Raw genomic sequence first — 51,797 nt, 5'->3', positions numbered from 1 at the left:
TATAAAGCGATTGTTTGTGGAGAAAATAATCAACAGCCCCAAACCAGTGAATGACTCGGCAAATTACTAATATTATTAATATTTTATTGCTCTTTGCAGTTTATTTCTTTTTCCCCATTACTTGACAAAAACTTCATGGACCACAAACAGGTTGTGGTCACCTGACATCACAACATTCAAACTGCCTGTACTTTAACATCCAATTCTAAATACCATAAGTAAGCTGTAGTAAGGAAAAACAGTCAACACTTAGATTCAGATTTCACAGATTTGTGACATCATAAATAGAGATCCAGAGGTCTTCTGTGCAGTTTGCCAAGTCCATAATTCATCGCCAGACTTTTTCTGTTTTTTTGTCATTACAATTGCATGCTTATATCACATGTGTTTATTTGAACAGATAAATATTAGGGTTACAACTAACAATCATTTGAGTAATCAACAAGTCAAAGATGATTTCTATTCTATTTTTACACATTTTTAACCCCATGAAAGCGTGAATTCGTTTGGAGGTTTCTTGATTTATGCATCTTGGTTCATAAATGGTCTTGTTGTCTGGAACATTGTTTTCTCATTGATCATAACGGGACAATGACTTGATAATTGGGTCATTCTATTATAACTTCCAGATACTTGCTATACTTTCTAGGTGAACTGTTGGCCTTTTTGTCACTTACTGAGAGTGCAACGGTCTCTGGAGTACAGTGGACTGTCTCGAGGGGGAAAATTGTTCTTCCTTGGTGCAGGTCCAAGGTCCAAGTGAACGTGAAGGTGCTGTTTGAGGAGTTTCTCTATCAGTGTCCTCACCAATAGTGCCGTCCAAAATGGCTTCAATCCTGGCTACCTTCATTTTGTCCTTAGTACTGGTGCAGTATATATATATATATATATATATATATATATATATATATATATATATATATATATATATATATATATATATATATATATATATATATATATATATATATATATATATATCTTTAGAACTTCTTGTTACTCTGTAAAGACTGTGGGGTGAGGTACAGGGGCCTAAATGGCAGTGCAGAACAACCTAAAGAGGAACAGGTGCTTTTACAGTTCTTTACTCCAGGTCTGGCTACACTGGAGCTTCAGGAGCTTCAGGAGCAGAGGCGTTTGTGAACCGGAAGGACGCGCACGTCATTTCCGCAGGCAGAGACCGGGGGAAAGTTGTTTCCTGAAGTTGACACTCCGCGGATCCTTCCAATGCCAAACCCTGGGCTTTTCTTCAACATGACTTTGTCAGTTTATGTAGAGTCGGTATAAAGTCTTTTTTACCTCCTGAGACTGGATGTAGGTGACCTCGTGGGCGCAGCGATGAGCTCAGACACACAAGACTCAGGTAAAGTCCTCCACGCTGTATGTGCTGTTCACTGTAATCTCCTGATCTAACGGGATTTGTTCTGCGCTTTTCACCCACACCTGTCGTTTCTGGACTGAACATTTGTCGCTTTCCTCTGTGGACACCGTTTATCTGAAACCGAAAGGGATCCGAGTTCTCTCATAGTCATGGGCTTATCTTGAAGTATATAAACATTACCTGGGTTCGGCTGTAATTGCTCTCTTTATGCTTGTTCACTTGTTTCTTATAGATGAACAAACTACAGCTTTACTTTTCCAGCAGGCCTGCCCTTTTATCATTATAATGTCATAGTTTTGCCTATTCTTGTCCATAGACTGTATCTTAACTTTGCATTTCTTCTTGATTCTCCTGTTGGCTACTCAACCAAAGCAGCTTTGTAAAACACGACAAACTGGGTTGGGTTCTGACCTTAAAGTGCATAAATGACAGGTCCTTGTGTTTTTCTAATTATTTGGTGAGATAGAACCTGTGGTAAATATTTATCAGTTTTACTTCAGTCAAGTTGCAGTTTGTGAAGATATTTTGAAAAATAAAATGGAATCCCTTTGTGATGTCATCAATACGCGACGTTCCACTTTAAGAAACTGACACATTTTTCACAGTTTAAACAATAACTTAACAAAATAAAGGCTCTATCAGGTCTTTTTATTTGTATAGATAATATATGATGTAATGTCATTTTGGTCTTTGTTTACAATATGGTTACAATAAGGTAAAGAGTTATGGAATTACCTGTACGTATGTCACATCTTCTGCTCATGCCCCACCTGGAAGTAACATTATCTTATCACAAAAGTATTTGTAGTAAAATCTTCTCAAGGCAGTAATATGTCTACAGACCCTTTAAAATGCTATGTCCTCAGAATGTTGAAAATACTGAATGGAGGAAACTGGAGGCAAAATGATATAAATAATAATAAAGAGGAAAGGGACATGCACATCCATCCTAAAGTAAGTGTGCAGGATCAACAAGACACAAGTTGATGCTTGATAGCTTGTATTGTATCCACACCACTGTATTTGATTCAGTAAAATATATATTTTTGGAGCTATCAACTTTTTTTGTCATTTATACATTGACCAAATCGACCATAATCTTTTCTGATTGACTTGGTATCAGATCAAAATGCTAATGTTTTTAAGTCTTATTAACAAAAAAATAAGCAACAATTTTGAATTTCTAGGCTATTTTCCAACCTGAAATTCTATTTGAGCTTTGCAAAAAGTATACTTTGTGGTAAAATCTGTAATATATCTGTATGTAACGTGAAAACGTGTGGGGGGAGTCTTTTCTGTATTTGTCCTGTAAAACCTGAAAAAGTGAGTCTGTATTATCTATTATATACACAAAAAATATAAAATACATCCCTCACATGTCCCTTGATTTAAAAAAAAAATATTTTTTGATTTTCTGTGGTTAATCCCTGTTCTTCAATGCAATTATTTGTTACATTACTGTATATTCTGCTTCACTTTTGCTGGAAATTAGAATGTATTTGTTTTCTACATTTTTAAAGAGTTTTGCTTAAATTTCGCGTGTCTCAGTGGTTTTCTTGTTGGCTGCACAATCAAAGCAGCAGAGTAACTTATAAAACAGAAACAGACTGTGCTCTACCCTTAAGTGTGACTCCTATAGTTCTACTCAGACGTCCTGACTATAATGGCAGTGACACGCACACTTCCCTCCCTCCCTCGCTGCTCCTTTCAGGGTCAGACCTGCAGGCCCAGCTGGAGGAGTGCCGGGCGCAGGTGGAGCACTGGCAGGGCGTGGCCACCATCTGTGAGCTCAGCAAACAGGAGGAACTCACAGAGCTGCAAAAACAATGTGACCAAGAAATACAGTCGCTGCAGGAGGCCCTCAGAGGTCAGTACATATTTCTATGTCACCTTACGTTTTGTGTATGTTTGCAAGTACCACTATAGAGGACATTTACTGGGTTTACAATCTTCATCAGGACTAAACTAGGAATAAAACGTAAGATTAATATAAAAATGTAGCCAGGTTTACAAAAATGTATCATAGGTTTGAACTGGGGACTAAACCTGGACTAAACAGGACTCGATCAGGTTTGTACTGGTTTTCTCGGACTAAACCAGGTCTAACCTCTTCCACCAGATGATACTATATTTCTTTTTTATATCTACTTAATAAGCATATTAAGTATAAACATTAATGGAACCCTGCCTTTACATGTATTAAAGGTGCACTATGTAACTGTATTGTGTAGTTTGTTTGTATTATATGTGTTTTTAATTGTATAATTTTAATGTTTTATATGGACCGATTTATTATTATTATTATTATTTAGTCTGAAATAAACGTCCACTTTGTTGAGAAATGCAATGCAATAACATCTCCCAGAAAAGTGACATAATGCACCTTTAAGTGTACAGTTTGAGGTGAACCGGTGTAACTCCTCATTTATCTGGCAGTGGTTCATAGTAGAAAAGGTTCAAAGTTTGTCTTATCTGCTCATACAGTTTGAAAGTCTGAGTCTTAATAAAAGTAACGGAAGTTGTCATTGTTCAAATGGATTTTTGGACTCTTTCAAACCTAAAAGTAGAAGGTCTGATGCCTTCTCCGCTGCCACATGTCTAAACCACTGTGTTTCATTGTGGTTTTCAGAAACTGCTGCTCAGTATGAAGCCAGAATTGCCTTTTTGCAGTCGCAGCACTCCGAGTCTCGAAGAGCCAGTGGACATAACCTGGTCAGTGAGAAACTCTGTGAGGTGAAGAGACGTGTGCAAGCAAGTTTGTGATTTGGGTGGTCGGGTGTGGCTGCTGGGGCCTGGCACGTGTGCCCCTAGTGCTTCTGCCTCATCTCTCCTCTGGGCCCTGTGTCTGTGTCCTGTGGCTCTCTGCTCCTGGTGCAGGCTGGTGCTCCTTTAATGGTGCTTTCTCAACGTGTGTGCTTGCGTGTGTGTGTGTGTGTGCTTGCGTGTGTGTGTGTGCTTGCGTGTGTGTGTGTGTGTGCGCTTGCGTGTGTGTGTGCTTGCGTGTGTGTGTGCGCTTGCGTGCGTGTGCGTGTGTGTGCTTGCGTGCGTGTGTGTGTGTGCTTGCGTGTGTGTGCTTGCGTGTGTGTGCTTGCGTGTGTGTGTGTGCGTGTGTGTGTGTGCTTGCGTGTGTGTGTGTGCTTGCGTGCGTGTGTGTGCTTGCGTGCGTGTGTGTGCTTGCGTGCGTGTGTGTGCTTGCGTGCGTGTGTGTGCTTGCGTGTGTGTGTGTGCTTGCGTGTGTGTGCTTGCGTGCGTGTGTGTGCTTGCGTGCGTGTGTGTGCTTGCGTGCGTGTGTGTGTTTGCGTGCGTTCGTGTGTGCGCGTGCGTTCGTGTGTGCGTGTGTGTGCTTGCGTGCGTGTGTGTGTGTGCTTGCGTGTGTGTGCTTGCGTGTGTGTGCTTGCGTGTGTGTGTGTGCGTGTGTGTGTGTGCTTGCGTGTGTGTGTGTGCTTGCGTGCGTGTGTGTGCTTGCGTGCGTGTGTGTGCTTGCGTGCGTGTGTGTGCTTGCGTGCGTGTGTGTGCTTGCGTGTGTGTGTGTGCTTGCGTGTGTGTGCTTGCGTGCGTGTGTGTGCTTGCGTGCGTGTGTGTGCTTGCGTGCGTGTGTGTGCTTGCGTGCGTGTGTGTGCTTGCGTGCGTGTGTGTGCTTGCGTGCGTGTGTGTGCTTGCGTGCGTGTGTGTGCTTGCGTGCGTGTGTGTGCTTGCGTGTGTGTGTGTGCGTGTGTGTGTGTGCTTGCGTGTGTGTGTGTGCTTGCGTGCGTGTGTGCTTGCGTGCGTGTGTGTGCTTGCGTGCGTGTGTGTGCTTGCGTGCGTGTGTGTGCTTGCGTGTGTGTGTGTGCTTGCGTGTGTGTGCTTGCGTGCGTGTGTGTGCTTGCGTGCGTGTGTGTGCTTGCGTGCGTGTGTGTGTTTGCGTGCGTTCGTGTGTGCGCTTGCGTGTGTTTGTGTGTGCTTCCGTTTGTGTGTGTGCTTGCGTGTGTGTGCTTGCGTGTGTGTGCTTCCGTGTGTGTGTGTGCTTGCGTGCGTGTGCGTGCGTGTGTGTGCTTGCGTGCGTGTGTGTGCTTGCGTGTGTGCGTGCGTGTGCGTGCATGTGCGTGTGCGTGCATGTGCGTGCTTGCGTGCGTGTGCTTGCGTGCGTGTGTGTGCTTGCGTGCGTGTGTGTGTTTGCGTGCGTTCGTGTGTGCGCTTGCGTGTGTGTGTGTGTGCTTGCGTGTGTGTGCTTCCGTGTGTGTGTGTGCTTGCGTGTGTGTGCTTGCGTGTGTGTGCTTCCGTGTGTGTGTGTGCTTGTGTGTGTGCTTGCGTGCGTGTGTGTGCTTGCGTGCGTGTGTGTGCTTGCTTGCGTGCGTGTGCTTGCGTGCGTGCGTGTGCTTGCGTGCGTGCGCTTGCGTGCGTGCGTGTGCTTGCGTGCGTGTGTGTGTGTGCTTGCGTGCGTGTGTGTGCTTGCGTGTGTGTGCTTGCGTGCGTGTGTGTGCTTGCGTGCGTGGGTGTGCGTGTGCTTGCGTGTGCGTGTGCTTGCGTGCGTGTGTGTGCTGGCGTGCGTGTGTGTGCTTGCGTGCGTGTGTGTGCTTGCGTGGGTGTGCTTGCGTGCGTGTGTGTGCTTGCGGCGGTGTGCGTGTGTGTGCTTGTGTGTGTGCTTGCGTGGGTGTGCGTGTGTGTGCTTGTGTGTGTGCTTGCGTGCGTGTGTGTGCTTGCGTGCGTGTGTGTGCTTGCGTGCGTGTGTGTGCTTGCGTGCGCGTGTGTGCTTGCTTGCATGTGCATCTGTGTATGTTTGCGTTTAGTTTTGTGTGGTTATGTGGGAGGGCATTTGGGATTGTTTTAAATGGGCCATAAAGCACTTTGTTGTGTTTTTAATGACAAGCACTTTACAAATTAAGTTGGATTGATTCATTAAGAATAAGTACATAGAAGGGCAGCGATGTGAAGATATTTGGGGTAGCAATATCCGAGTGTCCAGTTAGAGTCGCAGTATCCTGTTAAAATGGGCCATTGTTTCAGATTTTGTGATATTTTCCTGTTCAATATGTGGTTTACGCTAATTTTATTCTTTGTCTAAACTTGTTCAGTCCTTTAATTGTTACGATGGCTATCATCTGCTCTGGTTGTTGGTTTGACTGGGTTTGTCTTCACTTAGTCCTGCTTTTGTCCTCTTTTTTGACAGAGCAGTATTGTTACAGCTTTTATTTATTTCAGTGGAACAATCGATTACTGTTGAATAGAACCATTGTGAGTTGTTTGTGGGTATTGGATACAAAACATAAAGTTGTGGTGCAGTTTTCTGGACAATCCGAGCTGGCCCCCTTGAAAACATAAGTGAAGAACCCCGGAGCAGTAAATATGTGAGATGCCAGGAAACGGGAGGCTCTGAGGAAGAACAAAGAGGTGGACGATGGCGTGAAAGAGGAAGTTGGTGTGGGAGAAGAGGTTTTATTATTAAGCCACACATGTGCAACGCTTCCTACCACCACGCCACCACCAATTTTCAAAACTCGATCTCTATAATCATATTTCAGACATTACAATGAAACAACTGCCCACTGTGTTTACATACTAGTTTTGGGATTAATGTCTAACCCCAAATGATTTGTTTCAGAGTTCTGGCAGAAAAGGCAGAAAAGAGACTGAATCCCCCGCACCCACCGCCAAGCCTCAGACAGACTGTGACGCACAAGGGCCCCCGGAGAGACCAGGCCAGGCCCCGGAGCTGGAGGACGGGGCCCTGGTCTCCACCGACAATTTCTTCTCACTACACAATTGTGACTCCGCATCTCTGTCGTCGTTTTCGCTGGACACTCCGTCACTGCCCAGGAAACCGCACGCACAAGAAGACACAGACTCCCTGGTTTCCACTGGCACTTTGGTCCCAGAGGCCATCTACCTGCCCCCTGCTGGACACCGGCTGGTATCGCACGGCGACTGGGACGCACTGCACGCACAGGTCAGACTGGAAATTAAAAAGACCAAGCTTAGTTTTTGTTTGTTTGTCTCTGTTCGATGGTTTACAGTCACTTTTAGTATTTTGTCTTTACCTCTTTTTTTCCATCAGTTTTTACAGGTGGGCACATTGTAAAATCTAAAAATTAATCGTTTTTGTCAGTTGTCAGAGTTGCGCGCAGAAGTGAGCCGGCTGGAGTCTGAAAAGGAGAGTCTAGAAAAAGAGCTGGACACACAGACCAACCAAACACACAAACAGGTAAGACCTATTTTCTCTGGCTTTTTATTACATTTAATATTGCACCAACTCACACAGGTCCAAACACAACATGAACCGCCTTTAGTCTAGGGTTTAGTCCGTAATCGAAATGATCAGGTTCAGTATATGTGGATTTACCTTTTGGATATTTTATTTTTTATCTTGTGAATTGGGCAAAACATTCTCACATTAAACAGTTTTTTTACCTTTTCCCGTGAAGCCCTCAGTTTAACCTTTTGTTTCCAGGTGTCAAAGCTGCAATCTCAGGTCAAAACCTCGGAAACCCTTCTAAAAGACTTGCACAAATCTTTCAGCCAGTCTCAAAATGCAGTCCAGAGTCGGCTGGTGAGTGGCAGGAATGGAATTGTTCGTTACATTACACATTTATCTGGGTGGGTGCGTGATGTGACCCAGTGTAATTGATGTGCACCAGGCAGAGCTGTCCCTGTCCCAGAGGAAGATGCACAGTGACCTGTCCAGACTGAAGGGGGAGGAGGTGGAGGAGGTGGATGCTGTGGATGCTATGGAGGCCTCCGCTCTCATGCCTGCAGCGACACAGGTGAAGTGCTACTGCTGGACACAGATGAACACACTTACTATCTGTCAGTTCATGTTTTGTCTTCATTTTCTTTATTTACGCTGTACTATCTACGTAACTATCTATGTAACAAAAAAGTGTGAATCGTGTTTGTTTGCGGCATAAATCCATACATATTGCTTCAGACAGTATATTTTTCCGGAAGGATCTACAGTTTATATATCAGTTTATACAACAAGAAAAAAAAAACGTTTTGGAAGTGTAAAAGTGAAAAGAAGATGTTACGTTAATTATTTTAACATTTACCGTATTTTCCGGACTATAAGTCGCACCAGCCAAAAAATGCCAAAAAAGTGCGACTATAAGTCGCACTTTTTTCATATTTTTGGCCGGGGTGCGACTTGTACTTATATTTATAAGTCACTCCGGAGTAAAAGTATAAGTGATATTACTCCATTGCAACTTATATATGTTTTTTTCTTCTCTATTATGCATTTTTTGGCTGGTGCGACTTATAGTCCAGAAAACACAGTAATAGAGAAGAAAAAAACATATAAGTTGCACTGGAGTATGAAATGCGGTTGCAAGTGTGAAAATAACAAATAATATCACATATAAGTCGCTCCGGAGTATAAGTATATAAGTATAAATATATAGGCCACAATATAGTTCTAAAAAAAGATAATAATAATAATTGTGACATAAAAAAAGGCTACGTTCACACTGCAGGTCGACTCTGATTTTTTCCTTTTTTTTTTCTTGACCTTATGTGTGATTATTTTCAATTGCGACCCAGGCCACTTTCATATGTGGTACTAAATCAGTCTTAACACGCAGATCATATTTATATGACTTTTGCTCTGGAATAATACCTGTACCAATTTTTGTTTGACTACCAAAAGACGAGAATTAAACAGATCAACCTTCCAAATGGTGCCAGACAACAGCAGCAAAGCTAGAAAATTAACTTTTACTCTGAAATGGTTTTGTCAAGGAGTCAATAGTCTGAATAAATGGTGCTTCCACTTAGTCTTTGTCTATCTCATTCACACATGAAAAGATTTTATTTGCAATGTGAACCGACTCTATGAAAAAATAAAATATTTGTGAAAAAAATCTGAATTGTGCATCAAGATCTGCTGTATGAACTGTGTGAGCCTAAATCTAAATTTTCCACACCAAATTTTGTCATTCATAAAGTTACATAAAACAAACACAACCAAAAAGGAACAGTAACGTGTTTTAATGGGAGCCTAGATTGTTCCGAAATCGCCTTGACTACAAAGCTTGTGAATAGTAAATGTAGGGCAGTTATCCGAAGTCAATACGGCCCAAATCCATCGGAAACGCGTGTTGCTCCGGGCTCCGGGCTCTACAACTCGTCACGTGAAACGGTAATGTGTCTGACCTGCAGGGGGCGCACTGTGAGGAGCGCCTTCGAATCGAGATCGTGAACTTGAAGGAGCAGCTTGACGCACGGACAGAAGAAACCGGTACGCTCTGTTTAACGCACTTATTCCCAAACTGGAGAACTTGTAATGTATTCACGCCTGACTGTTCTTTCCCTCTCCCTTTTTTCAGACGTTTTAGAGGGTAAGTGCTTTTCATCATCGCGTAATCGTAATAAGTCATCATTCTTAGAGTCAATTGAATGAAAGATGGTCTTGTCTTTGTCTTGTGTGAACTTGCAGTACAGTTTTCCAGTCTAAAAACGGAGACCGAGAGGATCCAAGCGCTGAAGGACCAGCTCCAGGCCGACTTGCTCGCGTGTCGCACTGAACTGGAGGCCCTGCGGGTGGCGCTCTCCCACGTACAAAGCACCAACAAGAGTCTGACTGCTGACAAGGTAAAGATGCCGCTGTAAATCTTAGTTATATTATTGTATTTTTCATTTGTTCCCTCAGTTTTTGTTAGATAAAACTAGGTCCACATTTGGTCATACAGGAAATGTCAAATCCTGTTACTTACAGGTTGTTGTACAAGAGTGAACTGCACACAGGGCTGTCAAAGAAGCACCAGTTAATTATGAGAAAAGACAGCTTTATTGTTACTTTTTAAATCTTTCATTGTCATCAGAGTGTTCAAAAATGAAGCAGCATAAAACGTTTTCAAACATTAACCAACGTCAAATCAGATCGGTTTTAAGTCTTTATAACAAAAAATAAGAAATAATAGTAGAAATGTCAGTTTGTTAATTTGTGGGAAAGTTTGTACGTAATGTATGTGTAGATAAAATGAAACACTATAGTGGGATCAATATTTCTGTATTTGTCCCGTACCACTGAAAAATCTGGAGTTTGCCTTTAATCAAAACTGCTGTGTGTCCATTAATCTTCAACTAAATTAACAAAAAATGTTTTAAATCCAATAGTAAATGTGTTTAAACCAGGCTCTGATGTCACTCACATGTGTCTGGGTGGTTTTCATTTGCCAAAACCAGATTAATTATTTAGATTTTCTGAGGTTAATTAAAGTTTCTCCACTGAAATCATATTATTTTCCACTTTACTTTTGCCAACATTCTAGAATTTTGAGTCAATGCTAAAAATATAACAATAACCTTAAAAATAAATAAATACATGAAATAAATAAATATGAAAAATATGAAATATAAAAAAATATAATAATAAATGATAATGAAATAAATGTTATTTGCCATAGCTTTTGGTATATTTTTCATCTTCACAGAGAGAAATAATGATAAAGTATATTGATAATAACAGTCCTAATCCTGGGTGAAACGAGCAGCTTTGTGGTGCTGTTTTCTCAGGATGTGCTTCAGCTTTTACAAATGCAGAAGTGGACATTTGGACCTCTCACACAAACCACAGAGTTTGCACTTGGTTGTGTTTTGCAGGCGTCGTTGCAGCAGCAGTGTCTGGAGCTGCGCAGCCAAGTAATCAGCCTGCGCTCTCAGGTGGACACCAGCCAGACGGTTCAGCGAGACTTTGTGCAGCTCTCCCAGGCTCTGCAGGTACGGTGCAGGGACGCGGGGACGGTAGTGCTCTGTCTGGAATGTTCCGCAGTACTGCATTTATTTGATTATAGGTGATTTTTAAGGGGCAAAACTCTTGAATAACATGCATTCTTAAGTTTGACATTACACAGTTCACCTTTAAAATGACTTTACATTTGCTTTAATTTGAAATGTCTAGTTATCTGTACCTAGAATATGATCTTTTTTTTTGTGCAAAAGTATGATTTTTATTTATTTTCAACCTATTACATAAAAAACTTGCATTTATTTTAAGTATTTATTTATGTGCGGAATGCTTATTTGCTTATTAACTCACTAAAGTTAAAATTATCTTGGATTTTTGATGCTAAAGAGGAATAGGCACGATACTGACTTTTTTTTTTAGACAAGATACTTTTTCAACACAAAATAAGACTTTGTTCTTTATGTTTCCATGTGACTTTTTACTAGTTTTGATAAAGCTTAAGGATATTCTAAAACTATTCATGAAAAGGTCATATTTTGTCCTGTTTATGTGATTTTATTTAGTATTGATACTCCCTCAAGTTTCAATACTACTTTTAGTATCAATTAGTATCAGATTTTTTTAATACTTTTGACAATCCTACCTGATACTGCTTTTATGTTTTTAAATCTCAAGATGTTCTATCAATTGTAATTTTTGGAATACAAATAATTTGAATCAGACCCAAGTAAAGTAAATGAATGCAAACTAGTCAAGAGAGATAGAATCAAATCATTTTATGTAGCCTTTAGCAGTGTATTTAACCCAGACTTGTACCATTTTGAGCATTGCATAAGGAGTTGTCTTTCTAACGGGCTTTTCCTTCTTCAGGTGAAGCTGGAGTTGATCCGACAGGCCGAGACTCTGCAGCAGGTTCAGGAGATCGTTGAAGACGCCGTCAGCGAAGATTTAGCAACATCCACAGAAGCTTTTTAGTTTTCAAAATGCAACGACCAAGAGGAAGCATTCCAGGGGTTAAAGGTGCACTATGTAACTTTTCTGGTGGAGGGCGTTTGATTTCAGGCAAAGCCACAGAGACGGGCTGGCGGCGAGCTCTCCACCTCCACTTTCAGGTCACATATTATGCTCATTTTCCCCTTCGTTTTGGAGTTTTTAATTATGTTTGATGTTTCTGTTTCGTTTTCTTTCATGATTCCACCACTAAACTTTTTCTAAACTGTGCTTAAAGAGTCTATGACGGGTTGGATTACTCATTTTACTTAAACACAGTTAAAATAATCGTAACGGTTGTGTGAGGAAAAAAAAGAAATTGGTTTGTTGGTAGTTTATACTTTACTTCCTGATTGTACAGTAATTCATGACATCACACAGTAAAATTACTGTTAGGGTTACCAAGAAACTCCTTTTATTATACATTACATTATTATTTGACTCCTTGAATTAGTTGAATTAATGTTTAAAGGGTCCGAAAAACATGTGTATTTTACTTCTCCAGTGTGATGTCATCAAAATGTTTCCGAACTCGGGTCAACTTCCTGTCTCGATCGGTATAAAAGCGCAATGTATATTTAAAGTACAACAGGGTCAGTCATCTTCAGCCACTGTCACTGAATAGACAGGAAGTGGAACTCATTCAAACATTTGGGAACAGCTTTGGCTTCGTCTTTCACTTGTTTAATGTATTTGCACAAAAAAGCGCCATCAGCTTAAGAGGTTTTAAATTCAATTAGTCATTAATTGAAAGTGAACTGATCTTTAAATATTGTCTCTTGGTTCAGTCGTTTAACGGTTAAAACAAAGCTAAAATTATGTCCGAGATTCATATTTCCTTTGCGCTCCGTGATCGTTTCTGCTGCTGAAGAACATCAACTTGGAATTTATTGAAACGTGTTCATTTATCATGGTTCTTTGATCATTGCGTATAACAGACAATAAAGTTATATTTTATTTTAAATCAAGTCGAAATGAGAAAATTCTAAAAACCTGTCATACACACTTTAAATTGTAGCTTTAAGCTTATTAGCGCCCTGTTAGCATCATCGTGCTAACAGCTGTGCCTTTCTGTCTTCAGAGCGTTTCCCACTGTTGCCAGTAGAGGGCGAAAGGCACGTCACCCAAGTGTTGTTGGGTGAAAAAAGACAGTTTCCAGTAGTTAAAGTTGTAAAATATAACTGCTTTGTCTTAAAGTAATGGCATAATATGTGACCCTCGCGCAGATGGTGCTACTACCTGATGTTTTATTGGGAACGTTCCATATGAAGATTTTATTTATTGTGTCTGTTGGTTTACACTGCCAGTATTTTGACCTGGCTTTGTCACGTCAGCAGCACAGACACTATTTACCAAACTACATAGGGGTTTGTCTGTTTAAAAGTATTTTGTAAATGGAAGAATAAGGAAAAAACACTTGCAAAAGACACTGCAACTATGAAGAGGTGTATTTTTTAACTGTTATTAACTTGTGTAGACATTGGCTGCATTTTAAAACCCAAAGAGTCATGTGTTATTTTAGATAAAACGTAACAAAGTGCCATGTTGAATCTTGCATCAGGGTGACTAATATGTTTGTGTAATTGAACATATGCAGCAATACACTTGTCAGAGGTTGAAAATGCGATTGAAGCTGATAAAATAAACATACATGTGTACTTGCTCCATTTTATTTATTGTTGTGGCTGTAGCATTTGTGCAACAACAATTAGAATCTCGACTTCATATATGTACACATCTGGCAACTTGGCTAACCATGTTCTACATAATCCAAAACCAAACTTAAGTGAAGAATGCATCTCTATTTCCATCAACTACTTACAGACAGCGTGAGTTTAAGCAGAACGAGCAGAAGAACACATTATCACAGCTGAAAAAGTCTTTATGTAAACACTGTCAGACCAAGGTTCGCTGGTTTTAGCTGAGCACATCTTTGTCCCTGTTTATGCGTAACAAGTAAGTCCATGAGATGGTGATAAATATTTATTAAGATACATTTACTAAACAAAATGCAATACTGACAAACAAAGTTGACAGCCTCTTATACGTATATATCTTTATTCTTTAAGAATAGAATCATCACAGATTTTTACTTCTAGCTATATATTAATTTAGTAAATACACAGAAAAATCTCTTGCCATGTTTGGGTGTTTTCAGATGGCACGGGCTTGATAGCACTCGGCTCAAGTGACTCGGCTCTCACTCGGAGCGCTGGGCCGTCTGTCTTTGGTGCGAGCGTCTGCGCTGGGCTTCACCACCTTTACACTTTCCCTGAGTCAAACACATTCGTTTCACACGTCAGGTTTTTGTGCCATCTCCAAACCGCAAACGAGAGTGACCGATAAAAACGCAACAAAGCGAACGTGACAAATGGAAAATACTACAACAGATGTGACATGGCGGCACTGGAGATTCATATTGTAACTCCATTTATTAGGCATGAAGTCAAAGTCAGACTAAATGACCTCTTCAGACACATAATGAACATGGAGCACAGAGCAGCAGGAGAAATACACAGGATTTACAGGGAGTTTGTTGGCTTTATTAGGCTGAGAGGAATGTAAAACAGTAGTCATTGAAGAAACTAAACTACAGCATAGGTAGTATAAGGTCAGTATGGTCACATCCAATGAATACCCACGCTTAAAATTCTGCCTTACCTTCAAGATAAGTGCGAGCCACAAACTTGAGCAGCTCATCTATAAGAATGACTGGGATGGACAGCTTCAGCACCATAAGCCACTGCTCTACATTCAAATGGGTGAGCTTAAAGATCAGCTGTAGACGAGGACAACAAGACAAGTCATTAGTTAGTTCTGTAAACGCACAACAGATGTTTAAGAATATAAAACTAGAGGAAGTCAGTATTAATTGAATCTTGGGAGGAGTCTTACGGGCAGAGGGTCGACGTAGATGATCATGAAGTGGAGCGACATGGAGAGCGTCATGGCACTCACGAGCCAGCCGTTACTCCAGGGAGGCATCCTCACAAGGGACTGGTTTTCAGACAGGCTGTGGGCCAACACAAGGTCAAAGTAAAAAAAAAAAAAAACATGTCAATGAGGATGTCGGAGTGGGACTTGTGTACTAAATCAACTTGAATCAGCTTTTAACCTCATCATAAATGTTCGTAAAGTTTTGAAGGTTTTGATCGATTCCTGCATGTTTGAGTAATCCTGTATTGTCCTGTAACTGAGGCTTGAGAGCTTAGAAAATTCCTGTTTTCACCTACCCCCTATCCCCGCCCGCATACTTAAATGAGATATCAAATGAAGACTCCGAGTGATGCATCTAAACTTTCAGGTGGCCACAAATTAAACACAATATATTCTCCTTTAAAATAACCCGCAAATATTATCTTGTATTTGCTATAATTTTCTACATCTAATATATATATATATATATATATATATATATATATATATATATATATAATATATATTATTTAGATGCGTACGTACGCATCGTACATACATACAATGGCAGAGGGGTTTCATACGTACGTATGTATGTGTGTGTATGTGTGTGTGTGTATGTGTGTGTATGTGTGTGTATGTGTGTGTATGTGTATGTATGTATGTATACACTCAAAAGACGCTGCACAAAAAGGTGAAATAATAGAAATAATAAAGGCAAAGCGAGCACCTGTTGAGAGCGTTGCACATCTCGATGGTCACCAGCACAGACAGGGCCATGGTCATAGGAGGAGCGGCCTCAAACACATGACAGTGAACGCCACTGAAGTCCTCATTATCCTCACTGCACTGCATGAAGTGGGACTGAGGAACAAAAATAAAAGAAAAATATGATCAGGTCCAGTGGAGGAAGAGTCTTTTGGTACTTCAGCAGAAGTAGAGCTATCTAAGTATCAAATAGTTGTGATCTTATGTGATCTTATGATCATCAAGATCATAGTGATATTGATGAAGAAATGTGTTGGTCATCACAAGCATCTCTTAATCTCTTCATTTTCCTGGTCATGTTGTCTTTAAAACATGTTAAAATGAAACCCCTCTGCCATTTCAGCAGGTCTGAAACTATAAGAAAAAAATACTCGTATTGTATTGTGTTTGAGTAGAAAGTCCAGATACCACTGTTATGATTCAAAAGGGAATTATATCCATTGTAAAAGTGCAGATGTACAGAAGTGCAGTACTTTTACTTTTGTTCTTAGATTCTTTCCCAGTACAGACCAGTTCAAAGTCTTCTCTTTGATACCAAGGATGTGATAATGAATGCTCACCAGCTGGTAGAAGGTGATCATGGGGCCTTCCTCATCGTAGAGGAACCACCAGGCGGCAGCAGCCACAGTGGCGGCTCCAACGTAACCTAAAACACAAAGTTACTGTGTTTCCTTTTGCTGTCTTTAATGCACATTCACTCTCCGGTGGGATGAACAGTACCTCCAATGGCCATGTATCTGAAGAAGAGCCATCCAGAGATGAGGGGCTCCTTGGGCGAGCGGGGGGCCTTGCCCATGATGTCCAGGTCTGGAGGGTTGAAGCCCAGGGCAGTCGCAGGAAGTCCGTCTGTCACGAGGTTGACCCAGAGCAGCTGTACTGGGATCAGAGCCTCGGGCAGGCCCAGTGCGGCCGTCAGGAAGATACTGCACAGAACCAGTGGCTCTCACACTAAACCTGTGTGCTGTGTCTTTATCGATGAACAAAGTGGGACACTCACCAGACCACCTCACCCACATTGGAGGAGATAAGGTAGCGGATAAACTGCTTCATGTTGTTGTAAATGGCTCTGCCCTCCTCTACAGCAGACACAATGGAAGAGAAGTTGTCGTCAGCCAGGACCATCTCAGAGGCAGACTTGGCAACGGCAGTGCCAGAGCCCATGGCGATGCCGATCTCGGCCTTTTTCAAGGCGGGGGCATCGTTCACTCCATCTCCCGTCTTAATAATGAGAGAAAAGAGCACAAACACACAGTTATGAAAGCGCTGTTGACACTATTGTTATTGTGGGGGTCAGCTCCTCACCATGGCCGTAATCTCATCAAAGCCTTGCAGAAACTCAACAATCTTAGACTTGTGGGAAGGCTCCACTCTTGCGAAGCAGCAAGCCCTTCTGACAGCGCTCTTCTGTTCATAAAGCGGCAGGTCGTCAAACTCTCGCCCAGTGAAGGCCTTTCCGGTCACATCCTCTTCCTCAGTGAAGATCCCGATGCGGCGGCAGATGGCCACAGCTGTGCCCTTGTTGTCTCCTGACAGCACAAAAGACATGATACGTGTCTTTGTTTAAAGAGGGAGAATTGTGCAAGTGCGAGCACTGACCGGTGATCATGATGACACGAATGCCAGCAGCTCTGCACAACTCAATCGAGCCCATGACTTCTTTACGCGGGGGATCGAGCATGCCAACACAGCCTACGAAGGTCAAATCGACCTGCAAAAGCACTTGCTGTTAGTTTGTAGTCTGTAGTTTTTAAAATAATATGATTTGATCAGATTATAAATGTTCATACTACAGTAGTTTTATATCAAAGTGCCTCGCCTCATAGTCTGCAAAATGGTTGGAGTCCTCCAGGTTCATGTCCTCTTTCATCGGTGGCGTGTCCCTAGTGGCCAGTGCCAGGCAGCGCAGAGTGTCTCGTCCTGTGCCCCACTCTTTGATCACAGCCAAGATGTTGTCTTTGACTGGGCCGGTCAGAGGCACGCGGTTAGTGCCCACACGCACATATGCACAGCGGTCAATCACACCCTCCGGTGCACCCTGGACATAGGCACAACATGGTCAGCGATCACTTATAACACATTTATGTAAACATCATCATCATATGAACTTCTTACTTTGACAAACATCTTGTTTCCCACAGGGCCTTTAGCAGACTTGGCAGGGGTGCAATAAACAGACATTGACTTCCTGTCTCTGGAAAACTCCAGGGTGAATTCTTTTTTCATCAGCTGTTTGATGACCTGTTACAAATGAGGGACGTGGATCATTTGCATAATTTCTTTGACTTCTAATATTGCTTCTACACTTGTTGTTAAGCACTCACAGAGCAGCAGGTGTTGGCCCTCTCCACCTCGGACAGGCCTCGCACGTCAGTGTTGAACACGTTCATCTTCTCCACCAGGCAGCACAGAGCTGTCTCTGTGGCCTCACCCACCTTCTCATAAATGCCCTTGGACTGAAGGTCAGGTCAAAACATTACATTTAGCTATTACATTAGGAATCTACTGTTCCTATGAAACACAACCACCTACCTCATTGAAATCCAAAGAAGAGTCATTGCACAGAGCGCAGATAGTGGCCAACTCCACCAGGCCATCGTACTGGCCACATTTAAGAGACATGCCTCCTTTTGTCCTATAATAAGATACACATATTTATTTAGAGGGGCTTAACCCAAAGTTTATGTTTGATGTGATTCTTTTCCCTTACACATCTCCCTCAGGGGTGTACTTTGAGCCCGAGATGTCAAACTGAGCCAGAGAAACATTGTCTCCATCCACTTTGTCAATGATGAACATCTGCCAGACAAAGTACAGTTCAAATATTTGGACACAGTTCTTTCCACATTGAGCCTGAGTTTCACCTTGGTGACACACATCTGGTTGGTGGTGAGGGTGCCGGTCTTGTCGGAGCAGATGACGGAGGTGCAGCCCAGGGTCTCCACAGAGGGCAGGCTCCTGACGATCGCGTTCTTCTTGGCCATGCGACGTGTGCCCAGGGCCAGGCAGGTGGTTATCACAGCGGGCAGGCCTGAGAACAGAGAAACCACTCACCAGGTCAAACCGATGAGGCTTTTATTAACATTTGATATACTTTTGCATTGGTAATGTCAGTTTTATGAATAATAATAACTTAAGTTTACTTTATATACAAAATACATGTGAAAAGAAGAGGTTTGTTTTATAAGTTAGGAACATATATGTCTACACAAAATATTATGTTCTGTTGGGAAAATGTATCACAGTAATTTATAATACTGTCAAAATACACATTATTCACAGGGAAATATTGTAATTTATCTCTACCATAACCTGAGGCACTGCAAATTGTCTTCAACATTTGATTTTAAAAACTATGTATCAAAGACAAAAACTATGGATACGGAACTATGGATACCTGTGGAATGTACGTTTGAATGCAGCAAAAAAAAACTGGACTGGACTGAAATTACCTTATTTTAAGTGCAAAAATAACTGGCTCGGTGCATGAACGAAACTAAGATTCTTGTTATGTGTTTTAGTTGAAAATAAATAAATACAAGTAGTGAAAAGCTCATAAAAAGTTGAGCATCTGAATAAAGTGTGGGCATGCCAGATTTTGAGTTTTAAATGCTGGCAAATTTCTATCTTTGAATTTTTAACTCTGAAACCCTAAAAAACTGCCAAGATTCAAAATGCCAAGATTCACTCACTTGGATTGATGCTAATGCGTTGATTGCTATGCTAAATTCACAGCAAATGTCATGCTCACAACACCATTTTAAAAGGTGAATTGTTCATTTAGAATTTTTAAATTGAGAAAAACACAATACAAATATATATTGCAAAATTCAGCAACTGAAATAAAAAATTGAAAATAACATTTTTAATTTAAACATGTTTTTTTAGCCTTAAAAAAAAAACTGAAATGAGAAAATTGCCAGCATTTAAAATTCAAAATTTGATTCCACAAACGATCTTACATATTACGGGTATAAAGTACCTTCAGGGATGGCAGCCACAGCAAGAGCCACAGCAATCTTGAAATAATAGATGGCCCCACGGAACCAGGAGCCTCCATGGACGGGGTCATTGAAGTGGCCAATGTTGATGATCCACACGGCGACACAAATGAGGGAGATGACCTGAAGGACAGATAATGACACAAGGTTTGATCATGTTGAAATGAAATAAAAATATATGACTAGCTTACCTTGGAGAGCTGCTCACCAAACTCGTCCAGTTTCTGCTGCAGCGGCGTCTTCTCCTGTTCGGTGGCCGCCATCTGGTCGCGGATCTTACCGATCTCAGTGGTAACGCCGGTCGCTACGGCAATGCCCACGGCCTTTCCGGCTGCGATGTTGGTGCCCTAAAAACCAGGAGGAATAAAGGCTAGTCAGACTGAATAGAGCTGATATCTGCCAGAATATGCATAGAGCTTAAAACTGAGCTGGAGCAGGTCAGAATTCACATATTTATATTTTTTTTAATTCAAGAAAAACACAATTCAAATGTACAGACAAAATAAGTAATACATAAATAAAATAAATAAAATAAATAAAATAAATACAATAAATACAATAAATAAATAAAATAAATAAAATAAATAAAATAAATAAAATAAGTAAAATAAGTAAAATAAGTAAAATAAGTAAAATAAGTAAAATAAGTAAAATAAGTAAAATAAGTAAAATAAATGAAATAAATGAAAAAGACAATACAAAATGTATCTGTAATTACTGGGCCAATCCACATTAAACAAAAACTGGCACAAAGTTCAATGTCTTATCTCTGCATACATAATATTTTTTGCACAATGCTTCAGAATGATTATGAAACTTTGTGGAGCCAAAACTGTTGGTTAAAAAACAACAACAACAACAACAACAGTAAATCTCCCATCGAGTTGTATAAGCCCCCGCCCTCTGTCTGCAATGATGACATCAACAGTCAGATTCTCTACAGGAGAAATGTTTTTTGGTGGAGGGTCACCCGCTTGTCTCATTGGAGATGTCATTACTTTGCCTTGAATGTTCAGTATGGCATTAAACTTACATATTCCTCTGGAAAAAAGTAGATTACTATGTTTTTCAAGGTATTTTTGAGCATTAAAAACACCTGTAATTAAATAAATGCAAGACTGATAAGTTTAATGCCATACTGAGGCAGATTCCAGAGACAAGAAGGTGGCTGATGACCCCAAATGAGAAAAGTGACAAAGTGAACCTTTAAAGTGCATATGTTTTAGTTAGTGCGTGCAGACTCACGGAAAACAACATGTTCTTCTTGTCCTGATTGACAGCACGAGGGTCTGGGACAGCGTCTGTGTGCTTGATCACACTGACAGACTCGCCTGTGTAGGAAGATGACTGATGTTAGAGAACAAAACGACTACATCTCGGAAAAATATAAAATCTATAAATATCCTTTTAATCACTCACCAGTGAGAATGGACTGATCCACACGCAGCGTAGTAGATTTAATGGAGATGAGCCTGATGTCAGCGGGCACTTTGTCACCAACTAGAGTAAAAGATGACACATAAATATAACATTCATTACTTTTATCTATTGCTGTGGTTCTCAACCTTTTTCAGTCGCGACCCCCATAATATCAACGCTAGGCCTTCGCGACCCCCAAACACAAGAAATATTCAACCCACAAAATCCGAAAGTATCATTATGTTTATATGGTTTTATTTTGAGAACATGGGTCCAGATTATTTAATTTGGTAAGATAGCAAACAGGAAACTATATTCATCACAGCATTTGAAGAGAGTCAAGTCTTAAATAAAGTTATTGCATACGTTTTTATTTATTCCCCATATCATCTGGGGACCACCTGTCGGACCAGATTCTTTCATTAAGGTGACATTATGGTTTTTTGAAGCACTTAGCATTGAACTTTAAGAAAAGTACATCATCAGTTTACAATATTGAAAACGACTTCATAATAGAAAAAGGTCAATCGACTTCCTGTTCAGAACTGCAGAAGCCCCGCCCCTTCATAGTGACTTTTCACTGTAATACAGCAAAGTACAGGAATGTGGGCGGGGATAGGGGGTAGGTGAGAGCAGGAAATTTCTGTGCACTGAAGGCTCAGTTGCAGGACAAAACAGGATTAACTCAGACATACAGAAATCTATCAAAACACAACTATGAGTAAACTAATGATGAGGATTAAAAGATTAAAAATGTATTAAAAGATGATATGTCCCCTTTAAGATTTAATTAATGACTCTTCATTGCACATAGTTTGGAAATCAATGTCTTTAGATATCTGATATTTTGCTTGAATGATTTGCTTTGAATGATGACAATCCAAGCACATTTGACTTCAGTACTGTATGTCTCCTTTAACAGGGTTTTCTAACATGACACGAGCCTCTAAGCCTTCCCCGTCTGTATGAGAATGATGCAAGCTGACGGTCTGGTTTTAGCCCTCTGTCTGGATGGGCCGTGTTGTTGTTGAAAACTGATCCCAGTGTCAGAGGGAGAGACCTTGGGGAGATTGTGAAATGAAAAGAACAGGTGCACGGCGAATGCAAGGAACAGACACAAGCAGAGGGCGTTCACTTTTAAGGGTATTTATACACGCCAGCTTGTTTTGTTTGCCCCCACAACCACCTTCTCCAGACCTCCTCCTCTTCCTCCTCCCGCTGACCGCCTTATAGGGGATGTATTGTTACCGCCACGACAAAGTGGACTGTTGTTTCAGGGGCATAAGCAATTTCGACTACCACATTGCTAATAAAAGAGAGGAACAGTCCAATTTTTGTCTAATTTAGGTTATTTTTTCAGGATCTATAATAAGTTACACAGACATAGCCACTTGATGTACATCATTTTGTAGCCTAACAAGTTCTACCCTACTTTTTTTTTCTTTGCATCTATTAAGATAAATTGTTATTTATATTAAGATAAATTGTTATTTATCTTAATTTTTGATCAAATATTCTTTATTCTCCTGCTGTCTTTGACACTGGACAAATAAATCATCTTTTTTTTTTTTTTTTTTTGACTTATTTTGATTCTTTTGACAGCCTGGTGCACGGGCATGGAAATCCGTCAGTACATAAAAAACATGCATTTATTTTCATTTTTCATTTTTTTTGTTTTCAATGCTTAGGTCTCTTGCAACTGTCTTTTTGTGCTAAATATTATAGTTTGTCACAGCACTCCAGCCTGACTCCACGTGTGTCGGCATGTGTCAGATCGTACCCTTCCAGAGGTCGACATTTTGTCATTGTTTGGGAGTATGTATAGTAGCTGTGTTGTTGCATCCAGTGTGCAGCCTCTACAAGGCCACATACTTGAAGTCATGCAACAGTTATGACTAAAAGCTTTCTCTTTAACTCTTCTAATTTTAACTTGCAACATTCTCCACTTTCTCTATTGTTTAAGCTTATATATGTTATAGGTGTGTATGCTTCATGAATAAAATAACTAATTTCAGACTGTTTCAAGTGCTAGTTGTCAAAAAAATCGAAACGATAAAAAATTAGGGCTGCAATGAACAATTATTTTTCAAATCTAGTCCAGCAATTATTCCTTCAATTAATGGGTTTGTTATTTAGATTGTGAAGATGAATAACTTGATGTGGTATATAGTGATGTTTTTAAAATCAAACTGTAAGTCCTGCAGTAAAGCCACGTTTTAAAGTCTGTTTATAGTCAGATTATTCTATTACTAAGAGCGCATCAACAGTTATAGTCCACTTCATTTAATTTAAGTGCACCCTGGTGAGGTAGGATCGGACACATGTTTAGTGCATACTGTTTGTGTTCACACTTCCCAGTAAGTGTGAATGCATCCTCAATTAGTAGACGATTATCTAAATAATCGATGAGTTGTGATGAATCAGTTAACTTGTTTCAGCCCTAATAAAATATATTTTTAGTATAAATAACTATATTTTTTAGTAAAAAAGTGTAGTTCAATTAATATACCGTAAAATTGGACCAAATGGGACACATATGTTGGACGACTTGTGCCGTCATTGCCTATTTTGCTCTCTCATTGTTCCATTTTCTGTGTTTTAAATATGTTTTGTTTTAAATATAAAAAACTGAACTCTACTCTATTTCGTTAAAACTGAACTGAACTCTACTCTATTTCGTTTTGTCTCTGTGTCTTGTTCTGTTTGTATTCAATTTGTTTCGCATGATTGTATATAAAAACGATCAAAATGAAATAAAAAGGCCGTGATTTGTGTACCTGAAACCTCCACAATGTCCCCAGGAACCATCTCCCGGGCCTTGATCCTCTGCACGCTCTTTCTGTCTGAGCGGTAAACCTTTCCCATCTCCGGCTCGTACTCCTTCAGAGCCTCAATAGCACTCTCTGCATTACGCTCCTGCACACAGTGGGAAATCAAGGGGACATATTAAGCAAAATTGCCTTTTTTCGAGTTTTTAGTCATATCTCAGTCATCAGTCAAACGTGATTCATGCACATTTGATTTTTGAGTATTCTTGTATTGTATTTGAGGTGTCTAACTGCACTTATCCCCGCCCACAGGATTGTACTTTCTTGTAATATATTTTGAAAAAGTCGGACTACGAATCACGCGAAAATGTTCGAAAATGTTGTGTAGCCTTTTAAAAAGACATAAGAAACATGCAAATGTAAATCTGCTGCGTGCGACAATGAAATGCCTCTAGGAAAAGGCGAGAATCATGAAGTCAACAGCCCAAAAGCTATTGTTCAGTTCATAAACACAGATGTGGCGGTTTGCTCAAGGTGTTCTCCGGAAACAAAGATCAAACTGCAGAAAATATGGAAAAGTATGAGTCGCACAAGGAAGTGTGATTAAAAGGCTTGAAGATGCTTTGGTTATTGTCTGTGCGGTGAATAAATCAATACAAAACAAGGCACTACCTCTGTTTTAGAAAGAGGTTTTGCTTTATTCCATCTTGCTTATTAAATTTAGGCCTGTCACGATAATACATTTTGCAAAAGAAAATTTAAGCAACAAACGATGCTATAGAAACCCAAAAATGTAATATCTAAATGGACAATACTGTTTAAAAAAACATGAGCTGCAATAAATAAATAGAATGAAACACTTACACTAAAGAAATATTGAGTTATTTATTCAACTGTCTACAGCTCAAATCTTACTGTAGTACAAGAAAATAACAAACTAAAATGTCTACAAATAAAAAGCATTCTAAAAGGACAAAGTGTAAGATTATAATTAAAAAACAACAGTAAGCCCTCTCCTGCATCCCTGCATTCTGTGTGTGACTTCTTTGTTGTGCCATAGATAAGAGTGTCAAGATTATTGTATCAATTGATAATAATTGTGATTATTCAAGTCATAATATAATCCTAAAAACTAGAAAATAATAATCGTGAGAATCGTAGGCATTGTATGCGAGGTCCTCTACAGTGGCTTGTTAGAGTCAATTTTATCCACTTTTTTTATCCACTTTTGGATAGTTTCTTCATAAAACTTCTGCAGCAATGATGTGGTTCAACTTTAGACCAGGTTTAGCCCTAGTTCAGAAATAGAATAGCAATATGTTTTGTAGGTGGAACCACTGATCTAGACTCCAAAAAAGTCAAACTAAGTGTAAAGTACATTTTTATCTGGCTGTCTATGTGTTGATATCAGTACTTTTTGATTCGTAAAGTTCAATTTGATAAAACTAGACTAGAACGCAAATGAAGGTTTTCACTGTTATTTGGTCCTAGTTCCAGCAATCATGACTAAAGGTAAAATGGTTCTTCTTACAATAATCATATAACAATAATGTGACATTGAGACGTCCTTAATCCCAAATCAAACTCACTGTAAGTCATTGTTTGAACAGTGAAACGTTGGCTGACTCGCCGATTGTCCCGCTCCTTCCAAGGCTACACCCGCCACCGCCTCAAAGTGTAAAGCCCGACTTATGCCCGAGCGCCCTCCCCCCTTCCCCCTTCCTCTCCCCCCTTACGCCCCATGTGTGAATCCTTGTGCATAGTTTCCAAATGACTGCCACAGTGTTGATACGAACCCCTCCATCTCACGCACGCGCACCAGCTCACAGTAATTTGATCATCCCACTGTATTTTTACAAAGGACCGCGCGGCCGTTTTTTCGTTGTGTGTGTGTGTGAGGCTTCAAGGCGTGCCACGGTTCTGGTCCACTCCGTTGGCTTAACCTTTGACCTTTTCACCCCGCGCTGACGTCATGGGCTCTCATTCCGTTTGGCCTTGAACTGTGCGGCGCGGTGGAAGGAGCGTGCGTTGATGTAAAAGGACACGGAGCAGGCGGTTGCTGTTGTTGAGCGTGATTTATTGTGTCCGTGACTGATGCTAAGTATAAAGGGCTATTTAGGTGTCATGTAAAAAGACAGCGGGAGGAGGATGACAAGTATGTGTCCTTGGAAGTGTGCGACGTTCTTGGGCTGATCTTGACTTTGTCTGTCATGGTGATGCATTTGGAGTGGCAGATATTGCTACAGAAATGAAATGTTGGTTTCTATTCATTTCTTTAAGTGTTTGTGCACCAGTTATTTGTTTATTATTTGTAGACATATATGACTTGACAGACTTATATTCCCTTATAAATGTTAATGAACCATTAACCAAACACATGTTAATAAACTAAAATGTACAACATGTTTAAGAACATTTATGAACAGTTTTTAAGCAGTTTAAAAAAAAAAAAGAAATTCAATAGTAATTAATGCTTGTAAATATTTAATATGTGCTGATACAAAAGTAACTAGTGCTTGTTAATTAATTATAAATAGTTTATTTGGCACCTTATTTTAAAGTGTTTATGATTTGGATTTGCATTGGTAGGGCTGCAACTGTTATTCAATATTCTACTACTTGACTAGTCAGCGAACAGTTATTTTTTCAAATGTACAACCTATATTATTATCCAGATAAAGTTTAAAACACGCCGATTAGAGGCTTCTAAATTGAGAATATTTACAAAGTAAGCATATTATCAAAGTAGGCATATTATTAAAAGTACAATGCTTACCTTTTCGGGTGGAAAGTACATAATACTACCATGAAGATGTAATTGCTTTGCCTAGAATGTTCTACTACACAATTAACTTGTCTATCTCCATGGAGACAAGCAGGTAGCCACGTCACCAGGCTAAGTTACAGGTCAGATCTGTGGACAGGCTACTACACAGCTCCTAGTACTTTTTTAAAAGGTATTTTTGAGCAATAGACACTGAATTCTTGGTAGCTATGTAAGTTTAATATTACACAGAGGATACAAATCTGAAATTTGAAACTTTTTAATAATGCTGCTGTCTTTGTTGTACAAAGTCATAATAGATGTCAACAATTGTTAATTACTCTCCACAACTTAAATATGACTTAATTATTATGTTCGGCGTACACTCACCTGCCACACTCCTACCACGGCGTTAGCGATGAGGATGAGGAGGATGACGAAGGGCTCCACAAAGGCAGTGACGCTCTCCTCGCCTTCCTCAAACCAGGCCAGGACCTGAGCAGGACAAAGTGGCAAAATGTATTTAATATTAATGTTGTACGCTTTTCAGATATACAACAGATTAGGTTTAGGGCTGGAAAATATAGACAACACAAAATAAAAACTAAGAGTAAGAAGTGTAGTCTAAAGTCAGTTTGACATTTGTTCCCTTAAGTAAAGGTCATGATGTCATCCGTTTCCCTTGTTTTTGCTGTGACCAAAACACATTCCACAGGTATCCATCTGTCATTTCCATTGTTGGAATTTTACATCTTGAATCCATTGCAAAAAATATATATTGCAATCTCCTCATAACAATAATCAGTAGGGCTGTAGTGTTTGATTAAAGATGCTCTGTGCATCGTTTAATTTATTAAAAGGGCAAGTGGCACTGCCAAAAGCTCTGAAAATGATTATGATCTTACGCAAAAACTACTATTTACACAGAAGAGAGACAGCAAACAGCATCCTTAGAGAAGAGTCAGACTAAACTGTCCAAACCTCCAGCTCACTCACCCCCTACTTTTCAATTCAATTAAATACATTTTTGTGATGCCCAAAATCACAACAGCGGTTGTCTCAGAGGGCGACAGTGACCCGTGTCCTTAGACCCTCCTTCTGGGCCAGGAAAAACTACAACTTTTCTCCTTTCTGCTGTGATCCTAATAAAGCTTTATAAGCCAAACAAAAGAATTTGTCCAAAAAAGAATCCAAAATACTCAACTAAGATGTGCAGACTAAAATGTGCCTGTAAATGTCTTTGTTGACGTATTGCACAAATTAAACACAAACCATTTTCAATTTCATCAGTATACTCAATCTATACATAACCAGTATTCTAATTTTGCAAATCTTCAAAACAACATTATGGATGCTATCTTGTATTGTAGTAGTAGTAATAGTAGTAGTAGTAGGAGTAGTAGTAGTAGTAGTAGTAGTAGTAGTAGTAGTAGTAGTAGTAGTAGTAGTAGTAGTAGTAGTAGTAGTAGTAGTAGTAGTAGTAGTAGTAGTAGTACTAATAGTAGTAGTAGTAGTAGTAGTAGTAGTAGTACTAATAGTAGTAGTAGTAGTAGTAGTACTAATAGTAGTAGTAGTAGTAGTAGTAGCAGTAATGTTCTACTTTTAAACCCTGATTTATGATATCAAATTGTCACTTCACCCTGATATAAAAATGCAGCTACTTAAAGAGGCTTTTATCTCTGTGTAAAACGCCACATTAAAACCTGCACCTGTTTCCCAGAGTGATAAGTGCATGTGCTTATGTATTGACCATAAAAAAGCGCTTTGGTGCCTGCGAGCGCCGGTGCTGAAGAGCGCTCGTATCAGGTGACATTAAGCACTAGTTTTTAGGCCTTATGTCATCCCTTGTGTGAGATTCATTGGCCCATGTGATTCTTCTTAGACTAGACTCAACCTGAGCCCTCGTAGTGAAGAACTGTTTTGGAAAAGCTCCATGTTGACACTGACACAGATTAGCTGCAGGCCGGTGGAGCAAAGAGGAAACTATGGAAAGAAACTTAAACTCTGAGCAAATGATGTCAAGCCATTATTCAAAAACGTTGATTACGGTAGAACAGAACATAGTCGCAAGGATTTCTTTACGCTGATCATCAATATTCCATTTGACTTTAAAACTACGTATCTAGGACATAAAACGCCAACAATGGAAACGATTGATGGATACTTGTGGGACGCACTTTTGGCTGCAGTTTAAAAAAAAGCAGCGAAACAAAATGTCAATTGACTTAAAAAAAATACCTTTACTGTGAATTTGAAAATGGACAAATTTGGGACAGGTACAAAAAGGGGACTGACTTTCATTGGACTGTGCTAGTTGTTTTAGTGTTTTAGTGTTTTAATGTTGCTCTCTGAGTCTTGTTCTGCCTGTTAAATGTTCTAGGAAAATTTTGATAAATACAATTGAAAGAAAAATATAGTAATAATAAAACTGAAATGTGACATCCCCACTCCTTGTGCATGCTTTAGTAGAATTGTCTTTCTGTTGCTTTCTTGTTTTAAATGTCTCCTCTCTTCTGAAATAAACACTTCTTCTCTAAACGGTGTCCTGTCTTCACCCTGCTCCCTTCAAAGCCACAATCGATCTCCAGAGCAAGCGTCCGAGCCTGTCAGCCCTGCCACTACATTCCAGTGTGTGTGAATAGGGCTTGTGCACTTCAGCATTTAGTGTTCTCTGTTTTAGAAACCGTACACGACTCACAATCTATGTCATTGCGACTATAACAATGGCTTTGTGCAACCCAATCCGTCCGCCCGTCCTCACCCTCTCTCTCGCTCTTCCTCTCACCCTCTCACAATCTCACCCTCTCACCCACGCACCCACTCACGCTCACACCCTCTCTCCCTTTCACCCTTTCACCCTCTCACAATCTCACCCTCTCTCCCTCTCTCCCTCTCATCCTCTCATCCTCTCTCCCTCTCATCCACTCATCCTCTCTCCCTCTCATCCTCTCATCCTCTCTCCCTCTCATCCTCTCATCCTCTCTCCCTCTCTCCCACTCATCCTCTCTCCCTCTCATCCTCTCATCCTCTCTCCCTCTCATCTTCTCATCCTCTCTCCCTCTCATCCACTCATCCTCTCTCCCTCTCATCCTCTCATCCTCTCTCCCTCTCTCCCACTCATCCTCTCTCCCTCTCATCTTCTCATCCTCTCTCCCTCTCATCCACTCATCCTCTCTCCCTCTCATCCTCTCATTCTCTCTCCCTCTCATCCTCTCTCCCTCTCATCTTCTCATCCTCTCATCCTCTCTCCCTCTCATCCTCTCATCCTCTCTCCCTCTCATCCACTCATCCTCTCTCCCTCTCATCCTCTCATTCTCTCTCCCTCTCATCCTCTCTCCCTCTCATCTTCTCATCCTCTCTCCCTCTCATCTTCTCATCTTCTCATCCTCTCTCCCTCTCATCCTCTCATCCTCTCTCCCTCTCTCCCACTCATCCTCTCTCCCTCTCATCTTCTCATCCTCTCTCCCTCTCATCCTCTCATCCTCTCTCCCTCTCATCTTCTCATCCTCTCTCCCTCTCATCCACTCATCCTCTCTCCCTCTCATCCTCTCATTCTCTCTCCCTCTCATCCTCTCTCCCTCTCATCTTCTCATCCTCTCATCCTCTCTCCCTCTCATCCTCTCATCCTCTCTCCCTCTCATCCACTCATCCTCTCTCCCTCTCATCCTCTCATTCTCTCTCCCTCTCATCCTCTCTCCCTCTCATCTTCTCATCCTCTCTCCCTCTCATCTTCTCATCTTCTCATCCTCTCATCCTCTCTCCCTCTCATCTTCTCATCCTCTCTCCCTCTCATCTTCTCATTCTCTCTCCCTCTCATCCTCTCTCCCTCTCATCTTCTCATCCTCTCTCCCTCTCATCTTCTCATTCTCTCTCCCTCTCATCCTCTCTCCCTCTCATCCTCTCTCCCTCTCATCCTCTCTCCCTCTCATCATCTCATCTTCTCATCCTCTCTCCCTCTCATCTTCTCATCCTCTCTCCCTCTCATCTTCTCATTATCTCTCCCTCTCATCCTCTCTCCCTCTCATCTTCTCATCCTCTCTCCCTCTCATCTTCTCATCCTCTCTCCCTCTCATCCTCTCTCCCTCTCATCTTCTCATCTTCTCATCCTCTCTCCCTCGCTGCTGCTGCTGCTGCGAGTCGTCCCTCGTTCCATCTCTGACCTTTGTCCAAGGATAAGTCCCTCTCGCTCTGGCTTCAGACGGTCTTAAAATGAGGCTTTGTCGTGCGTCTGTGCTCTCGCAAGAATGTGACAACTCTTTAATTCTCTGTTTAATTGTGCTCTCCTTTACTCAGAATAAAGATTTTGACAGCCAAAAGTTACAGGCCAATGAAACATATTTTGGATTAGGGCTGTCAAAAGATATACTCTCAGATAAAAATCAATAACGAACAAAATCAAACAACAAAATCTACTTTTCTTGAATAGTTTTAGGAATGTCTTGAACTATGTCAGAACTAGTATAAGACCTCATATTCATTTTGTAGAAACCACTATTATTTTGCGTTGAAATGTGCATTCTATTGTTTTTTTCAAAATCGAGTTTGAAATTGTGGCAACTCTATGAAGGACTAACTCTACATGTCACATTTTCTTTATGCAAAACTGTCCAAGGATCCAGGGTTTTAAATACAAGAAAACATTGGGCCACATATCCTATAATAGTCCTATAAACTTGAAATAAATAAGACTTTCTAAACGAATAAACTTACAAAGGAGATACACGCAGCCAGCAGCAGGATCCTGACCAACAGGTCCTCAAACTGCTCCCTCACCAACTCCCAGATGGTCTTTCCTGAAAAGAGAAAAGTGCTTTTGTATTTATCATGATAGACTTCGTAGCATGCGTACAAGGTGAACTCAAGAAGACAGCTGCGAACAATTGATATCGTAATGTTTTACAAGAGAAACACTATGCGGCTATTCCCAGTGAGTGGAGATTAACACGCATGGATTAACAGTTTTTACGAGTTATTATTAGTTTACGGGCACTGTCTATCTCGCAGACTGTGGCACGCCAAAGAACACAAGTGCTGATTGCGTAAAGTAATTGGGTTGTCATGGCGAGAACTGGGTGCAGCATCATCACAACCTTTCCACAAAACGTGCAAATTTGACAAAAAGTTGCTTTACCTTCTTCAGCGGGCAACTCTGTGAAAAGAACAGAAAAAGCACGTTTACACCGATCCACTATTGTTTCTCACATAAGTATCACGTTTCATTTGCATTTTCATTAAATCAGAGCTTTGTGCCAAGCGCATATTTAAAACCCATGACGTCCCTGTCTGAATGTAGTGAATAATTACCATTAAGCAGCAGCTGGTTTGTTAAGGCCTACTTGTCCGGTTGCCAGATTGTGACCACTTCGACTCAAATATAGTGACTTCGCGAGAACTGACCTTTAGGGTGACCTTAATTACTTGGTTATTTGGGCTTGATGTCCTTCTGTCAACATCTACTTGGCAGCTGAGAAGAGATGCGCCGTGCTAAATACGGTCGCGGCGCACCGCGGTTTAAAGTGCTTTATTCTCTGGATGAAACAATAACATCGTCTCACGTTGGCTAAGACTTAAAATACAGAGCCTGTGCGCACAACTAGCACACACGTTTGCACATTTTAATTGATGGACCAATGGCCTCTGCTCATGATTTGCTATTGCATCGATTGAGTGGCTCCATTTCTCTTTGCGAAATTGATCAACTCAATTAACAAGTAATGGGCAAAACTGCTCAATCGCTTTGTTCATTGAGCTATAATTTGCGTGTGAATTTGCTGCCATTGACATGGACATAGATCGCACTCGTGTCTTTTGCTCACCATTGAAGCCATATCTCTCCAGGCTCCTCTTGACCTGTTCTGGCGAGAGGCCTGTTTCTTCATTGACACCAAAGTGCTGCAGGACATCAGGTCCTTCCTTCATGTGTGCGTTCTCCATCTTCAGTCAAAGTGGAGCGGCTTTGGGACAGACAGACAAAACGAAAGAGAAAAAAACCCGAAAAAAAGTCAGAAAATCATGTATAATCGCTGAGGAGAGCCACGGGGCGTGAAACTGCACCAATTTTGGGTACCCACCACTCTCCTGACGCGCGGGATAGGGAAACTTGGCAAACCCCCCTGTGTTCACGCTTGCTCTCCCCCGGTCCCCTCTCTCTCCTATGAGCCCTGGACTGACAGAAAGTGCAACCCGGCAAACTCTCCTCAAAAGTTTTATACACATCAAAAAGTTGTCTCATTGGTGCCCGGACCTCATTGGCTGAGACCTCCGCAAATAGGTGGGCAGGGGAAGGCCGCGTGTTGAAGAATAGGCCGGATAATGAGGGGTGGGAGAGGGCAACAACTGCAGAGAGAGTGCTGTGCTGTAAATAAGACGTGCGTGCTCCGGACAATGGGGGCGCATCAAGGTTTGTGAATGGGACTATCATTGCTAAACTGCACCAAATTTGATTACATCACTCATGATAGTGGCTTTAATCAGTCAGTTGTTTTGAAGTGGCAATGCATTATGTAGTGGTCGAATAAAAAGTACTCTGAACTCTAGGAAACAGTAATGAAGTCATCCAAACTTCATTGGCATCTTTTGTTTTTATGTAAGTGACAGGCGAGTTTATCTACCATTTGGAAGGTTGATGGTTCATATCTTACAGATAACTCCTCTGATGCTTTTTCCACAATGGGTTCATTGGTACTCAGGCTCATGTACATTATTTTAGACCATATATACGTGTGTGTGTGTGTGTGTGTGTGTGAGTGAGTGTGTGTGTGTGTGTGTGTGTGAGTGAGTGCGGGTGTTGTGAGGGTGTGTATGTGTGTGTGTGCGTGCGTGTGCGTGTGTAGGTGTATGTATGTGTGTGTGTGTGTGTGTGTGCGTGTGCGTGTGTAGGTGTATGTATGTGTGTGTGTGTGTGTGTGTGTGTGTGCGTGTGCGTGTGCGTGTGTAGGTGTATGTATGTGTGTGTGTGTGTGCGTGTGCGTGTGCGTGTGTAGGTGTATGTATGTGTGTGTGTGTGTGTGTGTGTGTGCGTGTGCGTGTGTAGGTGTATGTGTGTGTGAGGGAGGTTGGGTGGGATGTGCGATGTGGGTATGAAAACATGTAAGATGTTTTTTAATGCACTCTAAAGCATGTTGTAATGCATTTTGTATGATAACTGCTTTATAAACAGAGATTGATTGATTGAAATGCATTAGCTGATTGAATCACTGTGTAATGGTTCACTGCATGTTTCAATGCATTCTTATAAAATACAGAAAAGTTCAGCGATGATTTCCCTTCAAGGCAACTGCTGTTGGGATTTTGGGTGTTACAAAAATAAACTTGAATTGAATTGATTGTTTTGCAATATTTGTCTGACTATCATTTTATGACGTTTATCATGTATTGGTCCCGTGAAAGCATTTGTCTCTACATCACGGCCCTGTTATTGTTGGAGGATGGCTGCTGTTCTGTGGGGCTCAAGGTGGCTCACTGACATTTAGCTCAATCTCACTGTGGACTCAGGTTTCTGTGGCTTGTTTTGAGCACTGCGCTCTAATGCTAATAAAACACAGCAGTGATAATGCTGCCACTCACACACAGGCACACACGGGCACACACAGACACACACGGGCGCACACGGACACACACGGGCGCACACAGACACACACGGGCACATACGGGCACACACGGACACACACGGGCACACGGACACACACGGGCGCACACAGACACACACGGGCACATACGGGCACACACAGGCGCACACGGGCACACGGACACACACAGGCACACGGGCACACACGGGCGCACACGGACACACACGGGCGCACACGGACACACACGGGCGCACACAGACACACATGGGAACACACAGGCACACACGGGCACACACAGACACACACGGGCGCACACAGACACACATGGGAACACACAGGCGCACACGGGCGCACACGGACACACACGGGCGCACACAGACACACACGGGTGCACACAGACACACATGGGCACACACGGGCGCACACGGACACACACGGGCACACACGGGCGCACAGTGACACACACGGGCACACACGGGCGCACACAGACACACACGGGCGCACACGGACACACACGGGCGCACACAGACACACACGGGCGCACACGGACACACACGGGCACACACGGGCTCACACGGACACACACGGGCACACACGGGCGCACACGGACACACACGGGCGCACACAGACACACACGGGCACACACAGACACACACGGGCACACACGGGCGCACACAGACACACACGGACGCACACGGGCGCACACAGACACACACGGGCGCACACGGACACACACGGGCACACACGGGCGCACACGGACACACACGGGCACACACGGGCGCACACGGACACACACAGGCGCACACGGACACACACGGGCACACACAGACACACACGGGCGCACACGGACACACACGGGCACACACGGGCGCACACGGACACACACGGGCACACACGGGCACACACAGACACACACGGGCACACACGGGCGCACACAGACACACACGGGCACACATGGGCGCACACGGACACACACGGGCGCACACGGACACACACGGGCGCACACGGACACACACAGACACACACGGGAACACACAGGCACACACGGGCGCACACGGACACACAAGGGCGCACACGGACACACACAGACACACACGGGAACACACAGGCACACACGGGCGCACACGGACACACAAGGGCGCACACGGACACACACAGGCACACACGGACACACACGGGCACACACGGGCACACACGGACACACACGGGCACACGGACACACACAGGCACACGGGCACACACGGGCGCACACGGACACACACGGGCGCACTAAGACACACACGGGTGCACACAGACACACACGGGCACACACGGGCGCACACGGACACACACGGGCACACACGGGCGCACACGGACACACACGGGCGCACACAGACACACACGGGCGCACACGGACACACACGGGCGCACACGGACACACACGAGCACACACGGGCGCACACGGACACACACGGGCACACACGGGCGCACACGGACACACACGGGCGCACACAGACACACACGGGTACACACAGACACACACGGGCACACACGGGCGCACACGGACACACACGGGCACACACGGGCGCACACAGACACACACGGGCACACACGGGCGCACACGGACACACACAGGCACACACGGGCGCACACAGACACACACGGGCACAAATGGGCGCACACGGACACACACGGGCGCACACGGGAACACACAGGCACACACGGGCGCACACGGACACACACGGGCACACACGGACACACACAGGCACACACGGACACACACGGGCAAACACGGGCACATACGGACACACACGGGCAAACACGGGCACACACGGACACACACGGGCACACGGACACACACAGGCACACACGGGCGCACACGGGCACACACGGGCGCACACAGACACACGGGTGCACACAGACACACATGGGCACACACGGGCGCACACGGACACACACGGGCACACACGGGCGCACAGTGACACACACGGGCACACACGGGCGCACACAGACACACACGGGCGCACACGGACACACACGGGCGCACACAGACACACACGGGCGCACACGGACACACACGGGCACACACGGGCGCACACGGACACACACGGGCACACACGGGCGCACACGGACACACACGGGCGCACACAGACACACACGGGCACACACAGACACACACGGGCACACACGGGCGCACACAGACACACACGGACGCACACGGGCGCACACAGACACACACGGGCGCACACGGACACACACGGGCACACACGGGCGCACACGGACACACACGGGCACACACGGGCGCACACGGACACACACAGGCGCACACGGACACACACGGGCACACACAGACACACACGGGCACACACGGGTGCACACGGACACACACGGGCACACACGGGCGCACAAGGACACACACGGGCACACACGGGCACACACAGACACACACGGGCACACACGGGCGCACACAGACACACACGGGCACACATGGGCGCACACGGACACACACGGGCACACACGGGCGCACACGGACACACACGGGCGCACACGGACACACACAGACACACACGGGAACACACAGGCACACACGGGCGCACACGGACACACAAGGGCGCACACGGACACACACAGGCACACACGGACACACACGGGCACACACGGGCGCACACGGACACACACGGGCGCACACAGACACACACGGGCGCACACGGACACACACGGGCGCACACGGACACACACGAGCACACACGGGCGCACACGGACACACACGGGCACACACGGGCGCACACGGACACACACGGGCGCACACAGACACACACGGGTACACACAGACACACACGGGCACACACGGGCGCACACGGACACACACGGGCACACACGGGCGCACACAGACACACACGGGCACACACGGGCGCACACGGACACACACAGGCACACACGGGCGCACACAGACACACACGGGCACAAATGGGCGCACACGGACACACACGGGCGCACACGGGAACACACAGGCACACACGGGCGCACACGGACACACACGGGCACACACGGACACACACAGGCACACACGGACACACACGGGCAAACACGGGCACATACGGACACACACGGGCAAACACGGGCACACACGGACACACACGGGCACACGGACACACACAGGCACACACGGGCGCACACGGGCACACACGGGCGCACACAGACACACGGGTGCACACAGACACACATGGGCACACACGGGCGCACACGGACACACACGGGCACACACGGGCGCACAGTGACACACACGGGCACACACGGGCGCACACAGACACACACGGGCGCACACGGACACACACGGGCGCACACAGACACACACGGGCGCACACGGACACACACGGGCACACACGGGCGCACACGGACACACACGGGCACACACGGGCGCACACGGACACACACGGGCGCACACAGACACACACGGGCACACACAGACACACACGGGCACACACGGGCGCACACAGACACACACGGACGCACACGGGCGCACACAGACACACACGGGCGCACACGGACACACACGGGCACACACGGGCGCACACGGACACACACGGGCACACACGGGCGCACACGGACACACACAGGCGCACACGGACACACACGGGCACACACAGACACACACGGGCACACACGGGTGCACACGGACACACACGGGCACACACGGGCGCACAAGGACACACACGGGCACACACGGGCACACACAGACACACACGGGCACACACGGGCGCACACAGACACACACGGGCACACATGGGCGCACACGGACACACACGGGCACACACGGGCGCACACGGACACACACGGGCGCACACGGACACACACAGACACACACGGGAACACACAGGCACACACGGGCGCACACGGACACACAAGGGCGCACACGGACACACACAGGCACACACGGGAACACACAGGCACACACGGGCGCACACGGACACACAAGGGCGCACACGGACACACACAGGCACACACGGACACACACGGGCACACACGGGCACACACGGACACACACGGGCACACGGACACACACAGGCACACGGGCACACACGGGCGCACACGGACACACACGGGCGCACTAAGACACACACGGGTGCACACAGACACACACGGGCACACACGGGCGCACACGGACACACACGGGCACACACGGGCGCACACGGACACACACGGGCGCACACAGACACACACGGGCGCACACGGACACACACGGGCGCACACGGACACACACGAGCACACACGGGCGCACACGGACACACACGGGCACACACGGGCGCACACGGACACACACGGGCGCACACAGACACACACGGGTACACACAGACACACACGGGCACACACGGGCGCACACGGACACACACGGGCACACACGGGCGCACACAGACACACACGGGCACACACGGGCGCACACGGACACACACAGGCACACACGGGCGCACACAGACACACACGGGCACAAATGGGCGCACACGGACACACACGGGCGCACACGGGCGCACACGGGCACACACGGGCGCACACAGACACACACGGGCACACACAGACACACACGGGCACATACAGGTGCACACAGGCACACACAGACACACACGGGCACATACAGGTGCACACAGGCACACATGGGAACACACAGGCACACACGGGCACACACAGACACACACGGGCGCACACAGACACACATGGGAACACACAGGCGCACACGGGCGCACACGGACACACACGGGCGCACAAGGACACACACGGGCGCACACAGACACACACGGGCACATACGGACACACACGGGCGCACACGGGCGCACACAGACACACACGGGCACATACGGGCACACACGGACACACACGGGCACACGGACACACACAGGCACACGGGCACACACGGGCGCATACAGACACACACGGGCACACACGGGCGCACACGGACACACACGGGCGCACACGGGCGCACACGGGCGCACACAGACACACACGGGCGCACACAGACACACACAGGCACACACGGGAACACACAGGCACACACGGGCGCACAAGGACACACACGGGCGCACACGGACACACACAGGCACACACGGACACACACGGGCACACACGGGCACACACGGACACACACGGGCACACGGACACACACAGGCACACACGGGCGCACACGGGCACACACGGGCGCACACAGACACACACGGGTGCACACAGACACACATGGGCACACACGGGCGCACACGGACACACACGGGCACACACGGGCGCACACGGGCACACACGGGCGCACACAGACACACACGGGCGCACACGGACACACACGGGCGCACACAGACACACACGGGCGCACACGGACACACACGGGCACACAAGGGCGCACACGGACGCACACGGGCACACACGGGCGCACACGGACACACACAGGCGCACACAGACACACACGGGCACACACAGACACACACGGGCACACACGGGCGCACACAGACACACACGGGCGCACACGGACACACACGGGCGCACACAGACACACACGGGCGCACACGGACACACACGGGCACACACGGGCGCACACAGACACACACGGGCGCACACAGACACACAGACACACACGGGCACACACGGGCGCACACGGACACACACGGGCACACACAGGCGCACACGGACACACACGGGCACACACGGGCGCACACAGACACACACGGGCACACACGGGCGCACACAGACACACACGGGCACACATGGGCGCACACGGACACACACGGGCGCACACGGGCACACACGGGCGCACACGGACACACACGGGCGCACACGGACACACACAGGCGCACACAGACACACACGGGGACACACGGGAACACACAGGCACACACGGGCGCACACAGACACACAAGGGCGCACACGGACACACACAGGCACACACGGACACACACGGGCACACACGGGCACACACGGACACACACGGGCACACGGACACACACGGGCGCACACAGACACACACGGGCACACACGGGCGCACACGGACATACACGGGCACACACGGGCGCACACAGACACACACGGGCACACATGGGCGCACACGGACACACACGGGCGCACACGGGCGCACACGGGCACACACGGGCGCACACAGACAAACACAGGCACACACAGACACACACGGGCACACACGGGCGCACACAGACACACACGGCCACACACAGACACACACGGGCGCACACGGGCGCACACAGACACACACGGGCACAAACGGGCGCACACGGGCACACACGGGCGCACACGGGCGCACACGGGCACACACGGGCGCACACGGACACACACGGGCGCACACGGACACACACGGGCGCACACGGACACACACGGGCGCACACGGACACACACGGGCGCACACGGACACACACGGGCACACACGGACACACACGGGCACGCACGGGCGCACACGGACACACACGGGCGCACACAGACACACACGGGCACACACAGACACACACGGGAACACACGGGCGCACACGGACACACACGGGCGCACACAGACACACAGGGGCACACACGGGCGCACACGGACACACACGGGCACACACGGGCGCACACAGACACACACGGGCACACATGGGCGCACACGGACACACACGGGCGCACACGGGCGCACACGGGCACACACGGGCGCACACAGACACACACAGGTACACATAGACACACACAGGCACACACGGGCTCACACAGACACACACGGGCACACACAGACACACACGGGCACACACAGACACACACGGGCACACACGGGCGCACACGGGCACACACGGGCGCACACAGACACACACGGGCACACACAGGCACACACAGACACACACGGACACACACGGGCACACACGGGCGCACACGGACACACACGGGCGCACACACGGGCGCACACAGACACACACGGGCACACACGGGCGCACACGGACACACACGGGTGCACACAGACACACACGGGCACACACGGGCGCACACGGACACACACGGGCACACACGGGTGCACACAGACACACACGGGCACACACGGGCGCACACGGACACACACGGGCACACACGGGCGCACACGGACACACACGGGCGCACACGGGCACACACGGGCGCACACAGACACACACGGGCACACACAGACACACACGGGCACACACGGGCGCACACAGACACACACGGGCACACACGGGCGCACACGGGCACACACGGGCGCACACGGGCGCACACAGACACACACGGGCACAAACGGGCGCACACGGGCACACACGGGCGCACACGGGCGCACACGGGCACACACGGGCGCACACGGACACACACGGGCGCACACGGACACACACGGGCGCACACGGACACACACGGGCGCACACGGACACACACGGGCGCACACGGACACACACGGGCACACACGGACACACACGGGCACGCACGGGCGCACACGGACACACACGGGCGCACACAGACACACACGGGCACACACAGACACACACGGGAACACACGGGCGCACACGGACACACACGGGCGCACACAGACACACAGGGGCACACACGGGCGCACACGGACACACACGGGCACACACGGGCGCACACAGACACACACGGGCACACATGGGCGCACACGGACACACACGGGCGCACACGGGCGCACACGGGCACACACGGGCGCACACAGACACACACAGGTACACATAGACACACACAGGCACACACGGGCTCACACAGACACACACGGGCACACACAGACACACACGGGCACACACAGACACACACGGGCACACACGGGCGCACACGGGCACACACGGGCGCACACAGACACACACGGGCACACACAGGCACACACAGACACACACGGACACACACGGGCACACACGGGCGCACACGGACACACACGGGCGCACACACGGGCGCACACAGACACACACGGGCACACACGGGCGCACACGGACACACACGGGTGCACACAGACACACACGGGCACACACGGGCGCACACGGACACACACGGGCACACACGGGTGCACACAGACACACACGGGCACACACGGGCGCACACGGACACACACGGGCACACACGGGCGCACACGGACACACACGGGCGCACACGGGCACACACGGGCGCACACAGACACACACGGGCACACACAGACACACACGGGCACACACGGGCGCACACAGACACACACGGGCACACACGGGCGCACACGGGCACACACGGGCGCACACGGGCACACACGGGCGCACACAGACACACACGGGCGCACACGGACACACACGGGCGCACACGGACACACACGGGCGCACACGGACACACACGGGCGCACACGGACACACACGGGCGCACACGGGCACACACGGACACACACGGGCACACACGGGCGCACACGGACACACACGGGCACACACGGGCGCACACAGACACACACGGGCACACACGGGCGCACACGGACACACACGGGCGCACACAGACACACACGGGCACACATGGGCGCACACAGACACACACGGGCGCACACGGACACACACAGACACACACGGGAACACACAGGCACATACGGGCGCACACGGACACACAAGGGCGCACACGGACACACACAGACACACACGGGAACACACAGGCACACACGGGCGCACACGGACACACAAGGGCGCACACGGACACACACAGGCACACACGGACACACACGGGCACACACGGGCACACACGGACACACACGGACACACACGGGCACACGGACACACACAGGCACACGGGCACACACGGGCGCACACGGACACACACGGGCGCACTAAGACACACACGGGTGCACACAGACACACACAGGCACACACGGGCGCACACGGACACACACGGGCACACACGGGCGCACACGGACACACACGGGCGCACACAGACACACACGGGCGCACACGGACACACACGGGCGCACACGGACACACACGAGCTCACACGGGCGCACACGGACACACACGGGCACACACGGGCGCACACGGACACACACGGGCGCACACAGACACACACGGGTACACACAGACACACACGGGCACACACGGGCGCACACGGACACACACGGGCACACACGGGCGCACACAGACACACACGGGCACACACGGGCGCACACGGACACACACAGGCACACACGGGCGCACACAGACACACACGGGCACAAATGGGGGCACACGGACACACACGGGCGCACACGGGCGCACACGGGCACACACGGGCGCACACAGACACACACGGGCACACACAGACACACACGGGCACATACAGGTGCACACAGGCACACACAGACACACACGGGCACATACAGGTGCACACAGGCACACATGGGAACACACAGGCACACACGGGCACACACAGACACACACGGGTGCACACAGACACACATGGGAACAAACAGGCACACACGGGCACACACAGACACACACGGGCGCACACAGACACACATGGGAACACACAGGCGCACACGGGCGCACACGGACACACACGGGCGCACACGGACACACACGGGCGCACACAGACACACACGGGCACATACGGGCACACACGGACACACACGGGCACACGGACACACACAGGCACACGGGCACACACGGGCGCACACAGACACACACGGGCACACACGGGCGCACACGGACACACACGGGCGCACACGGGCGCACACAGACACACACGGGCGCACACAGACACACACAGGCACACACGGGAACACACAGGCATACACGGGCGCACAAGGACACACACGGGCGCACACGGACACACACAGGCACGCACGGACACACACGGGCACACACGGGCACACACGGACACACACGGGCACACGGACACACACAGGCACACACGGGCGCACACGGGCACACACGGGCGCACACAGACACACACGGGTGCACACAGACACACATGGGCACACACGGGCGCACACGGACACACACGGGCACACACGGGCGCACACGGGCACACACGGGCGCACACAGACACACACGGGCGCACACGGACACACACGGGCGCACACAGACACACACGGGCGCACACAGACACACACGGGCACACACGGGCGCACACGGACACACACGGGCACACACGGGCGCACACGGACACACACAGGCGCACACAGACACACACGGGCACACACGGGCACACACGGGCGCACACGGACACACACGGGCACACACGGGCGCACACGGACACACACGGGCACACACGGGCGCACACAGACACACACGGGCACACACGGGCGCACACAGACACACACGGGCACACATGGGCGCACACGGACACACACGGGCGCACACGGGCACACACGGGCGCACACGGACACACACGGGCGCACACGGACACACACAGGCGCACACAGACACACACGGGGACACACGGGAACACACAGGCACACACGGGCGCACACAGACACACAAGGGCGCACACGGACACACACAGGCACACACGGACACACACGGGCACACACGGGCACACACGGACACACACGGGCACACGGACACACACAGGCACACGGGCACACACGGGCGTACACGGACACACACGGGCGCACTAAGACACACACGTGTGCACACAGACACACACGGGCACACACGGGCGCACACGGACACACACGGGCACACACGGGCGCACACGGACACACACAGGCGCACACGGACACACACGGGCGCACACGGACACACACGGGCGCACACAGACACACACAGGCGCACACGGACACACACGAGCACACACGGGCGCACACGGACACACACGGGCACACACGGACACACACGGGCACACACGGGCGCACACGGAAACACACGGGCGCACACAGACACACACGGGCACACACAGTCACACACGGGCACACACGGGCGCACACGGACACACACGGGCACACACGGGCGCACACGGACACACACGGGCACACACGGGCGCACACGGACACACACGGGCACACACGGGCGCACACAGACACACACGGGCACACATGGGCGCACACGTACACACACGGGCGCACACGGGCGCACACAGACACACACGGGCACACACAGACACACACGGGCACACACGGCCACACACAGACACACACGGGCACACACGGGCGCACACAGACACACACGGGCACACACGGGCGCACACGGGCACACACGGACACACACGAGCGCACACAGACACACAAGGGCGCACACGGACACACACGGGCACACACAGGCGCACACGGACACACACGGGCACACACGGGCGCACACGGACACACACGGGCGCACACAGACACACACGGGCACACACAGACACACACGGGCACACACGGGCGCACACGGACACACACGGGCACACACGGGCGCACACAGACACACACGGGCACACACGGGCGCACACGGACACACACGGGCACACACGGGCGCACACAGACACACACGGGCACACATGGGCGCACATCGACACACGGGCGCACACGGGCGCACACGGGCACACACGGGCGCACACAGACACACACGGGCGCACACGGACACACACAGGCACACACGGACACACACGGGCACACACGGGCACACACGGACACACACGGGCACACGGACACACACAGGCACACGGGCACACACGGGCGCACACGGACACACACGGGCGCACTAAGACACACACGGGTGCACACAGACACACACGGGCACACACGGGCGCACACGGACACACACGGGCACACACGGGCGCACACGGACACACACGGGCGCACACGGACACACACGGGCGCACACGGACACACACGGGCGCACACAGACACACACGGGCGCACACGGACACACACGAGCACACACGGGCGCACACGGACACACACGGGCACACACGGACACACACGGGCACACACGGGCGCACACGGAAACACACGGGCGCACACAGACACACACGGGCACACACAGTCACACACGGGCGCACACGGGCGCACACGGACACACACGGGCACACACGGGCGCACACGGACACACACGGGCACACACGGGCGCACACGGACACACACGGGCACACATGGGCGCACACGGACACACACGGGCGCACACGGGCGCACACAGACACACACGGGCACACACAGACACACACGGGCACACACGGCCACACACAGACACACACGGGCACACACGGGCGCACACAGACACACACGGGCACATACGGGCACACACGGACACACACGGGCGCACACGGACACACACGGGCGCACACAGACACACATGGGAACACACAGGCGCACACGGGCGCACACGGACACACACGGGCGCACACAGACACACACGGGTGCACACAGACACACATGGGCACACACGGGCGCACACGGACACACACGGGCACACACGGGCGCACAGTGACACACACGGGCACACACGGGCGCACACAGACACACACGGGCGCACACGGACACACACGGGCGCACACAGACACACACGGGCGCACACGGACACACACGGGCACACACGGGCTCACACGGACACACACGGGCACACACGGGCGCACACGGACACACACGGGCGCACACAGACACACACGGGCACACACAGACACACACGGGCACACACGGGCGCACACAGACACACACGGACGCACACGGGCGCACACAGACACACACGGGCGCACACGGACACACACGGGCACACACGGGCGCACACGGACACACACGGGCACACACGGGCGCACACGGACACACACAGGCGCACACGGACACACACGGGCACACACAGACACACACGGGCACACACGGGCGCACACGGACACACACGGGCACACACGGGCACACACGGACACACACGGGCACACACGGGCACACACAGACACACACGGGCACACACGGGCGCACACAGACACACACGGGCACACATGGGCGCACACGGACACACACGGGCACACACGGGCGCACACGGACACACACGGGCGCACACGGACACACACAGACACATACGGGAACACACAGGCACACACGGGCGCACACGAACACACAAGGGCGCACACGGACACACACAGACACACACGGGAACACACAGGCACACACGGGCGCACACGGACACACAAGGGCGCACACGGACACACACAGGCACACGGGCACACACGGGCGCACACGGACACACACGGGCGCACTAAGACACACACGGGTGCACACAGACACACACGGGCACACACGGGCGCACACGGACACACACGGGCACACACGGGCGCACACGGACACACACGGGCGCACACAGACACACACGGGCGCACACGGACACACACGGGCGCACACGGACACACACGAGCACACACGGGCGCACACGGACACACACGGGCACACACGGGCGCACACGGACACACATGGGCGCACACAGACACACACGGGTACACACAGACACACACGGGCACACACGGGCGCACACGGACACACACGGGCACACACGGGCGCACACAGACACACACGGGCACACACGGGCGCACACGGACACACACAGGCACACACGGGCGCACACAGACACACACGGGCACAAATGGGCGCACACGGACACACACGGGCGCACACGGGAACACACAGGCACACACGGGCGCACACGGACACACACGGGCACACACGGACACACACAGGCACACACGGACACACACGGGCAAACACGGGCACACACGGACACACACGGGCAAACACGGGCACACACGGACACACACGGGCACACGGACACACACAGGCACACACGGGCGCACACGGGCACACACGGGCGCACACAGACACACGGGTGCACACAGACACACATGGGCACACACGGGCGCACACGGACACACACGGGCACACACGGGCGCACAGTGACACACACGGGCACACACGGGCGCACACAGACACACACGGGCGCACACGGACACACACGGGCGCACACAGACACACACGGGCGCACACGGACACACACGGGCACACACGGGCGCACACGGACACACACGGGCACACACGGGCGCACACGGACACACACGGGCGCACACAGGCACACACGGGCACACACAGACACACACGGGCACACACGGGCGCACACAGACACACACGGACGCACACGGGCGCACACAGACACACACGGGCGCACACGGACACACACGGGCACACACGGGCGCACACGGACACACACGGGCACACACGGGCGCACACGGATACACACAGGCGCACACGGACACACACGGGCACACACAGACACACACGGGCACACACGGGCGCACACGGACACACACGGGCACACACGGGCGCACAAGGACACACACGGGCACACACGGGCACACACAGACACACACGGGCACACACGGGTGCACACAGACACACACGGGCACACATGGGCGCACACGGACACACACGGGCACACACGGGCGCACACGGACACACACGGGCGCACACGGACACACACAGACACACACGGGAACACACAGGCACACACGGGCGCACACGGACACACAAGGGCGCACACGGACACACACAGGCACACACGGGAACACACAGGCACACACGGGCGCACACGGACACACAAGGGCGCACACGGACACACACAGGCACACACGGACACACACGGGCACACACGGGCACACACGGACACACACGGGCACACGGACACACACAGGCACACGGGCACACACGGGCGCACACGGACACACACGGGCGCACTAAGACACACACGGGTGCACACAGACACACACGGGCACACACGGGCGCACACGGACACACACGGGCACACACGGGCGCACACGGACACACACGGGCGCACACGGACACACACGTGCGCACACGGACACACACGGGCGCACACGGACACACACGAGCACACACGGGCGCACACGGACACACACGGGCACACACGGGCGCACACGGACACACATGGGCGCACACAGACACACACGGGTACACACAGACACACACGGGCACACACGGGCGCACACGGACACACACGGGCACACACGGGCGCACACAGACACACACGGGCACACACGGGCGCACACGGACACACACAGGCACACACGGGCGCACACAGACACACACGGGCACAAATGGGCGCACACGGACACACACGGGCGCACACGGGCGCACACGGGCACACACGGGCGCACACAGACACACACGGGCACACACAGACACACACGGGCACATACAGGTGCACACAGGCACACACAGACACACACGGGCACATACAGGTGCACACAGGCACACATGGGAACACACAGGCACACACGGGCACACACAGACACACACGGGCGCACACAGACACACATGGGAACACACAGGCGCACACGGGCGCACACGGACACACACGGGCGCACACGGACACACACGGGCGCACACAGACACACACGGGCACATACGGACACACACGGGCGCACACGGGCGCACACAGACATACACGGGCACATACGGGCACAAACGGACACACACGGGCACACGGACACACACAGGCACACGGGCACACACGGGCGCATACAGACACACACGGGCACACACGGGCGCACACGGACACACACGGGCGCACACGGGCGCACACGGGCGCACACAGACACACACGGGCGCACACAGACACACACAGGCACACACGGGAACACACAGGCACACACGGGCGCACAAGGACACACACGGGCGCACACGGACACACACAGGCACACACGGACACACACGGGCACACACGGGCACACACGGACACACACGGGCACACGGACACACACAGGCACACACGGGCGCACACGGGCACACACGGGCGCACACAGACACACACGGGTGCACACAGACACACATGGGCACACACGGGCGCACACGGACACACACGGGCACACACGGGCGCACACGGGCACACACGGGCGCACACGGGCGCACACGGACACACACAGGCGCACACAGACACACACGGGGACACACGGGAACACACAGGCACACACGGGCGCACACAGACACACAAGGGCGCACACGGACACACACAGGCACACACGGACACACACGGGCACACACGGGCACACACGGACACACACGGGCACACGGACACACACGGGCGCACACAGACACACACGGGCACACACGGGCGCACACGGACATACACGGGCACACACGGGCGCACACAGACACACACGGGCACACATGGGCGCACACGGACACACACGGGCGCACACGGGCGCACACGGGCACACACGGGCGCACACAGACAAACACGGGCACACACAGACACACACGGGCACACACGGGCGCACACAGACACACACGGCCACACACAGACACACACGGGCGCACACGGGCGCACACAGACACACACGGGCACAAACGGGCGCACACGGGCACACACGGGCGCACACGGGCACACACGGGCGCACACGGGCACACACGGGCGCACACGGACACACACGGGCGCAAACGGACACACACGGGCGCACACGGACACACACGGGCGCACACAGACACACACGGGCGCACACGGACACACACGGGCACACACGGACACACACGGGCACGCACGGGCGCACACGGACACACACGGGCGCACACAGACACACACGGGCACACACAGACACACACGGGCACACACGGGCGCACACGGACACACACGGGCGCACACAGACACACAGGGGCACACACGGGCGCACACGGACACACACGGGCACACACGGGCGCACACAGACACACACGGGCACACATGGGCGCACACGGACACACACGGGCGCACACGGGCGCACACGGGCACACACGGGCGCACACAGACACACACAGGCACACATAGACACACACGGGCACACACGGGCGCACACAGACACACACGGGCACACACAGACACACACGGGCACACACAGACACACACGGGCACACACGGGCGCACACGGGCACACACGGGCGCACACAGACACACACGGGCACACACAGGCACACACAGACACACACGGACACACACGGGCACACACGGGCGCACACGGACACACACGGGCGCACACACGGGCGCACACAGACACACACGGGCACACACGGGCGCACACGGACACACACGGGTGCACACAGACACACACGGGCACACACGGGCGCACACGGACACACACGGGCACACACGGGTGCACACAGACACACACGGGCACACACGGGCGCACACGGACACACACGGGCACACACGGGCGCACACGGACACACACGGGCGCACACGGGCACACACGGGCGCACACAGACACACACGGGCACACACAGACACACACGGGCACACACGGGCGCACACAGACACACACGGGCACACACGGGCGCACACGGGCACACACGGGCGCACACGGGCACACACGGGCGCACACAGACACACACGGGCGCACACGGACACACACGGGCGCACACGGACACACACGGGCGCACACGGACACACACGGGCGCACACGGACACACACGGGCACACACGGGCACACACGGACACACACGGGCACACACGGGCGCACACGGACACACACGGGCACACACGGGCGCACACAGACACACACGGGCACACACGGGCGCACACGGACACACACGGGCGCACACAGACACACACGGGCACACATGGGCGCACACAGACACACACGGGCGCACACGGACACACACAGACACACACGGGAACACACAGGCACATACGGGCGCACACGGACACACA

The 51,797-nt window shown here is 49.5% G+C and overlaps 2 protein-coding genes across 3 annotated transcripts; one reads left to right on the top strand and one right to left on the bottom strand.

Moving 5' to 3' along the window:
* Window positions 1-1,170: 1,170 nt before the first annotated feature.
* On the top strand, window positions 1,171-13,692 carry rabep2 (rabaptin, RAB GTPase binding effector protein 2). Its single transcript, XM_072442547.1, has 12 exons — window positions 1,171-1,363; window positions 3,093-3,248; window positions 4,011-4,093; window positions 6,960-7,304; window positions 7,464-7,559; window positions 7,806-7,904; window positions 7,993-8,118; window positions 9,512-9,590; window positions 9,679-9,690; window positions 9,789-9,943; window positions 10,955-11,071; window positions 11,910-13,692. The coding sequence occupies exons 1-12, from the start codon at window positions 1,339-1,341 to the stop codon at window positions 12,012-12,014; spliced, it is 1,398 nt and encodes a 465-aa protein (XP_072298648.1). The 5' UTR covers window positions 1,171-1,338; the 3' UTR covers window positions 12,015-13,692.
* On the bottom strand, window positions 13,684-32,880 carry atp2a1 (ATPase sarcoplasmic/endoplasmic reticulum Ca2+ transporting 1). 2 transcript variants are annotated; one of them, XM_072442544.1, is made up of 25 exons: window positions 32,734-32,880; window positions 32,479-32,616; window positions 31,794-31,811; window positions 31,373-31,455; window positions 27,053-27,157; window positions 23,908-24,046; window positions 21,131-21,211; window positions 20,957-21,042; window positions 19,903-20,058; window positions 19,693-19,834; window positions 18,575-18,741; window positions 18,421-18,509; window positions 18,243-18,345; window positions 18,035-18,166; window positions 17,826-17,951; window positions 17,530-17,748; window positions 17,310-17,421; window positions 17,016-17,239; window positions 16,711-16,931; window positions 16,434-16,636; window positions 16,274-16,359; window positions 15,676-15,809; window positions 14,925-15,042; window positions 14,691-14,808; window positions 13,684-14,301 (listed from the first exon to the last, which is right to left on the bottom strand). In XM_072442544.1, exons 2-25 carry the CDS (start codon window positions 32,594-32,596, stop codon window positions 14,291-14,293), a joined length of 2,991 nt encoding a protein of 996 aa, XP_072298645.1. In that variant the 5' UTR covers window positions 32,597-32,616; window positions 32,734-32,880; the 3' UTR covers window positions 13,684-14,290. The 2 variants fall into 2 exon arrangements, with proteins under 2 accessions (XP_072298645.1, XP_072298646.1); XM_072442545.1 differs by having other exon boundaries at window positions 32,730-32,845.
* Window positions 32,881-51,797: the final 18,917 nt, after the last annotated feature.

The sequence above is a fragment of the Eucyclogobius newberryi genome, unplaced genomic scaffold (assembly GCF_026437365.1).
Source record: "Eucyclogobius newberryi isolate DKJ021-1_F unplaced genomic scaffold, fEucNew1.0.hap1 SCAF_13, whole genome shotgun sequence".
Lineage (NCBI taxonomy): Eukaryota > Metazoa > Chordata > Actinopteri > Gobiiformes > Gobiidae > Eucyclogobius > Eucyclogobius newberryi.
This window is presented reverse-complemented; position numbering and strand designations above follow the sequence as displayed.

Coding starts and splice junctions, on each gene's coding strand:
- rabep2 (XM_072442547.1), top strand. CDS start 1,339: ATGAGCTCAGACACACAAGACTCAG. Junction 3,249..4,010: donor GCTGCAGGAGGCCCTCAGAG/GTCAGTACATAT, acceptor TGTGGTTTTCAG/AAACTGCTGCTCAGTATGAA. Junction 7,905..7,992: donor ATGCAGTCCAGAGTCGGCTG/GTGAGTGGCAGG, acceptor GATGTGCACCAG/GCAGAGCTGTCCCTGTCCCA.
- atp2a1 (XM_072442544.1), bottom strand. CDS start 32,596: ATGGAGAACGCACACATGAAGGAAGGACCTGATGTCCTGCAGCACTTT. Junction 17,422..17,529: donor ACCATTTTGCAGACTATGAG/GCGAGGCACTTT, acceptor GTGCTTTTGCAG/GTCGATTTGACCTTCGTAGG. Junction 15,043..15,675: donor ATGTGCAACGCTCTCAACAG/GTGCTCGCTTTG, acceptor GTTGGCCCACAG/CCTGTCTGAAAACCAGTCCC.